The 72,089-nt window shown below is 31.8% G+C and overlaps 1 pseudogene; it reads left to right on the top strand.

Annotated features, from left to right (window-relative positions):
* Positions 1–13,211: 13,211 nt before the first annotated feature.
* LOC129319539 (glucan endo-1,3-beta-glucosidase, basic isoform-like) lies at positions 13,212–62,683 on the top strand (annotated as a pseudogene).
* The last annotated feature ends 9,406 nt before the right edge of the window (positions 62,684–72,089 follow it).

Genomic DNA, 72,089 nt, shown 5'->3' with positions numbered 1-72,089 from the left:
CTACTCATAGTATCTTCATTTAGGAACAACAAACTAACTTGTATCATTACTCAACTCTTACAACTTCAAAACTCTCAATTTATAGTTAGGGTTCATTCAACCTTTTTAATCTACCACTCAAAATCTTTATGTTAACACTTATTCAACTCAAACAAGCTTAAATCAAACTCCCACAACCACATACAAGACCTAGGGTTCGAGTGTAATACCCTTCCAACTCAGAACCCAACCTCCCATTCTCAAAAATCTAAGAAAACTAAGGTAGATAGGTAGAGAAGGTTGTTAGAAAGCTTACCTATATGATTGAAGGTCTAAACAAGCCTCTAATCTTGGCCAAATCCAAGCCCTAATAGAGCCTCCATCATTCTCCTTTGTGCCCTAACTTTTCCTAAAGTTTCCTTATATTTTTCTGTTGATTTTCACACTTGAATTTGCAGCTTTGTGCATTACACCACGGCATAATGTGTTTATGCTGTAACATAAAATAGTGAGCTCAATCTCACTTGTATCATTTCGTCTTGTCCCAATCCAATCCAACTTCAACCTTAGCCCTTTCTTAGAGCTATCTAATGATCCAAAATGTCAATTAGCAACTTGAGAACATGGTTAACATAATTAATCTATTAATTCACTAATTTACCCTTAATTAGCAATTAATTTCCATATCTAAAACTTAGGATGTTACAATATATATTATATTACCTCAGAGTGTTGAAGTGGTCAATACTCAGAAAAGGTAGACAAGAGTGAAAGGCATGATCTCGGTGGAAGTTCACCATTGGGGAGGTGTGGACTTATGATATTTTATGGCACACTGCCAGTAATCAGTGTTACCTTTTGTATTGTGAGCTTAGTGTACTAAAGTGGTTAGTGAATTGAGTGTTTGACACCTCTTAGTGGGGGAGGGAATCCAAAATATGAAGTGTGAGGTTGAGTGCCTAGGCCAAGGTAGCCCTCACATGAAGAGTAAGTCAGGCTAGCTCTACGAGGGAGTTAGCTTCAAATTCTCAAGATTCATGTCGAAGGAGCACAGGTGGTTAGGTAGATTCGATCATGCCTTAGATTATGTTTTGTACCTGTGGAGGTACAAGTGAGTATAAGGTTTACTGTGAGCTAAAGAGTACTAGGGGGCTTTCTATCGGTCAAGAAAGGTCATATCGTCCTATGTCATGCATTCATGCATTTTAAATGACTAAATTATATATTATGTTTAATCTATTATTTATTTATTCAACTATGGCTTACTTTATAATAATAAATGTAGATTTCTCTGTTATTGAGATTGTGGTGGTTTAACCCATTTCCTTTCAATATTTTTAGGTCTAGACAATGGATCCAATTGTGGACGAGGAAAGGAGCAAAACTAGGGGTGTGTTGTGGATTGTAAAGAACTACAACCTTTTTCTTTTGAACAAATATACTGTAATGTATTTAGGATTAGGATTCCAGTAGGATATAATTTTATATGTGTGTGTGTGAATATGAGTGGATTATGTGCTTGTGTATGAATTTTTGCTGCTTGTAGACTTGTGGCTTAGAAACTTGGTTATGGTATGTAGTTTTGATGGATTCATTTGGTAGACCAAGTTCTCACCGCAAGAAAATGTTTATTTTGATATGTATATGAATATATGTGATTCTACAAGCAAATGTAAAGTGGTTGCATTGCGAATGGTGTTACTATAGGTAAACATACACCTTGGATAGAGAGAGTAGGTACGTGGGCCTCATAGGGATCTCTATGTTAAGTGAAAATATTTAGCACTTGTACTTATATGAGTATATGGTGTATGAATTAGTTTTTGGCCACTCTTATGTGATTTGTGAATTTTGAGGCTTAGGATCTATTTTGAAAAATAATACCCAAAAGGTCAAATTTTGATATATATATATATATATATAAGGGGTTAGGGTCCATATATTTTACTCCTTAGACCTAGATATAATTATAAAATTAGCACATCCATTTTAAAAATTAACAAAACATCCTGCACTTTTAAATGTTGCAAAATGCCTTTTGAACAACACTTCTTCAGATTTATTTGTTACAATTCAAAATTAAAGACAAGTGTTTCGGGATTGTGCCAATTTATATTTTATAAGAATGTCTTGTCAAGTTCAAGGCTTGAAGTAGTTCTTTCTTATATATGCAAATAAATCTTTGGTCAAGTTCAAGCCTACATAAGCGTTTGTATTATTATTATTATTCTTTTACTAGTTAACCAACTTTACTAAGGCTTCAATTCGAGAGGCCAAATTACAAATTTGATTAATTAAATTAACTTGACCTATGCATAATGTAAGCGATATTCAATTTTTTAAATGAAAGAAATTGAAAAACCATTGGACTATTGCTTGAGAACATTTATGGGAATTTGGCCTATGTCCATCTTAATAATGCTTATTTAAATAAGACATATAATGTTTTGGCCAAAATAATAATAATAATAATAATAATAATAATAATAATAATAATAATAATAATAAGACATATAGTGGTCAAAAAAGGAAAGGACGGCTGGTCAATACGCTAAACATAGACAACATTTACATAATTTTTTTCATGAGAAAACATTATACATATGAAAATAAGGGCTTAGGTTAGTTGTTCGCTTAATTTTTTTCGTTTAGATTAATTTTTAACTTCTAATTTTTTTATTTTTATTTCTTCTTCAACACATTCATGCATTAAGAAATCATTTTGAAATAAAGGAAAATATGGCATTGATAATGAAAAGTTAAGAATTCAACTTAAAATGAATATATTCAATATAGGTTTAGACAAAGTGATGAACTTAAAATAGATATCCTTAAAAAATAAACGAGTTACTTGAAAGACTAAAATAATATATGTTAAACAAAAAATATAAAAAAAAACATAGAATAACATAATAAATTATAGAGAACCTTACCTTTATAAATTCCGCAGAGAAAATCTGTAAGAAAATTTTATCAGAGTCAACCAAGGCTAGAATGTGCACAACAACAAAAAAAGTTAGGACATTTGGACAAGACTTATATATATATATATATATATATACAATTAGCCTCATATACATAACCATTAAAGTGCAAATTTACCCCTGAAATATCACACTAGGGGCAATTGATATCTTTACACTCGCCGAAACATAGGCTCTTGGGGATTGTTATATGCCATTCGTCTTTCCTGGTTTTATTTAATTGGAAAACCTCACAGAACACGAACTCAGTAAATCTCACAAAACTTCCGAGAAGATTTCACTCACAGAAGGAAATAACGCTCAAAAGACCCTCACACACTCACCGAAGAGGAAGGCGCTCTCGCTCACTGAGAGAGAAAGCTCTCGCATACCGAGAGAGAGTAGAGGCCACTGACTGTGGTAAGTTGATCGAAGTAAGTGTTATATATATATATATATATATGTAGCCTTCCTTTTTCTTTTTCCTTTTTTCAATTTTTATCAAGCACACACTGTTGATATCTTTGCGATGTAAGTGTCTGCTTGATGAATTCTAGTGTATATAATTAACTTTTTCCGTATGAAATAGATTTACAAAGTGCAGTCCTTAACTTTATGAAATCTTCGTTATTATCAGGTCATATTTGGTTCTTCAGGGCTATCAAAAGATGTGCTGTCATAAAATACTCCGGAATGCTTAAGCTCATAGATTGTTATCCTTGTGCCTTCTTATTTTACATTTAGTGCTTCAAAACCCTTCATTGGTCAGAACTTACAGCCCTTTATATTATAGATTGCCCTTTCTAGAACTATCGGCCACCATCATTGATACCAATTAATTATCGCCTATTCAAATTCAAATTGGATAGGAAAATCTCTCCCACAAGGTATTATTGAGGTGGAAGAATCAACTCACTTAAAAATCTCAAAGATACTAGTATTGCATACTTCTAAACGTGGGATCTAGGCCTAAGTCTATCAAGTATCAAATTTTTATGGCCCCACTACTACAAAAAAGAGAACATTGGATGGTTATTTTTCCCTATCTTGGATGGTTATGAACCGTTCAATATGAGACCGTCATATATTGATAAAAATAAATATTAGACGGTTCAAAGACCCATCCAATATAGTATCAAAATTGTGGCACAGGTTAAAAATATATTGGATGGTTATTTTTAAGAACCGTCTAATATATGGATATATTGGATGGTTCTAGTCATAATCATCCAATATACTAATACATATTGGATGATTTTGATCATAACTGTCTAATATAATAATATATTGGACGGTTATAGTAAATAACCGTCTAATATATTGCAATTCTTTTTAAATATGCTTGCTGCATTTCTTGCAGCCCCGCTGTAATAGTATAATGCAAATATAGACTAGTCCAATCCAATTCAGTCTAATTCATAATTATATTAAATTAAATTGAATTATAGTAAAATAACAATTTTATTAAAATAAAAAAAATTTGTTACCTATACAATTACTCAACATAATACTAAGTAAAACAAAGCTGTTTGCTAGACTAAACCAAAATTGTTCTATATTATAAAAACCAAAATGAAAACGTATAATTTACTTATTTTTGACCCATAGTCGGAAAATATACTCACAACATTCCTCAATAACTTCGTTGATGTGATGATCCTCGAATTCTTCACAATATGAATTGAGATAATACTGCAATAATGTAATATGACAACAAGTTAATTATTTCAACAAATTAAAATTCATAATCACATATAATTTAATGTAAATAACATTCATACTACAGGGGGGATTAGAGTCATCCCATGAGTGATAATGTCTTTAAGAAATCTCATGACACAATATCCACAATTCTCGCTATATGCTATTTGTCATAGGCACTGCATAGAAAAACTAATAAATATGTTATTGAATTAATTATAAAATTAAAATTGATTGTTAAAATTAGTAGTGAGAAGTACCTTTATTATTTTCCAATTAGAGTAGGTTAGATCATATGACTTGTACCTTAATGATATAGGCAAGTTCTTTTTGATGTGATAAAGCACCACAGCCTTGATAAGAAAGAAAATAAGTTAAAATTAGAAATTTAAAATGAAAAAATATAAAAATATTAATCAAAATATAAACTTACAAATTAAATAAATAATTCCATCATATTTTGTCTATTATTTAGCTACCCATTAGCAGAATCCAAGTAGTAAAACTTTGCAGTTTTAACAACAGCCAGCATAATGCCGATCAACATCCAGTAGCTCCTAAAACAATTTGAAAACACATGTTATGAAACTTAAAATGACAAGATAAATTAAATAAATTAGGATACCACTGAACTTACCCTTGTACAAAAGGTACCAGAAATAATGTCCCCGCAGTAGGGTTTTTTGCCTTGAAGTACTTTGCTAATTGGTGTATAAAGGTGTCCCTGCATCATTTCTCAACCTCTCAAGTATTTCTGGACAATCCTAGAGTTCCTTTTCAACAGCATTAGTCATCTCTTCAACACGATCATCCTCGTTTATACTTGTTTTGAAATCATGTGACATGTACGTATTGCTATACCCATAGCTTCTATCGGTTGTATCCCTCGACTCATCATGCTTATGCCAACATGTATAAATATGATCAATTCCAAAACACACTAAATGATCTTCCAACTCGCTCGCACTAACCCACTTCAAGAGGCCACATTTTATACAAGGGCACATAATGCTATTATGGTTTGCCTCATACTCTAGTGCGAATCTAATGAACTCCTTCACCCCATCGACATATTATTGTGTGACTCTATTTGCAGACATCCATTTCTTGTCCATAATCTCTCTCAATCTAATAAGAATTGTTGAGAGAAATGATATTAGTGACTCAATCATATTGAAAGAGTTATTTTAATGAATATATTAATTACTAACTCAATCAATCATGAGCCACATGCTTTCACACACACACACATATAAACCATCCCTTTCTAAGATAATTAAATTTAAGATAATACTTACAATTATATTAAATTAATTGTAAGTATTTTATCTTGTCTGAAAACTTGCCAACAAGTGAATTCTTTTATTTATAAATTATAAATAATTTATAACATTTCTTTTTATAATTTCTTTAGGCATTGTATTTGATTATATATATATAATCCAAACAACATTAGGGCCTATGTGTTTAACATTAAAGAGATTAGAAATTAGAAAAGAGATTTATTTTGTAAACATTTTAAAAAAATTATAAATTATTTTATGTTGGTTACAATCATAAAAAACATTTTTACTTATAATAATAAGTAATATATATATATATATATATATATTTCAATATTAACATTAATATATAGGTCTAACTATTATAAAAATTATATATCATTAGTTTATAAAAACTGATTTCATTGAAATTTTCTACCCCTATTAAAAACAAATAAAAAATTTTCTTGTATAAAAAAATTACCTTTTAATTTTAAAAAATTAAATAAAATGGCACTTAAAATGCCAAACTATTAATTTCAAATAAAAATTTGGCAACATAACGGCATAAAAATGAAATTTTCCTAAGCATTTTGCCCTCATTCCAATCACATTATCATCATCATCAAAAATCCAATATCACATGTTATTTAAAACTACAAATTACACATAAGTAACAATTTCGAGTAAGCTAAAAGTGCTCATATATAATTTCAATCACCATGAAACTTCATATACTACTCAATCATCAATCAAAGAATCAAACGATAAATTTTTTTCACTAAAACTAGTTAAATATTGTTCAAACAAAAAATACATAAAAAATAGGTAATAATTTCGGATAAAAATAAAAACTAAATATAACTCTCTTCTAATCTTATATTATTAGTCTAACATGCATTTTCAAGTGACCCATAACTTAAATTTTATGTGGGTTCTTGCCAAAGGTTATTTTTTTTCTATGAAGCATTTCACCGAACAGCTTGCGTGTGAAACTAATAACACTCAAAATTAATATAATCTAATCTAACAAACTAAAAGCTTAATCAAGAATGAGTAATCCATACAATAATCAAATACAAAAATAAAGTTAAATCATTTTAGAGAGTAAGAGATTTAGAAAAAATGACAAGAGAAAATGCAAGTACTTATGAAATGGGGGGCATGAGGAGAGACAAGAGTTATGGGAGACGAGTCTTTGGTGGCAGAGCAAGAGAAGAGAGGCGAGGGAGAGATCAATGGTCAAAATGAGAGGAGAGGAGACTGGAGGAGAGACGCCAAAAGCAGATCTGGCACTGGAGGGAGAGAGGATGCCGAAAATGAAACTGAACTTGGAAGCTAATATAAAAGCACATATTGGACGATTAAAATATTAACCTCCAATATTAATAAGCTTTATTGGACGGTTATTCATAATAACTGTCCAATAAAGTGTTATTCATAATAACTGTCCAATAAAGTCTTAAAAAAATTATGCAAAACTAAAAAATTTAAACATATATTGGGTGATTTTAAAAATAACCGTCCAATATATCTCTTATATTGGATAGTGATTTATTGAACCATCCAAAATTATAATTTATTAAACAGTTATAATTATAACTATCCAATAAGGCCATCATATATACTCATTTCTATAGTAGTACCCTCTCACTACAGCAAAAAAATGACTTTTGGCGGCAACAAAAATGTTGCCGCTAAAAGTCAACATTTAGTGGTGATATTGTATTACTACTACAAGCCGCTACCCAAAATATATCTTTAACGGTGACTTTTAAATGTTGCCGTCAAAGGGCCCCTTTTAGTGGCAACATTTTGTTGCCTTTAAAAGTACTTTCATAAAAATAATTAAAACTAATTTATACAATTACTTTTAGTGGCGAAAAAATATTTTCATAAAAAATAATTCAAAATTAAAAATAATTTATGTAATTACCTTTAGCGTATTTTTATAAAAAGTAATTAAAAAATTTAAAATAATTTATGTAATATTACTTTTAGTGGCAACAGGTTGTCATCACCAAAAGTATTTTCATAAAAAAATTTAAAAATATCTTTATAAATATTAATTTACATAATTACTTTTAGCGGAAAAATTTATTGCCGCTAAAGGTATTTATATATAAAATGAGAAATAAATTATATATAAGATCATTATTAAAATACTAGCTTAACAAGATCATTATTTTTAATTATTGATCTTATTTTAATGATTACATTTAAAAACATTTCTTATGGATTTAAGCTAAGTTATATATAAATTATAAATGAATTATTTTTTATAATTTTTTATGAATTATTTCAAAAAAATTCTTTAAATTATAATAAGGCTAAGTTATAGTACATAAATACTTAATTACTTTCATACATATAAATAAATAGTATTAGAATATTAAAGTTGTATAGATGTTGTAAGATGCAATGGCATTATAGACTACCTGACACATTGTGCACTTGATGCTCGGCTTGGTATATACATGGTATCTACTCCATCTGCTAAGCTCTACTTTTCACTACCACAGGATTATTTAAATAAAACACTCCATATTTAATGATTATTTAAAATAAAAAAAAATTAAAATAGGTAAAGAATACTTGACAGTTTTTAACCATCAAGTAAAGTTGGTTGTAATATACGTTACACTGTTACTTGACAGTTAAAAACTGTAAGATATTAATAAAAATAAGCATCAGGTATGGGGGCATTCTGTTATAGCGTTTCCTCATTGGGTTCTTGTTCTTCAAATTACTCAAATTGTTTAATTTATTAATGTTAAATTTGTTGGGATTATTATTGGATGAGAATTATAAAGTTGATCATTTAATTTATGTTAATATTTGAATTATGGATGAAATTTTGTATAAAGTTATTAACATTTATTTATTTTAAATTCTAAAGCTATTAGAAGTATTTCCTATTATCTTGAGATTGACTTTGTTAAAGAGACTTTAATGGAAGTCTAAATTAATCTAGATGAAGTGAAGACAAGATTCTTTCTATTTTGACTATGAAATATCCACTTAGATTTTTAATTTATATATTTTTGTTTAGCATCTATTTTCAGTTTATCACATGTCCACCCATTTTCTATCTCAAAGATAATAAAGAATAATTATTCAAAATGACTATTAACAAAATTTATATGATTAAAATAAATTTTTTATTAAAATATTTTTTAAGATAATTGAAAAATTGTAGATAAAATCTATTTTTAACAAAAGAAGGGGAAGCATTTAACTTGGAAAAAGATAAAAGTTTAATCATTTATTAATTAATTTTTGAGAAAAACATGAAAAAAAAAGTAAAAGATATATATTTAATGTAAACTAATATAATACATACTTATAAATAAATTATATATTTAATTATTTTCATTTAAAAATAAAATTTAAAATTGGTTAAAATGTTTATATGAAACTTATTTAATATATAAAAATTATTTCATTTTAAGTTCATTTTCCTAGCAAAAATAATATTTGCTATAACAAAAATAATATTTTATTAAAAATATAATCCACACACACTCACTCACTCATATAAATTATGTTATCATATTAATAAATGAAAATAAAATAGGAAAAATGATAAAAATCCATTTAAATTATGTAAATGACAGAATAGTTTTTACAAAATGGCATAATTCTCTTGGAGTCCCAAGGTTTGTTTTTGTCATTAGAGAATTATAGAAAATGACACTTTTGCCTTTTATTCATATTAAAAAAATTCACAACTTTCTATTCACAACTTTTGTTCATATATAACAACTTTTTTTGCTAAGTTCACAACAATTCAATAGTCATTCACAACTCCGCATCTACAGGTCTTGATATACATCAAGTGTTGAAAATTTCATAACTTTTCATCTACAACTTTTGTTCCCATATAAAAAGTTTTGTTTCTAAATTCACAATAATTCAATAGTTATTCACAACTCCACACATGCAGGTCCTAATATGCATCAGGTGTTGAAAATTCACAACTTTTTATTCATAACTTTTGTTCCTATATTAACAACTTTTGTTTCTAAATTTGCAAAAATTCAATAGTCATTCACAACTCCAAAGATTTTTGTTTTATTTGAGGGAAATTTGATCATTTCTTTTAATTCCCTAATGACAAAAAAATTCCATGAGACTTTAGGGGAATTATGTCATTTTGTGGAATCAATTTATTATTTACATAATTTAAATGAATGTTTTTGTCATTTTTCCAATAAAATATAATATATATGTATATATTTCTAATAATATATTAATTGATATACATGTATCTAGTTAAATAATATATATTTAATTTTGTATATAATAATTGTAGGTGTATTTTAATTTAATTGGAAAAATAGAAGGACTTAAGGCTTAGGAGGTGGAGGTCATCGGTTCAAATCCTAGCTTAGTCATATTTCACAATGAATATGTGACGTGACAAGTGATGGCAATGTGGTGTGACATGGCATGTGCTGTGGCATAAAGAGGTGAACACATGGCAGGTGATGTGGCAAAGGTTAGTTGACATGGCATGAAGAAGCGTTGACGTAACAAGAGATGGTTATTTTATTTTATATTTTTTTAAAAAATGAAGTCACCGCCAAAAGTCACCACTACAGGTTTTTAGTGGAGACTATTCATAGTCAAAAGGTTACTACTAAAAGTCTGGTCTCTAATAGTTTTTGGCAGCGACAAACATAGTTGCTGCCGTATATTGGGGTATTAGGAAACATTATTTAAATCAAATTCCATATATGATATTTTTAAAAAAGAAATACTATCACATTCATTCATTCAACCCTAATGCTAAAGCATATAATTGCATAAATTTTTTTATAGGTTCACAAACCTCTAATGCCCTACAATGCTACATGTAATTCCACAATTTTCAATAGTTGTTTTTCTTTGATGGTAAAAAAAAAAGGTTGTTTTTCTTTTTCTTTTTTTCAATTTTTTCATTAGTTTTTATATAAAATAAGAGATATTTTATTATCTTATGACAATGAAATGATAAGGTTTTTCATTTTTTTAATAATAATAAATTCATAATTTTAGGTATTTTTTTACAAATCATAAAAAAATATAAAAATATATTATTTTATCACCATAAGATATCAAAATATCTTTCATTTTATACAAAATTTAATAATCAAAAGAAAAACCTAATTAGTAGATTGGGGCATTATGTCCTAGGCTTGCTTTCTTATATCGATTTAATAAGAATGAATGTATTTTATATATATATATATATATATTATCACTCTCCCACACACTAGTAAAAATAAGTAGAACTAAACCCCCATATCTATACCGATTATTATGCATACGGTGTAGAAAAAAGAGGCAGTTGCATTTTCATAAAAAAATTGGAATTGCATTAATAGCTACACCGATTATTAGAGTAACCAATGTAGATAGATTTTTAATTTTAAAAAAATAAATATTTTAACATATCTACACTGGTTACAAATAATAATCGGTGTAGATATGTATTATTATGTTTTTTCTATTTTTTAATGTTTAGATATCTACACCAGGTGTTCCTACTAACCGATGTAGATATATTTTATAATTTTTATAATTTTTTATTTTAACATATCTACACTGGGTATACATTACAACCAGTGAAGATATGAATTGTTATGTTTTTTCTATTTTTAACTTTAGATATCTACACCGGGTATTCCTAATAATTGGTGTAGATATTTCATTTAAACCTCACACCCCCATCAGTCTTTCCTTCTTCTTCTTCTTCTTCTCGGATTGTCCTCATCTCCTCTCACCCTCACACTACTCTCTTTAGTTCCTTGATTTCAGACTCGTCTTCTCGCACTCGCACAAGATGGCTGAGAGTCTATGACCTGTCCCTTCTTCTCGCACTCATCTTCTTTGCTCAATTTCTCCCTTGTTCACTTGAGTCATGGGTCATATTTCTACCTCAGTTGTCATCACCTCCCCACTTGCTTTTCTCCATCAGGTATTCTTCCTTCAGCTCATTCAAAGCTCTCCTCGAAATCTACTAGACTGCTTAGAAGTAATTTTCATTTTATTCCCTTAATTCTCAATATATTTTTTGGTTCGTTGTGTTTTCTCTAAGGGTTCTGTCACATTCCCTGTCACAATCCCTTGTAGCTATTTTTTTATTTTAAGTAAATTTTTACCTATGTCTGGACTGACTTTGGAGGTTCATGTAAAGAAATCCATAAAAATAACAATGTAACACTTGATAATATGTTGTTTAGTTTACAATTAAATTGAAGAGAAAAAAATCTCAAAAAAAAAAACCAAAAGCTTACACAGATAAAAGTAAAATACTTCAACCTATCCAGTACTATCTTGATCCCTTAAAAAAAAAGCCTCTCTATTTTGAAAACCTACACAAACTTCTCTCAAAAACCAACACAAACCTCCCTTACTTTCCAAATTTTTCACAATTTCCTTGTTAAATAAAATTCAGGTATGCTTGAAGCATTTTAATCTGTAAACAAGTTGATAGCTAACCTCTAACTCTATTGGTTTCTGTAGCAAGCTTCCAAATAACTCGAAATACATATTACATATAATTTGAGCTCACATCACATGCCTAAACATTTAGCTTTTCATTTAGTCTATATGAAGCACTACAAATTGTATTAGCTTTTCATTTCCCTAGTTATAACAAACTGCTGTGATTGCATCACTAATTTATTTTTTGTACGTTGGTGGAGTGTTAGTAGAGGTCTAAGGCCATTAGGCATTGCATGCGACTTTGTTTTGTTTAATGAATATTATTTTCTTCTTGTATTTTTAATTGTAAATTTAATTGGAAAGTCTAACTTTTAGGAAAGATACTACCGAATTTTTTTAAACTTATTGTTTTAACCCTTTCCTCTGTATGGAAAGGGCCAAAAAATAGAGTTAGCTTCCCTCATATTTATTAGATAGGAGGGAATCCAACTTTAACAAATATTCTAAAAAAATTAGAAATTTTTTTGTTAGCATGCTTATTTCTTATTTTTTAATATGTAACTCATTGTTTGGCCCTATCTTAATAGATTTAGTAATAATCCATGAACTTTGTCATGTTTTGGGAAGACAAATTAAACATGGATCCTAGTTGGATAGATGCCAAATGAACGAGCTTAGAGTATGCTAATGGGTTTAAGGGATTTCTAGAATTTGCTTAGAATAATGCTGAAGATGATAGTGAGAGGTCTTATTATCCTTATAGGAATTTTTTGAATCAGAGGCAGCTAAGCATAGATAAGATATATGAACACTTCATTTGTGAAGGGTTTCTCAAAGTTATAGAGTATAGATATGGCATAGTGAAAGACTAAACATGCCAACGTCGAGCGCATCTCAAGCGCGAGATGTCGATGATGATGATGATGATAATAATGATGATATGGTTGATTGGTTGGAGGACATGATTTATGAAGTGGATAAAGAGGCCTTTACGCAATCCCTAGCATAGAATAATATGTGCAGTGATGCAAATACACCTTTACACTAGGGTGTGAGGAATATAGTTGGTTGAAAGCAGTGTTGGAATTGGTGAACTTGAAAGCTAGATCTAGATGGAGCAATAAGAGTTTCACACAAATGGTGGAGTTGTTGAAATTAATGCTTCCGAAGGAAAATGTTTGCTGGTTCATTATTATAAGGCAAAGAAAATTCTATACCTACTCGAATGGAGTTTAAGAAAATACATGCATGCCCAAATGATTGCATACTATATAGGAAAGAATGTAAAGAAAAGCAAAAGTGTCCGGTATGTGAGATGCAAAGGTACAGAGAGAACAATGCTCCTGCGAAGGTACTCTAGTATGTTCTAATTATACCAAGGTTTAAGCAATTGTTTGCTAATGAAAAGGAGGCAAAGATTTTGAGATGGCATGTGAATGAGAGGATTTTTTGATGGAAAGCTTCGACATTTAGAAAATTTAAACAATGAAAGAAAATTAACAAATTGTTCCCTAAGTTCGGCAATGATCCAAGGAACCTCAAGCTTGGACTTAGTACGGATGGCATGAATCCTTATGGTAGCCTTAGCAACATAAATAGTTTATGGCCCATTCTATTGATAATTTACAACTTATCTCCTATATTGTGCATGCAACGTAAGTATATCATGTTGTCTATGTTCATTTCAGGACAAAAACAATCGGGGAATGACATTAATGTTTACCTAATACTCTTGATCAAAGACTTGAAAAAGCTATAGGAGGTGGGTGTGAAAGTGTTCGACGCAAATCAAAAGGAGGTATTCAAGCTGCATGCAATGTTCTTTTGCATCATAAATGACTTTCCCGCATACAAAAACTTGTTTGGTTATAGCATTAAGGGGTATAAAGCATATCCAATTTGTGAAGCAAGCACATGCTATCATTAACTTTATCATGGAAAAAAGATAGTTTATCTTGGCCAAAGAAGATTTCTTGAAGAGGGACATCATTATTGTAAAATGAGGAAAGCTTTTTTTTAGCGGGCAAGAGCATAGAACTACCCCGAAGCCATTGACAAGAGAGCAAGTTTATCAATTGGTGAAAGACATCAATGTTACCTTTAGTAAAACTATAAAGAGTGATGAGAAAATATTTAGAAAAAGAGGCCTATCTTCTTTAACTTTCCTTATTGGTGTTATCTTGATGTAAGGCATTGTATTAATGTCATGTATGTGGAAAAGAACGTGTGTGATAGTATTGTTGGAACACTTCTTGACATACTGGGTAAGTCTAAGAACGGTGTGAAGGTAAGTTGGATTTGGTGGATATAAAAATTAATGAGAACTTACATTTAAGACCAGATAATAAGAGGACTTATTATCCCCCAGCTAAGCATATTTTATGCAAGGATGAGAAAAGAAGCTTTTGTGACTGCTTATACGACATGAAAGTTCCCTCAGGGTATTCTTTAAATTTTAAAAAGCTTGTATCGATAAAGGATTCAAAATTAGTAGGCCTCATAGTCTCCTGATTGTCATGTCTTAATGCAATAACTACTACTAATGGTTATTCAAGGCTTCTGGAAAGATGAATTGAGAGATATCATAATTAAAATTTTCTTTTTCTTCAATGCTATATGTCGTAAAGTCTATGACATTGAAGAATTAGATGAACTAGAAAATGAAGCATATCTTATCTTGTGCCAACTTGAAAAGCTCTTTCTTCCATTATTTTTTGACATTATGATATATTTAATTGTTCATTTAGTGAGAGGGATAAAGTTGTGTGGCCCTATTCATTTATGATGGATGTACCCAATTGAAAGAACAATGAAAGTCCTAAAAGGGTATGTGAAGAGCCCACGCTGTCTTGAAGCATCAATTGTTTAAAAATATGTCTTTAAGAAACAACAAAATTTTGTCAAGATTACTTAAATAATGTATGACCTATTGGGTTGCGATATTGTGATGTTAAAGATCATAGGCACAGTATATCTGTGAAGATGTTGATCCTTATGAATTGTAACAAGCACACTTACACGTTTTAAATAATGTTGATCAAGTTCATGACTATATAAATGTGCATAAAGAACTTGTGAGGGAGCAAAGCAATTGAATTAAGATGACTGAGTAAAGACTAATTAATAGGTATTTGTTCTACACAACGTCTCTAGACAATAGGAGTAATATGCAAAATAGTGGTGTTACACTATGGCCTCAGGCATGTACTTCTCAAGTGGGAAAGACTTGAATCCTTTATTCACATCCATGCCTTATTATGGGATTATTGAAGAGATCTGGGAGGTTGACTATATCAAATTTAGAATTTCTATTTTCAAATGTAAGTGGGTTGATGTGAAAAATAATTTTCATCAGGATAGTTTGGGATTTACATTGGTCAATTTGAATACTCTAAGTTTTGGCGATAAACCTTTTATTATGGTAGACCAAGCGAAACAAGTGTTTTATGTCACAGATCCAAGAAATGAAAGATGGTCAGTGGCTCTTAAAAGGAAAAGAAGGAGGTTAATATTGATGAGAAGGATTGTTTAAATTTTGATATTTTTGAGACTCCTTGCTTCTTAATAGGCTTGCCTGTACTGAATGTTGAAGATGAAGTGGATGATGAACATGGCACAAGAGATGATCGCTTTGAAGGGATATGGGAGAATATCACTATTTAAAACTATCTTAAAAGTTAGCTGTTTATTTATCATTATGTTTGATTATTTAATTAGTTATTTCTTTTACCATAAAAAATATTCATCATTATGTTTAATTTATTTATTCAATTTATTGATCACTTATGAATTTTTTTTATTGTCTAAATAGGATTATGGAAGATCAGAGTGTTAATCAGGGACAGCTTGACCCTTTTACTACTCCGATCGTGTCCACTACTAGTGATGAAGGTGTGCTTGCAATGGGAGACCAGACCCAAATTGTGGGTAGCAACCAATCTACATGAACGAGGAGACCTAAAAGTAGAACACAATTAAGAGAATTGGCTCTGAGTTGAAGTAGAGGCAAAAGGATTGCGATCTAGTTTGACAGAAATTGGAAGCCAATCAAGCCTAATGCAGCCAAGTTTACCAATTTTACAGGCCTCTAATGTAACATCCTAAGTTTCTTAATCTCATGATTAGTTGTTAATCGATGGTAAAGTGATAATTAGCATGGGATTAGCGATTTGGATTATTACTAAATAGTTTGACTTGTTGGGATGTTGTATGAATAGATACAGGTGGAAGGATTACGGTTTAGGTCAAAACAAGTATGTGTGGTGATAATTTTTCTCATTGTGCCACGCGCCGTGGTTTGTGCTATATGCGATGCAGTACATGAACCATAAAATGACTTCTTAAGTTGTGAAATTTTAGAAATTTCAAAGGAGAGAAATCTAAAACACATGAAAGGGAGAGGAGAAAAGTAAGGAAGAGCTAATGCACGCCATTTCAAGTCATTAAAAGGTGCTTCTAATCGATTACTTAGCAGGTAAGCTATGTTTAACTCTTACCTTCCATTCTACACAAATTTCTCTAAAAATGAGTTACATGAATTGATGAAATTTGAGGGGTTTGATTCTTGCCTAATAGTAATAAAAGGTTTCTTGGAAGTTAAATTAGAGCTTTGCGATTGGTTTAAAGCTGAACAATAGAGCTTTGAACCCGTAAGCTCAATTTGGCCTTAGGTTAGAGAGAGAAAGGGGCAGAAATCTAATTTGAATGAAATAAGACCGTTTAAGGTGATGTAAAGTAGTAATCGAATAGTAATAGACCTAGAATAGATAAATGGAAAAGAGTTTATGGTTGAATATAGCCCTTAGTAAATATGAGTTTTTGGTCAAAATGGACCAAATGACTAAAATGTGCTAAATATGGTTAGATTGACATATTAGACGTGTGACTTGAGAAAGGAAGCTTGTGATAAGCTATTGTGGTAGTTGAAATCCACGAGTAACCTTTCTAGTGACAGAAGGATTGAGGTAACTGAATAACTTTCTTTGTTTAACTGTTTATTGTAATCGTGTATTTGAATGTTTTATAGTGCATAAAAGTATTTTGAGCTAAATATGTTTTATAGCATTGTGTGAATGTTGCATGAAATAGTTTTTGATAGAATAAAAGCATTGAAATGGGTGATTTCAAATGATATGTTAATATATATATATATATATATATGTTATGTATGAGATAATGCGTAAAGTGATAATGAGGAACCTTAAATGGTTCAAAATGCATGATTATAGGGGTGGGAGTTCACCTGAGTGGAGAGGTGGTGATAAGACCATATGACATATTCTCCTTAGTGTCTGACGGGGTACAGTATTGGTACCTCCTTAGTGCCTTATCAGTTGCGGTGTTGGATAAGATCTTCTTAGTACCTATTGAGGAGTAATGTTAGAGATTTAAAACTCTTTAGTGTCTGTGTGATACAGTGTTAGAGTCAACGACACCCTATTGTGTGTATTGAAGGAAATCATAGTCCGAATATGAGATAGAACACCTTTGGTTGGGTGATTCTACCACTAAAGTTGAGCTCAAGGCCAATGAGAGTGTACATTGGTCTATGGTAAGCCTATGGTTTCGTGTCGTGGTGATTTGGAGGTTTGTTAGTAATGATCATGCTATGAAATGGTATGTGATGCAATATGTTAATAAAATGGTGAAAAGTGGTGTAAAGAGGTGAAATGTGAAACATTGATGTGATTTATACGAAACTTGTGATATATGCTATGTTAATGAGGTTTAAATGGTATATTATGCTTCACTTTTGCATAGTTGTATGTAATAGTCAATAGGAGTGAGTTATTCTGTTATTGAGATTTTTATCTCACCCTCATGGTTATATGTTTACAGGACAGAGCAGTGATCAGGGTAAGAGAAGAGAGTCTAGGTTGACTTGAGTTGTTGAAGCCATGTAAACTTAGATTTTGTGTAAAGAACCAATAAACTTGTGTATATATGTGTATATGAGTTGCTATAGGGTTACATGCATGATTTAAGTAGTGATTTTGTGAAGTCATAGCCCATTCATGTATTTTTGTGATGAAATGAATTAGGAGCTATGATTTGAATATGCATGTGTTGAAAGTGTTGTTAATATTGGTGAATCTTAAGCCCATATGTGAAATTATGATAAAATGAGTAATTTAGGGCTAAGATTGTAGTGTGAATATGTTATAGATGAGATTCTATGTGATTATGTTGAGAAAAAGGCTAAGTGGGCCAAGTTGTGCCAAGTGTGGACAAATTGTGTGAATTTGTGAAATGTGAAAATTGGCCATAGAAGGGTCAAATTTCAATATATATGTATGATTGTGATAAATTGTGATCAATCAAGTGTATTAGCTCCTTTTCGACTTAATTCAAGGCCTTGTGTGGTTTAATGAGAGAAAGGGATTGATTTGAGCACTTGGGTGTGTGAAATTTTTGTAAAAGGTAACTTTTTGCACTTGAGTGTCTAAAATTTGATTGGACCATTAGATCATGTCCAAACCTATCTCATTAACTAGCTTATGAGCTAAGCTTTATGTGGGTTCTTGAATCACTCTGATCGAACATAGTATGTGAAAACAGCATACTCCAGAAGTTTGTCATTTTGCTGTCAAAATGATAGCAGAAATTTCAGATAGGCGCACCGCATTGCATGGTGTCACATGCTACGGTGCACGACATAGAAAGATTAAGTGTGTGGCTCTATTCCACATGTTACGGCACAAGTATTACACGCTAGAGCTCAGGGCCAATTCCGAACCTAATTTTGTGGTTGTAATTGCATGCAATTGAAATGGGAATGCTTATAGGTTGTGTCAATTACGTATTATACAAATGTGTGATTTGCTCCACTGTGCATTACTCAAATGTAGTATGATTTTTGATGATTTTTGCGAAAGAAGTCTTTAGCCAAAGCTTTTCAAATAAATATTTGATTACTATAGTGATTTGTGACATGGTAATTTTGTTAATCCTCTCCTATATCGAGTGAATATAGGGTTATATCCAAGCCCGCAACAAGCCGAGTATATTAGCACCCATATGAGCCAATGTCCCCGAATGTGTCAAGGAACATATTTGAGACACTATCAATGTGAGCACTTTTATTACTTTTATGTCACTAATTATTAATATTACTATGTCACTAACTATTTTAATATAATATATTGCAGGTCACTTATGATGTCCTTAATGATGCAAACTTTAAGCATCAGTTGATGACCTGGGCTTATGATTGTTGGAGGGGTTTCAAGACATTATTGGCCAAAAGATTTGTGTATGTCAAAGTGCTAGAAGGGCTACCTTGGCTTGATCCTTGTGTCAAGTATAAATTTTTGGAACCAAATACTTTTGATGAATTTTTTAGGCTTAGGATTACACTAGATGCTATGGTGAGTTAGTTTGTTTTAATTTAATTATTCTTTATTAGATTATTTAAGTTATATATCATTGTTTTTCTTAAATTATGAATATTTTGGTAATTTAAATTTATAGGAAAGAAGGAGAAAGGCTCAAGAAATTGGAAGAATGAATAATTGCCCTCAAATGAAATCTCGTGGTGGTTATGCTTTGGCCGATAAAGAATTGACAAACACTAAGAGGAGAAAGAGGGAAGAACAAGCTTAATCTGATCCTTCTATTTTGCTATCTCTATCATGTCTAATACATTGTGATGAGAGATGGATCTATGCTCACTAAAGGAAGGATGGGTCCTTTCAAGTAAGCATGCTCGTGATGTTGCTTAAAAAATTGTAAGTATAGCAATTTTCCTCTCTATATTTATTTTAAACATAAAATATTATTAACTGTTTGTTATTTGTATATTAAAGGATGTGTTTAATCAGAAACAATCTGATGGATTATTCATCCTAGAGGGAAAGAATGACATCTTAACTGTTACTAAGGGAAACCAGATCATCTTAGATGTGTTAGGGGATTTGTATCATGGGTGAGCATAAGAGATGTATTTAGACCACCTTGTCAATCCCATTCTTTAGGACTCATGACTAAAGAAGAGATGAATGCACTATTAGCTCAGTCAAGGGAAGAGGAATGGGTAGAGGCAGAGGCTAACCTTTAAGTTAGGTGGTAAAAGATGAAGGAGGAAATGGTAATGATGATGAGCTCAAATAAGGACACAAGTGTCTCGATGTCCTACTCTCTAACTTGTCATTCAAGCACTAAAGAGAGTAACATTATTTCAAATCCTTTAGAGGATAACTCGACTCCTAAGCTTGATGAGCTATGCTTCTTCTATGTGGAGGATTCGGAGAGACGCTTAGTAGCACGGGGTCAGATCCATGAGGGTTCAAAATGCCACTTCTAGGAAGTCTAAGAAGATGTTGTCAAGGTCACTATTAAAGAGGTAAAAATTGATGATGCTCCTATTCTGTTGCCTATTGATGAGATTAGGATGGTGAAATATGCTAAGGGCACTTTTACCTTATGGCCAAAAATACTTGTTAGGAACCCTTAAGATTCAGTAACAAAATTAATTAATTGTAATGCATTATTTATATTTAAGCATATTTTACCAACTTTTTTAATTTAACAAGAGATCCCATCGACTGACAAAGTTGGTGGAAAGACCAAGTTGTTCGAGTTGAGCCCATGAGACTATTTTATCTTGATGGCATATAGTAGATCATTTCCACCTAGATGTTTTGAAGCAGTTCCTACTGGAGTAAAGAACTACTAAATCTTTGTTGAGAATAAGGATCTACATCAATTCTCATCAATACTGACTTGACTATGGCAGATATTCAAATTGGGATGATGTAAGTGTTTTCTTGTAAATTTAAATGAAATTAAACAAATTGGCTATTGAAACTAACTTATTTGTATAATCATAGGTCTTTGCATCAATTATTAGTTTCCTCAGGCAAAGATAAACAATAAGGATTTCTTTGCCCACATTTTACTAATGATAAGGAGACCACCAAAGAAGCAAAGGAGGAATATATGAATCAGAGACTCAGTAAAGGTGGCAAGGAATGTTATCTGCCAAGTTTCTCAATATGTAAGTAAATGTGTTTGAATTTAAATTTATTTGTAATGGTATTAAATATTTGCTTAAGTGACTTTATTCTTTTGTAGTACACACTGGCAATTGATAGTCTTTTTGATGAAGAGCAATTCTATCCTTTTTTTATGCTCTTTACATCGTAAACTCAATTCGGCAATGAAGGAGTCTTGTGAGCAGTAAGTGCGTATAAGTGTATTAATTTGATAAGTCTTGTAATATATTATTTTCTGTGATTAAGTTACTAGCTATATGATGTTGATGGTAGGGCTATAAGGATTGGCTAACAAATATGGTTGGGAAAGGCCCCACATGATGTCAAGGATCTTACATGGATAACATCGAAGGTAACTAGTACATGCATGTTTGTATTCTATGTAATTTTGATGATAAAGTTTTTTCAATATAATTTTGACAATGTTGTGCTATTCTATAGAGCCATCATCAACCCCCCACTGACTTGTACGGCTTTTATTTATTGAGACACGCATATAATATCATCACGGCTGGCTTCACTAAGTTCACTGAAGAGGTAAATCTAATTTTAGATATTGTTTACTTTTTGTTTACTTGGAATTGCTAAGTTAATTTTGTTTTTTTTTTCAGATGTTCAATGATCTATCTCCATTTCTTAAATTAGAAATCCAAGAAATTAGAAGACATTGGGGACTATTCCTATTAGACCATCACAACAATTATTCTTTAGAAGAGTAAGTTACGTAATTGTAGAAAAAGTTAGTATGGTTCTATAGGATTGTGTAGTTCATGTTTGACAATTCATTTGATGTTTAATTGTGTATTTGTATAGTTTTATGTGAAAGGAAATGTAAATGTTTAACAATTCATTTCAATTGATCAATATTTGATTGTATTGGATTTGTCTAGTTGTCTGGCTATTTTAAATTTGACTAGATTGCAGGTTTTAATTAAATTGCAACCTAACATGGTTGGAGGTAGATGAAAGAAACGAATGTAATTTTTTTTACACATATATCTACACCAATTATGACCATAACTGATATAGATATTCATCTTATGTACACCAGTTATGTCCATAACTTGTGTAGATATGTCAAAATTTGCTAAATATCTACACCGATTATTGTCATAACCCATATAGATGATGTATATGTCAATATAACCAATGTAGATAATAATTTTTTAAACAATCTTAAATTTTTTCTACACTAGGTGCAAAAACTTGTTTTAAATAACCAGTGCAGATAATGACAAGTTATCTACACTAGTCTTATCTACACCGGTTGTAAAACAAGTGTATATAATCAATCTTAACCGGTGTAGATGACACTTTTTGCAATAGTGACGAGAGACATATTTGTAATTTTAACATGATCAGGGAAGTTATCTACGTTCTTTTCATAAGCATAGTATAGTTGTATGATTGTGTGAAAATTACATATAAGTACCTTGCTCACATAGAAATTATGTAAAAGTACCCTCTCATGAAAAATAACATGCAATTGGCCCTAAATGTGTAGAAATTGCAAAAAATTACCCTACACATATATTGAACAAAATGTGCAAGAAAGAGTAAGGTAGGAAATTTGAAACTCCCTACTAGCTCCACATGGTTTTATAGGTTAGCTTTTCTTATAATAATCATATGATAGAGAAGGACATGAACGATAACTAAGTTGAATCCCATCCTGCTACTCATGTGCTAATATAAAATATCATCTGAACATAAGAATATTTAATATTCAAACTTAATTGTTGTCACATTACACATAAACTTTTTCTTAATTTATTTACATTTTCTATGCCAAATGTGCTTGTAATAATTTTTTTCTTTACAAATAAAGTTTCTAAAACCATTGCTAAATATTGCAGAAGTTCTCAAGTTATGGAACATACTAGGCAAGCCACTTCACTACAAACAACAATATATATATATATATATATAACAAAATTAGAAGTAAAATTAAAGCTGAACTTTTGAGACCAAGCTTGTTAATGTTCCATTTAAAAAATATAAGTTGGTCATGAGTAAAAATATATAATTCTATAAATCTGACTAATTTTAGCTTGCCGCCCACTAACCAAACTAATGATGTCCTCTTTGCATAATATTCGAAGTTATTAATAACATGCTGTGTGTTCTAGCCAAAATAAATAAATAAATAACAACAACAACAAAATGAAATGGCATGCGTGTTTGGATTAACGAAAATTCCTAGCTAAAGTTGGCAAACTAAAATTAGGATAAAAGTATGTGATTATAACATGATTAATGTTTGGATATCTTTTTCTAAAAGTCAGTTGGATAAATTAAAATTTATTTACATACTTTGATTCAAAAGCCAGTTGAAATGTATAATAAAAAATGAATAAATTTTATTATATATATATTTTCATTAATTTAATAGAGAAAATAATAAATTTTAAATTAAATTTTTTAAAAAGGTAGAATAAAAATTTAAGATAAATTGATAAATTAAAAAAATTAAATTTAAAAATTGTAGAATGAATTGATAAATTACAAAATATTCAATTCCAAAAGGTTATAATAAATTGATATTGCAAAATATTAAATTCTAAACTTTTGTAACAAATTGATAATATTCTATAGTTTGATCTCTCATTGTAATTGAAAATACAAAGTTATTATATGTTAACCATGTAATAATATAAAAAATTCAAGTTTTTGACAATGCTTTGTTGTAAAATTATTGGTAATAAATATCAAATGTAAAAATTCAAAGTAACAATGTTTATATTCAAGACTATATTTTCAATTTTTTACACAATATTTTGGGTCCCTCCTCTTCCCATTCTTCCCATTCTAGTTCTGCCATTTCTTCCCCCCCTCATTCTTTGTCTTTTGAAAAAAAAAACATGTACTGCAAACTATAACAAAATGCCTCTTATTCTTCTGAAGCTTCATAATCTGGTCATGGTGGACTCTTGATGGCATCATATCAAACCCCAAGTAACCTCCATGGATGGCAACAATAGTTAGCACAGAAAATGGATTAATAGTGATGAGCTGAGATAAATAGTCGAGTTCAAGGTTGAAGAGAGAAGAGAGAAAAGAAGAGACTAAAGGAGAGAGCTAAAGCTCTCTTGGATGCAAAAGCTCTTTTGAGCCAAATAATATCTAAACATGTTGAGTCATTTTTAAAGAAAGTTCTCGATCTGGGGGACCATAATCAATATTATATTGTTGAATTGAAGTTGATGAAGCTTGAAATTTGGATTCAACAAGTGATCTAAATTCATTCACTCAATTAGTGTTTCATGTAGCACAATAACGACTATTTAATTTAATAACATGGCTGTAAGAAATTTTCATATTATAATCGAAAAGAACCAAATCTCAAAGTTTTGGAGAGGATAGTATATCATGGGGTTGTTTTTATTTTTTTTTGAGAAAAATGTATCTCAATAATGTTTGATGAAATTCAATTATTCTAAGAGTTAAGGGTCATTTTTATTCCTAAACTATATGTGAAAGTGAATAAATAGCCTTAAACTCGACTTATGTTCATTTATGCCCCTTAGCTTAAAAGATTGGGAGAATGATAATTAATACCCTCTCAAGGGAATTTATGCAATAAGGGGCCATAAGTTTTGTATTAGATATTATCTTGTGAAGACACGGATATGGTATTGTTAAAAGATGAACCTTATTAAATTTCAAAGGAAACCCTAACAAAAAATGGAAGTTAAGGTTCATCTTTTAACAACAATATATCTATATTTTCATAAGACAATATCTGATGCAAAACTTATAGACTCTTATTATGATAAATTCCTTTGACAGGGCCTTAATTGTCATTCTCTTTAAAAGATTCCCTCTCCTAGCACCCTCATGTTAAAATGCCTCATGTAACATCCTGAATGTTTAATCTTGCATTAATTACTAATTACAGAATGAATTAATGATTTAATGTGAGATTAGTATTTTGGATAGAGAAATGTTATATTGATTCATTGAGATGTTATATGAGTAAATATGAGTGGAAGAAGGAAGTTTTAAAGCAAAGCATGTGAGCATAGTAAGGATTATCCTCACTGTGTCACATACTGCGGCGCATGGTATAGAAATTAGATATATGGGACATGTTTGCTTGTGGAAAATAGAAGAAGAAGCAAAGAAAAGAGGGTCAGGTGTGAAGGAGAGGAGGACATCTGCTAGGGCAAGCGAACTCAAAAGCAAGGATGACATTTCTGATCTGTTACTTATCAAGTAAGTCTCGTACTGCCTTAACCTCTAATTCTACTCTGTTTTCTTTTAGTTTAAACTAATGAGAAATTTAATTTGGAAGTTTTGAGGAGATGATTTCTTACCCTATAGTAATAGAAATGTCCTCTAGGACTAAACTAGTACTTTGTGACTGGTTTGAGTCGGAATGATAAAGCTTTAGAGCTATAGGTATAATTTGACCTAAGCTAGAGAGAGTAATGGAAAAAATTTGATAATGGGTATGTAGTGGCTAAATTGAATGGTAATTGGAATTAAAGCATGGAAATGGGCTCGAATAATGGGAATAGTAGTGATTAGATGTTTAATTGTGATAAGTGGCACTTTTTGTCAACGGTGAAATTGACTTTGGTTGCCAATTTTATGTAGATTCTGGTGTGTGATGCATAAATAGTAGAAAGAGATCTGAGAAAGGGAATGTAACACAGGTAATCCTTTCTATTGAACAGAAGGGTTAAGGTAACCATAAAGTTTATTATGTTTATTAAATATTATAACTATGTGAAAGTAATGGTATAATTGAGAAATTATGGTTTTGATAGTTTTTGTGCATGGTTTTGTATTGTGAATGATTTTAGCATGAAATTAGATTTGTGAAAGGAAACTTTGATGATTTCTAACTTTTTGTGATATATGTATATATATGGTATGAAAGTGTGGAATTGAGATAAATTGTGTAAAGACCATAATCATAAAGGGTGGGAGTTCACCCAAGATATATGGAGATGTATGTGTGTAGAGATGTGAGTGAAAAATCCATATGGTCAAGCTAACACCATGGGACATCAGGTGTAGCATTATACGGGCTGGTATCATAGGTAATTCAATACAGCATTATATTGGGACTATTACCATAGGATATTCGGGCTGTTTGGCAAGTTCTAGTGCCTATTAGGGTGCAGTTAGGAGTTAACGATGCCTCTATCACAAGCATATGATGAAGAAAACCATAGTAATAGGTGGGATAGATTACCTGTAGCCTATAGTTTTGCATTGAGGAGCATTGGAGGTTCGGTGGCTAGATGATCATGCTAGTATGGGATTTATGTGGAAATGCTTTGAAAAGAGAAAATTTTTATTTACTTTGATATATAATTGCTATTACTCTAGTTTTGTTACTTTTTTATGGTTATCTATGATAATAGACATTAAATAAACTATGTTGGTTATTGAGATTTTTATCTCACTGTGATTATTTATATTTTTCATGTTATGGTAGTAGTAGAGCAAAGGGAAAGGAAACAAGTTGAGTACAGAATTTTCTAAAAAAGCCCATTATAATATAGTGTAATGAATATGTTTGGATAATGTTAAATGTGTATATATATATATAAGTTTCCATAAGAATCATTTCGTGTATATGGTTGTGTATAAGTGTCTTGGTTCTATATATAGTCATGGTTTTGATAATCTAGCCTATATTGTGTGTATATGTGTGAATGTAGTGGAAATAATAGTATGGGCTAGTAAATGAGTATATGTGTATGTAGAGAAGAACTATGATTAGTATGAGAAATTTTTGGCTCTGTATGAGAATGAGTATAAAGAAATGAGAATTTTGCCCAGAGATATATAATGGGCAGTTTACAGGACAATTGTGTGTATGTGTGTTATCTTGTGTATATAATTGATCAATCAAGTGTATATTGTCCATTTGGATGTGGTTAAGACCCTAGAAATAGTCAATGACTTTTGGTTTCGATTCGAGATGCTCAAGTGAAAAATTTTGATTTAAAATGGTCAAAATGCACTTAGGTATTCAAGTTTCAAATGGGATATCAGATTTAAACAAAAATAGTGTCATTGGTTAGATTTTGAAAAAAGCTTCGTGTGGGTGACTGAACCACCTCAATCGAACATTCGATGTGAAAATGACGAACATTCAAAGTTTGCACCAGAAATTGATGTGTGACAGCAGAATCATGTATGTGCGCCACCGCAGATAACACAGAGCAAGCAGCTATAGTCTCTGTTCCATATGCCGCAGTGCATGTGGCATGAGCTGCGGTGTATTGCATACTTTTTGTATGCATTAGGCTGTTTTGAGTTGTGAGTTAATGTGTTTATGTCTTGTGCTTCTGCTGTGTATTATTTTAAATAATGTAAATGGTTTCTACAAAAGATTTTCAAAAGTTTTATATTAGGATCCATAATTTTAAAAGTTAATTATTTTGATTAGTAGTTATGTAGAGGGTTGTATGGTAATGTCAATGAGGGCATTACATCTCACATCTATTAGTGTGCATCCTACTTTTTGTATTTTTTAATATTTTTATTATAAAATATTATTTGTGAGTCCCACATCATCTTTTTTATATTTTTCCTCTCCCTCTACTCTCCCTCTCTCTGCAACTCCGATTTATTATCTTAAAATAACTTTTACACATGCATATATTCTAATAAAATAACTTTGTGGCAAGCAAATACTCATCAGATTGGTGTCTATTATGGCATGTTGGGCAACAACCTACAACCGAAATGTGAAGTGGTAGATCTTTATAGAACCAACAACATAAGGTGAATGAGACTCTACCATCTTAACCAAGAAGCTCTTGAAGCTCTAGAAAACTCCGGTATCATGCTCATGCATGCTCGGCATCCCTAACTCTAACCTTTAAAGCCTAGTTGTTAGCCAAGCTAACACAAACTAATAGGCTCAACACTACATCTTCAACTACTACCTCTCTATTAATATCAAATACATCACCATTGGCAACAAAGTCAGCCCTTTAGAGCTCTTCTTAGGCCATCGAGTCTGACCTTTTAGCCATCTAAAATGTGCACTAATCCACAAGGGCTAGAGGCCTTCACAACCAAATCAGGGTCCCCACTGCCATTGACATGACTCTCATAGGGACATCATACCCTTCATCTAAGAGTAGCTTTAGAAACAATGTTAGATCATATATAGATCCTATCATCAGCTACTTGGTGTATGCAATGCACTGTTGTTTGCTATTATATACCTCTACTTTAGCTATATGTTGATAACCCTTATGACATATATCTATAATATGCTATGTTCACTTCTCTGAATATGGTGGTAGAAGATGGTTCAAGAAGGTACTAAAACCTCATCAATGCCATATTGGAGGCGATTCACGTGGCTTTGGACAGTACGAGGATCGGGTATGTGAAGGTGATGGTGTCAGAGAGTGGGTGGCCTTCTAATGGGGCATTTTTAGTAATTTATGACAATACGAAGAGAGAGGGAGAGGGTGAAAGAGATGAGAAGATGATGAATGGGAGATGTAGAGATAAGGAGACGAGAGGGGGAGAGAGAGGAAAAATATTTAAAAAGAAAGTGACTTAGGGCCCACAAAAATATTTTATAAAAAATATTAAAAATAAAAATAATGGGAGCCATACTAACAGACATGAGGCATTTAATGTTGGAGTACTGGGAGAGAAAATGTTTTAAGTTGAGATGTAGAAATTGTAATAACTAAAGAATTTTAAGTAAAATTTAAAAAATTATAACATGTTTTAAGTGTATTTATATTAATTTTAGAATATATTTACCAAGAAAAAGAACTGGTCTAGTAGAGTCTATGCAACTGCTTATCTCAGGTTTGAATCCTCTTAAGGCAAAAGAATGATTTTTATTGCAACTAATAGTTGGCCGAAATTACCATGCAATCCTCCTTTAAGTCTGATTTTTTTTTCTCCTCTTTCTTGATTCATTTTCGACACTGTGAACTAGTTTTGGGGAGAGAAAGATTTTAAAACAAAACCCTTAGTCATCTTTGTTTCCTCTCTTCTTCATTATCCATCTTATTGTCAGCGACCATAGAGAACTTATCATCATCATCGTCTTCCTTGTCTTTGTTCCATCTTCCTCGATTTCTCTGGAACTTGGTGAGACAGAGAGGGGGCTCTGATTTTTGAACTACCTCCATTCTTCCTCAGTTCTATCATCCTCCTCCTCTACATTCAAAGCGATCATTAGTGCTAATGTCCATTGCTTTTTAGTTCACTACTGCTCTGTCAAGCTTGTGTGTTCTCCATCCTCCCTTACTCCATACTTGCCGAGAACTTGCTACTGTTGGGTTATAAGTTGGTAGTTCATTTCCCTATTTTTTTATTGATTCTTTCTTGATTCTTCTTCAGATTATTGATGTTTCTTTTCCATTCTTTGTTTGTGTTATAGTGTAGATGTTGGACATTTCTCTTCTTCTCCTTCTCTGCCCCTATCATTGCTACATGATGTGTAATGCTTTCAGCTCTTCTTATTAATCCTGTACTTGTACATGTGAGTGTGTGATTCGAAGATTGAAGTTGCAATTTTATTCATGATGTTGTCGTATTGTTTGGTTGGGAGGGTGTATTTAGATTCAATAGAGCTGGAATTAAATTTAAAGAGTATTTTTTTAATTATTTTATTTGCATATGGGTTTGTTACTGGTTGAGGAAGTTAAATATGAGTTTCATTTTCTTTAAGCTAGGTTAATTTGAATATTAATATTGGAGAATTTTAGAAAATTGTCAGGATGAAATTGAAGAGTTAAACCTTAATATTAGTTTAAGATTTGATGCTTGCATGGTGTTCGATTACATGCCTATTAAGAGGAATTTTGTTTGAATATGTATTTTCTAGGATTTCACTAACTCTTGTGATAAGTATGTCTAGTTGGGTGTTATTGATATATGAACTTATCTTGTTTGATTATGAAGTTAATATGTAACAAATTGAATTCTCGAGAATTATAGGGTTGTTAATAAATTATTGGATAAGAGCTATGAATGTTAAAGAGCCTTATTGGATGGTTTGGAAATTATGCACATGAGGTGTTTAACATAAGGTTTAAAAGAAAATCATCTCATTTAAATAGTTAGTTGTAAGAAATGTGTCATGAGAGAAATTGGTGATAAATGATAATGTTTGGAAAACCTTAAGATACGAATTCTAGTGCTTTTAGAGTTTTGAATGGTTGTAATGGTTGGGGTTGTGTTAGTTGTGAAAAGGAGTTTATATAATCATAGGAAGTTAATTGAAGTTTCATGTGTACATATTCTTATAGGGTGTGTAGAAGAAGAGGGCCTTGATAAGTGTTGAAAAGTTGAAATCCATGAGTTTTGGGAGCTTGACAAGTAAGTGAATAGCATCTCAAATGACTTATTAGTACATATATTTTCTTCAGAATAATGTTTAAATATATCCATGACTATTTACATTGTTATAATTTAAATTTTGTTATCAACTATCATGAATAAAAATGTTTCTGTTATACTAAGTTTTATAAGAAAAGTTAGACATGCTTTAAAATTTAGTATCTACCATTATTTAACGTATTGACAATGTTTGATTTTACTGTTTATGGAATGATTTATTATTATGATCCATGCATGCTTGATTTAAAGTATGGGATTGAATTAGAATGTTAGTTGCTAATGGCAGTTCTGTTAGCCCTTAGCGTACCATGGTACTTCTAGCCAGCACGGTGTTTGTAGGAGGTGCTAGCCCCGTGTGCAAGCCAATGCATGTGGAATGGAGGGATAGATATTCGTGAGCATTGTGCTCATGTTTGTTTTGTGGCTCTTGCCGCACTTGTTTTGTGGCTTCCAACGGTGCTTGACTGGTTTTTTTATCCTTATGGATTGTGTGTCCATGCTTGTTTGTTATTTACCCTCATGGACTGTATGTCCACGCTTGTTATCCATTCTGATAAAGTTCTACTAAAGGATAATTTGAAATTAATTTTTTAAAAAAGGAATATTATTAGAAAAATTTTCCTTTAGTATTTCATCACTAATTAGTGATGCAATTGCAAGTTCCTCGCTAATGAATAGTGATGGACTTTTCACTGATTAGCAACATTAAATATCAGCTCAATTGTGGTAGACGCTAATACCAAAGTACAATATGATAAAAATGTATATCATATTGCCTTACTTTTATAATCAAGAATTATTTTATAGATTTTGATAAGTATCACTTAAGAGAGACTTTAGCCTCTAAAATGTGGGAGAGTATTTATCCTTTTATTATGGATCTTGCATTATGTTAGGTGGTGCCCTCCTTGTTATTTGTGTCGGTGTGTAATGATCATAAATTTAAAATTAAAAAATAATAATAATAAAAATAATAAATTAATATTTTTTTCTAATTGATATTTTACTTAAATTAGTTTTATAGTATATGGAGAGAGGTAATTTAGTAGAATTTATGTTAGTAACTTTCTTAAAGGTTCAGAATTTGAATTTTGTTGAGCAAAAGTTTGATTTTATTTTATTTTAAATTATAGAAAATTTTGTACCCTCTCTTGTAATTTTCATTGTGCATGTTCTTGTAATTTTTTCAATTATTCATTAATATCAAATTTTTTTCCTCCTACACCGCCATTCGAATAAGAGAAAGTGATGAGAGAGTTTGAAATTACATATGTGCCTTTATTCTTATTGTAACTCCACAAAAATATCTAGGGTTACATTGTAATTTTATTAATGGGCTTCATTACTTAAATTTTCCTTCCCCTTTTCAGCCAGCGTGGGTGAGCTAAATTTAGCAAGCTTGTATGTGATTTTGCTCCTCTCTTCTCCTCTTCCTATCACGCTTCCCTCAACTCGCCATGGTGTTATCACCCCACCACTGGTAGTACATCCTTTCTTTATCCCTCTCTCATTTGTTTGCCTCTGTGGAGTTGAGTAATTAAAACACTTCCTTTGTTTCTCCTCTACTGTGGGCTGACAGTGGTGCACGAGGGTGTTTAAATTTCACCTTCCTCCTTCATTCTCAACATTGCCAGTGAGGGAGATGAGGATTTTGTGCACTGCCATTCTTCTTCCTTTGCTTTTCTAGTGAAGGTTTATTTGAGCCTTCGATCTGCAGCCTCGGGTGTCACCTCTTTCTTTGCTGTTGGAGCTATCAATGCTGCCATGGGTTTGCTCGAAAGCTTCATTTACTAGGTTTCAAAACTGATGCTATTATAAGAGTTAGTCTGTTGCTGTATGAGTTTTTAATGGTGGTTGTCTCTTCCCTTGTACCATCATTGTCATTCTTCTATTTCTATTTGCTTCAAGTGTGTCCGATCTCTCTCTCCCTGCTCCTTGTTCATTTTATTGGGTGTGTTTAAAAAATGAAAAATTTTGATTTGTTACTTCCTTTTCTTGTTGTCGTGAAGAATGGGGGAGATGGAGTTTTAAATTTCCTTGAGTTATGACTAATCAAAAAAAAACTTGGGAGGCTGATTTATTTAAATATTGATGGTAAGAGAATTTTTGGAAATAGAAGTGAATGGGAAGAAGTTTGATATTAGTTTATAGATTAATGCTCATGAGGTATTCCGTGAAATGCCAGTTAGGAGAATTTTGGTTGATTATGCATTTTATGAAATCTTGTTAATTAGGGTGAGAAGCATGACTGATTCAAATTCTATTTAGTTGATATTTAACTTGAACATTACTAAGAACTTGGTTTTAAGGAAATGCATGGTTAGTTGAATTTTTGGAAGTTTCATGTTAAGTAATCTATAACTATGGTATTGTTTTATCCCTTGGTCTTGAGAATGCATGAGAATGCATTTAAAGTGTTAGACAAAAATAAGTGAATGAAGTATGATGAAGTTCATTATAGGTGATGAATATAAACTAGAGTATTGTTTTACAACTTAAATTGGGAATATATCTGAGTTACTCAATAAAGTGAGCAATACATGAATGGTGGACTGATAGAGTTTTTACTAGAGGTCTGACACACACTTTTAATTGATAATTAGCTATGGGAAGTTCTGTGATATAAATGATGCTATTGTGAATATTAAATTACTTGGATTAAATATTGGTTGTGTTAATGTTGAAAGAGGATTCATTGAACTTATGGGAAGTTATTTAGACCTTATTATTTTTATATATTTTATATGATGTTTGGAAGAAAAGAGACTTGATTAAGGTTGTAAGGAGTGAATTTTGAATATTAGCATCTCTACAAGTAAGTGGATAGCGTACCAACTGATTGTTCCAATCAAAATTTTCTTTACTAAAATATTACATTTTTCTGCAAATCATTTTAATAGCAATAATGCAATTATTGGATATTTGTTTATTAAAATTATTTTATTTTGAGAAACTAACTTTACTAGATTTGAAATGTTATTTGATCAATTAAAATAAGTTTGGACTTTGATTATAAGATTTTTATTCTATCAAATATTGGATTGATAGAGAAAATGATTCATGCGAGTTCGACTTTGAGAATGAAAACTTTATTTATTATTGATGATTTTCTTGTATTTGTGAAATTGAATTTGAAAGGGACTTATTACAAAACATTGGTTGCTAGCGGTAGTTCTGTTAGCCCTTGGCTCGCCATGGTTAATGACTAGCTAGTTTGATTTTCATGAGCTCTGTTCTCACGTCTGTTATTTCTGGGTCTCGTACCTACGTTTGTTTCATGGCTTTGACTGCGTTTGGTTAGCATTACCCTCGTGGATTATATGTCAACGTTTGTTTTGTGGCTTTGGCTGCGTTTGGTTTGCATTACCCTTGTGGATTGTGTGTTTACATTGTTTTGTAACTTCGACTGCATTTGGTTACTTACCCTCATAGACTGTGTGTCCATGTTTGTTTTCGTGGCATAATTCACGTTTGGTTATTACCCTTATGGACTGTGTGTCCATATTTGTAAATTGTTCTTATAAGTCCCTATAAATATGAATTTGATTACTTGGTGATTTTATATCTGATTGGTTTTAATTAGTAATTTATTTAATATTTATTTATTTCATTTATTTGCTTTATTGAAAGCAAGTGATAGTAACATTTGATATGAAAACTAAACGATTCAAAATTTTATTTAAAGTTATATAGAACTTTTTTTTCAAAATTTATTAAACTTTTATGAAAATCATTGTCTCTTTAACTTGCATAATTGTTTCAAATTTTCCTTTTATTTATATTCAATTATTTATTATTGGGACGTTATTCACTGGAAATAAATTTTTGTCTCAGATAATATAGCTGATGATTTACCATTTTGTTGATCTATAGGGGATTCCTTGTTGAATTGAGGAGAAGACCTTTCGAGTATATCTTTCTTGTGTTGTAAATGGTTAATTAGTTGTTATATTTTGAAATTTTAATTAGGTATGCCCCACGTTAACTATAGATAAGATTTTAATTTGTAATATATTTGTCTGTTTATTGTGAAGGAGTAGAGCTCTGCATTTTTGATTTGGACTATATATTTCTGTTGTAGAGACTTTGAGAGGTCCTATTTAGAGGGGAGATTCTGGCGAAATTTTTTTCAAAAGTTTATGAATCTTTTATTTATATGAAAATGTCACAATTATCTTCCATCATATTTCAAATGAATTAAAATACTATATTAAAGTTTCCTTGATTAAGACTTAAAGGATATATATCTGTGTATATATCTCATGCTAGTCACATCTAATTTTTGGGGCATGACATGGTGTGGGTCATTAGTTGTGTGCATTGTGGATTATATTGAAGAAATTTTGATTGGAGTTTTGTGATTATATATGTTTGTTTAAATTTCTAAAAAAAATTGACTATAATAAATAGTCATTTGATCTTTATTTTTTTTAAAGGAAATTGTTTTCCATATTATTTCAAGTGCAAAGTGCTGTGTGTAGCTAGCAAAGATGACTATTAATCTCAATTTTGATGGAGATAAATTCTCCCTTAATGCAAATGCATTGATTCTATTTCAAATTATATGATTTTTATTAATTGCATTATAAAGTAGTTTATACTATTCTGAATGTATGAGCCCTATTATGAGCCTAAACAAATGTCTACTCAAGCTTGTTCAAGCATGAAACAAATTATGGCTTTAATAGTCGAGGAAACATAAATAACTTAAAAAGTATTTTGGACATAAACTTCCTTTTGCAAGCAATAACTATCTTAAGTACTATTTGCATGATGGTTATATCTCAAAGTTATGAAAATAGCATATACACATGATTCCTCCCTTCTAAAGCTTTAAATGGGTGGCTTTATTAATTGACACAGCTATGGCTTTATCATATCTAAAGCTTGGAACTAACTACTACACATGTGAATCAGATTTCAATTTTTTTTAAGAATCATATGTCTATTAAGTTTAATTTCATCAATACAATGGTTTGGATCAAGTTGAAAGGTGATTTTTTTTTATGAGGAAGACATGTAGTTTCATTGTGTATGTATAAGTATGATTTTAACTTGAAATGTCTATTGGACCATAATTTGTTCTAAATAAGTGAGTTCTAATAACTTTGTTTTGCTTGAGATATAACTTTTATGCTTAGCTTTTATTTTAAGCCTAATGAAATTAGTATTTTGTATGATCTATTGAGTTAAGAGAGGGTAATGTTCTTGTAGTTTTATGTTCATGGGCTTTATTTCATGTTATTGAGTAAATTATACGGCTATGAATGAAGATTCATGAATGCACTAGCATTGTGATGTTGTTGAACTTAAAAATGGCCTTAATGTTTTTTTTTTCATCCGAAACAGCTTGACTTTGTTGTTGTTGTGAGTATATATATAGGTTTTATGCTTCAAAAGTAATCATTAGCCATATGTTTTTTTAAAAAAAATTATAAAATAGTTGTTAAAGCAATGGGTTCTAGTTTATGATAACTATGAGGGAAACTAGCGTTTGTATGGTTGTAAATTTGATTGAAATTTATGAATGAACATGACTTATTATGTATAAATTCTTGATAGATTGCATGTATTTTATCACTCAAACAAAAGAAATGTAGTTAAAAGGATATGCATTTCTTACTAATTTCGATTTGATGTGTAAATATGAGAACTTGATTTTTGTCAGAACTATAACTAAATCTATTGCCAATACCTATTTGGTTTTATTTTAAAGACAAAGTATCCACACTTATTTGTGCATTGAGATAATTAAATATTTAAATTTGGAAAAATTGAATTATTTAAGGAGGGGAAATGTAATAATTCAAGAATTTTAAGTAAAATTAAAAAAATTATAATAACCTGTTTTAAGTGTATTTGCATTAATTTTGGAACACATTTAGTAAGAAAAAGAATTAGTTTAGTGGAGACTATACAATCATTTGTCTATAAGGTCTCAAGTTCAAACCCTTTAAAGCCAAAAGCATGATTTTTATTGCTACTAATAGTTGGCTGAAATTACGATATTGTCCTCCTTCCCCAAATCCGATGTTTTTTTCTCTCCTCTTTTTTGATTCATTCTTGAAGATGTGAACTAGTTTTAGGGGGAGAGAGATTTTCAATCAAAACCCTCAGTCATCTCTATTTTCTCTCCTCTATATCATCCATCTCGTTATCAGTGACCATGAACAGCTTGTCATCGTCATTATCTTCCTCATCTCTATTCTGCCATCTCGATTTCTCTTCAACTTAGTGAGATAGAGAGGGGGCTCTAATTTTTAAACTACCTCTATTCTTCCTTGATTATGTCGCCCTCCTTCTCTATGTTCACAATGATCATCGGTGCTAGTGTCTACTGCTATTTCATCCACCGCTGCTCCGTCAAGCTTGTGTGTTCATTGTCCTCCCTTGCTCCATGCTTACTAACAAATTGCTGCTATTGGGTTACAAATTGATAGTTCATTTCCTTATTTTTTCATTGATTCTTTCTCAATTCTGCTTCAAATTATTGATGTTTGTTTTCCATTCTCTATTTGTGTTACAGTGTGGATGTTGGACATTTCTGTTCTTCTTCTTCTCTGCCCCTGTCATTTCTACTTGAGGTGTGATGCTTTGAGCTTTTATTTTTAATCTTGTTCCTGTACATGTGAGTGTGTGATTCATGGATTGAAGTTGCAATTTTATTCATGCTGTTACCATATGTGCTTGATTGGGAGGGTAGATTTAAATTTAAGGAACTGGAACTAACTTTGAAGTGTATGTTTTTATTAATATTTTATACGCATGTGGGATTGTTACCACTTGAGGAAGTTAAATATGAGTTTCATTTTCTTTAAGCTAGGTTAATTTGAGTATTGATATTGGAAAATTTTGGAAAATTGTTGGGATGAAATTGAAGAGTTGAACCTTGATATTAGTTTAGATTTGATGTTTGCAAGGTGTTCAAGTAAATTCCTGTAAGGAGTTTTGTTAGAATATGTATTTTCTAGGATTTCACTAACTCTTGTGATAAGTATGTCTAGTTGGTGTTATTGATCCATGAACTTATCATGTTTGATTATGAAGTTCATATGTAACTAATTGAATTATCATGAATTATAGGGTTGTTAATAAATTGTTGGATGGTTTGGAAATTATGCACTGAGGTGTTTAACATAAGGCTTAAAAGAAAATCATATCTCATTTAAATAGTTAGTTATAAGTAATGTGTTATAAGACAAATTGGTGATAATGATGATGTTTGGAAAACCTTAAGATATGAATTCTGGTGCTTTTAGAGTTTTGAATGGTTGTAATGGTTGGGGTTGTGTTAGTTGTGAAAAGGAGTTTATATAATCATAGGAAGTTAATTGAAGTTTCATGTGTACTATTCTTACAGGGTGTGTAGAAGAAGAGGGCCTTGATAAGTGTTGAAAAGTTTAGTACTACAAAAAACACATTTCGGAGCGCTTATTTTTTGCCAACAGGAACACTTCTAAAGCGGTCTCATAGCTAGTGCTGCCGTACGTACAAGAGTGCTTTCAAAAGCTCTCCCATAAGGGTAGTTTTACGGGCGCGCTTCCTCCCATTGGCATATCCTAAAGAACCACTTTAGGAAGGTCTATAGGAGCACTTTTATGTAGAAGTGCTCCAGTAGGTCCACAAATTAGAGTACTTCTACATAAAAGCGCTCCTGTAGCCTTAATTCTTTTTGAAAAATATTTTTTAACAATACTACATGTTACATAAATTTATATATAATATTCTAAAATTTACTATAAAATGATTAAGAGCAACAACAAACATTTTTATATATTCCTCCATATTCTCTCTTTGTATCTCTATATTGCAAGTATAAGGAAACATTAGTCAAATTTACAACTTGTATCCCTAGCAAAAGGATTAAGCAAACAAGACCCACTAAAATAAAATAACTATGAATTTAAAAAAAAAAAAGAAACACATGTGAAGAATGTGCATGAGTCTTCAAGTGATTGGCATTTTCCTCTCTCCCATCTTCAATTGGTACTTTTTAATAGTGTCACTTGCAATAAAAATCCATATAAAAAAAATGGATAGTCCCATTTGAAAAGTCAAGTATCTAATATAAAGTCTACGTAACTCAAGAAAAAAGTGAAAAACCTTTAAATCTAGCTCCAAATCTGTAGAAAAAATAAAAGAACATCCATAGAAACTAAGCAAAAAATAAACCTTAAAACAGTAATGGCAAATCGAAGAGCAACGGGGAGAGAAGAGGAAGAACAACACGGGTAATGCATAAATCTACATCAATACAAGCTTGACAGAACTCAATAATACACTGGAAGAGAGTTGACACTACTACCTGTATAAGATAATGAAGGGCAGAACTATGCGTGATAACTTTAGCGATGATGTCATGTTTAAAAAATAACTTCAGCAGCATGGAGAGGATGAAATCTAAAGCAAACAAACATAGTAGATCACAAAGATTGACGCAAGGTGAGATAGCAACAGATTGACACACAACGGTTGTGGACTTCAATCTTCTAGTCGACAGCGAGAAAGAGGCATTTAGGGGCAAGGTTCGAAGAAATAGCTAAAAAAAGGGGTGGGGGCTCATGAGACTGATAAGTAAAGCTGGAAATTTTTTAATTATTTTAATCAAGACCTATAGGAGCACTTTTTAGATAAGTACTCCTGTATGTTCACAAAACCAGTATAGGTCCATTTTTTTTAAAATTATTTTTTAATTAAAACCTATAGGAGCTCTTTCTGGATAAGTATTCTGTATGTTCACAATACTAGAGCACTTCAATAAAGTACTCTTATGGGTCCATTTTTGCAAAAAAAAAAAAAATTGCAGGCACATTTCATAGTACTTTCAAGAAAGCGCTCTCATAAGTAAATTTTTTTTGACACCTTTCGAAGCGCTTTATAATTAAGCGCTCCCTTAGTTTGACTTTTTTTTTTTAGTTTTTTTTAAAGACCTACGGGAGTGCGTTTATAAACAAGTGCTCCCATAAGATTATTGTTTAGGAGTGCTTATATAGAAAGTACTTTGAAAACGTTCCACACATATATTTCGAAGCACTTTCTACATAAGCGCTCCAAAAGAGGCACTCTTATATGCTATTTTGTAGTAGTGGTTGAAATCCTTTAGTTTTGGGAGCTTGACAGGTAAGTGAATAATGTTTAAGTATATTAGTAAGTATATTTTCTTCACAATAATGTTTAAGTATATCCATGACTATTTATACCATTATAGTTTAAATTTTGTTATCAACTATCATGAATAAAAATGTTTCTGTTATACTAAGTTTTATAAGAAGAGTTAGACATGCTTTACAATTTAGTATCTACCATTATTTAATGTATTGACAATGTTGATTTTACTATTTATGGAGTGATTTATTATTATGTCCCATGCATGCTTGATTTAAAGTGTAGGATCGAATCAGAATGCTGGTTGCTAACAGTAGTTTCGTTAGCCCTTGGTATGCCGTGATACACCTAGTTAGTAGGGTGTTTGTAGGAGGTGTTAGCCTCATGCACAGGACAATACACGTGGAACGAAGGGATGATATTTGTGAGTATTGTACTCATACTTATTTTATGGCTCTTGCCGTACTGTTTCGTGGCTTATAGTCATGCTTGATTGGTTGCTTACCCTTATGAATTATGTGTTCATGCTTGTTTGTTATTTATCCTTGTAGATTATGTGTCCACACTTGTTATTTGTTCTGATAAAGTCTTATTAAAGGATAATTTGAAATTAATTTTTTTTTAAGAAAATGAATCTTATTAGATTTCATGAATGAATTTCTTTGTAGCAAGAGAGTTGCATTTATAAAGTGAAATTTGAAGGTTGTCTTGTTATCATATGAGGATGTTTTTGGATTAAATGAAAATATTTGGTCTGAGTTATACATTACTACTTTTTAAACTGAATATTTTAGTTAGATTTATCCTCATTCTATTTATATTTACTTTCTTTTATCATTTCAAAATTTTATTTTGAGATGTTATTCATTGAAAAATATTTGGCCTCAGATCATAGTTGGATCTATATCATCTGTTGATTATTGGGAGCTTTATCGCTAAACTAAAGTAGAAAAATTTCTTTGGACAGCTATCAACTTGATCCAATGTGAGCATAAGTATTATTTTATAGTCTACTTCATGTGGTTTCATTTGATTGTAGATGGAATTTTGACCTATTGCATACTTTGATTATTTGTTGTTAAGGAGTGGAGCTTCTTGTAGCTAAATTGTTATAAATTTGTTGTTGTAGATATTTTTGAGAGGTGTTGTAGAATTTTTGAAAGAGTATGTAATTCTTTTTGTGCATTGAAAAACATGGTAAGAATTCCTAATCTTATTATTAATGAGTTCAATGTATTAAATTATAAGTTTCTTGAATTAAGGCTTATAGGACATAGATTTTATACACATATCCTATGCTAGTTACACTTTATTTTTAAGGTGTGATAAAAGTGACCCCAAGCGAAGTTTAAGGCTATTTATGCACTTTCGTGTATACTTTAAGGGTAAGAATAACCTTTAATCCTTATTTTAATGGGTATTTTAGTTTGTTGGGTCCAAATCCAAGCTTAAAAGGCACTAAATTTGCTTGCCATTCCCTTTCAGGCAAGTGAGTGGGAAGAAAGACTGTAAATCTAACAACAAGAAGATCAATTTAAAAGAAAAATAAAATATTTAATCGTGAAAGAATAAAGGGGGAATGACATTAAGGGCCTTAAAATAGAGTTTATTGCAATTTGGGCCTAAATGAATCTAATATTTCTCTACAGGTTAAGGCCTTTATTGCCAATTTTCTTGAGACCAAAATTACGATTTTGCCCTTTGTTTGATTTAAATTCAGAACCCACGTGAACTCTCAAAATAACGAAATAGACCATGCACGATATAACATCCACTATGCACAAGATAATGTCCACGTATTTCAACAGAAAATCCATGCATTCAAGTATTTCACTAGCCTTAGCTTTAGCAAAAATGACTAGGCAGACCATGCACGACACAATATCTACTATGCATAATACGATGTCCACGTGTGTTGAGCAAAAAATTCATACATTTTCAATATTTCACTAGCTTAGGCTATAACAAAATGATGTTAGGCAGACCATGCACGACACAACATCCACTATACATAAGATGATATCCACGCATGCTCAATAAAAAGTCTATGCATTTCCAATATTAAGAAGGACAATTACATTATATATGAATAATTTCATGTTGGTATTAGCCTAGGTACTAAAACAAGTACCCATATGAAATTTGATACAATATTTCAAATCTGATATATACAAAAAGTTAGCCACTATATCTAAAATATCTTACAGTTGCTTCTACATATACAAACAAAAAATATTTGTGATTCCCACTTACTCAAAATATATTATTTGGAAATGCTTTCATATACATAATTATAGTTGCTTGTGTACACCAAAGAAGTATAATGTAACCACTTCTCATGTTGGGTTAGGATTCTTGTATATCTTACGACTGTGTCCAACCTTCCCAAATCTTGAACAATGATAAATCTTCCTATCTTAAAAGACTTTATCCTCTTTGTTCGTGGCCTCCCGAGAGGACAGCTAGTTAAAGACAGCTGTAAGAAAAAAAAGTTTGTGATATATTTTCACCTGAAAGTCCATGTGATTTCAATTTATCATTCTGCTAGGCTTAACAAAATACTGAAGTTAGGCAAATAATGCATGATACAATATTCACTATGCACAATATAATGTTCATTTATTCTCAACTAAAAGTCCATAATATTCTACTTTATCAGTAAGCTGGGCTTGGCAAAATGCACAAGTAAGCAAATAATGTACAACACAATATCCACTATGCACAACATAAGGTTCATATATTCTCAACTAAAAGTCCATATGATTCTACTTTATCAGTAGGCTAGGCTTAAAAAAATGCACAAATAGGCAAACAATACATAACAATATCCATTATGCACAATATAAGGTTCATTTATTCTCAACTAAAAGTCCATAAGATTCTACTTTATCAATAGGCTAGGCTTGACAAAATGCAGAAGTAAGCAAACAATGCACAACACAATATCCTCTATGCATAACTTAAGGTTTATATATTCTCAACTAAAATTTCATACGATTCTACTTTATCAGTAAGCTAGGCTTAACAAAATGCACAAATAGGCAAACAATACATAACACAATATCCATTATGCACAATATAAGGTTCATTTATTCTCAACTAAAAGTCCATAAGATTCTACTTTATCAGTAGGTTAGGCTTGATAAAATACAGATGTAAGCAAACAATGCACAACATAATATCCTCTATGCACAACTTAAGGTTCATATATTCTCAACTAAAAGTCCATATGATTCTGCTTTATCAGTAGGCTAGGCTTAACAAAATGCACAAATAGGCAAACAATGCATAACACAATATCCATTATGCACAATATAAGGTTCATTTATTCTCAACTAAAAGTCCATAAGATTCTACTTTATCAGTAGGCTAGGCTTGATAAAATGCAGATGTAAGCAAATAATGTACAACACAATATAATATCCTCGATGCACAACTGAAGGTTCATATATTCTCAACTGAAAGTCCTTGTGTGTCCAGTTTATCAGTTGGCTAGGCTTAACAAAAAGTTTCTCAAGTTAATGAAGAACTAAAGGTCCGTATATAAAGTATCCATTTGCTAACAACACAATGTCCATATATTTATAATACAAGGTTTGTTGATATGATACATATAAATATCCACACAAGTTAATTGCAAAGTTTGCACAATGTAAACTCCATAAATAACAACATAAATTTTATAAACAACATCTACACCAGAACATTTATATCAGTTGTAAGAAAATATGTATCAAAAACAACAAAAGTCCAGAAATAACAACTTGTTTTCATTAAATGAACGTGAACACGTACATTATGATTAGATAAAACTGATATGGTAGATGCAGCACTTGATCCATTCTTTCCACACTATGGCAAATTGTTTCAAGAAGTTGGTTGGCGTGAGAGGAATGTAATCGGGCGAACGCCTGATCGTCTTCCCCATATACATCTAGATAAAAGTGAATTGCCCACTTATACCTATTGAATGAAAAAGCTTCAAATGAGAGAAAGAAGGAAGAAGGAGGAAGAAGAAGAGAGGGAATGGAAAGCATAATGGGAAGGAAAATGAATTTGGTTATTGTATCAGTGTTGAAAGAGGAAGAGAGAGAAGGACGAACGGAGGAAGACACTAGTACAAAATATGAAATTTAAGGGGTACTTTCTACATCGGTTGAAAGGCAAACGATGTAGAAAGTTAAGACGATGGCATTTTTGTAATTTTGGCAATGCGTATTATAGTTTTTACACCGGGTGAAAAGGCAACCACTATTAAAAATACTTTCTACAATGGGTGTCTATGCATATGCTGTAGAAAATAGAGTTTCTGCAGCGGGTGAGAGTCATCCGCTGTAGAAATCTTAATTTTCTACAGCAGGTGCTGTGTAACTGCTGTAGAAACATGATTTTCTACAGCGGGTGAAAGCTACCTGCTGTAGAAAATTGTGTTTTCTACAGTGGGTGGGTGCCACCCACTGTAGAAAATCATGTTTCTATAGCGGGCTCATTTTCTACAGTGGGTGCCTCTCACCTGCTGTAGAAAACCACTTTCTACAGTGGGTGAATAGTGACCCGCTGTAGAAAGTGGTTCAATTTTTTTTTTCTTTTCAACTCCACACGTCTCCTCCCTCATTTCCTCTTCTTTACGCCTTCAGAACACTCTTTCCTTCTCTCCCTTGACCCTCTTCCTCACCCCCTCCCCCTTGCCCCCCGTCCCCCTCGACCCCATCCCCTTCCCCATAGCCCCCTGTCCCCACACCAATCCCCCCCGCCAACACAACCACTGTAAAAAGTGCTTCAGTTTTTAATTTTTTAATCGTTGATCCATTTTCTACATCGATTATGGTTAGCCGATGTAAAATATGTATTTTTTTACAGCAGTCGTATAACTGATGTAGAAAGTTAGACTTTCTAAATCCCCTGTAACAACATCACCTATTTAACAACTGTAAAAAGTCATTTTTAACCGTTATAAAAGTCATTTTTGTAGTAGTGAGAAGAAGCTGGTCATGGGAAGGATAAATTAGTCTTTTCACCAAAAAACATAATTGTAAATGAGGCCTTTAAGCCCTCAGAATAATTTCAGAATATATTAGGCCTTATCTACAAAATTCTTGATATTTAGGGCCCTTAATGCCATTCCCCCAAGAATGAATCTTCCATTGGGTAAGTCAAGTCATACACTACCACTTATTTATATGGTGGTGGATACTACTATAAAAAAGTAAATATAAAATGGTTATTTTCTTAATATTTAATGGTTATGACTGTTGAGTAATCTAGCACTAAATATTCTAGGACCTTTTGTTCAACGATTTTCAACCGTTAAATATTATCAATTTATTCAATGATTTTTAGTCCAAAACTGTTGAATAAATTTTTGCAATTTGGAAATAAGAATTTTTGAGAGATAATATTCAATAGTTCTAGATTAAAAACCATTGAATAGTTTGTTATTATTTAATGGTTTTTTACTTATAATCATTGAATATGTGTAAACATTCAGCGGTTCTGTGACAACCATTGAATAGTTTTCATGTATTATTGGTCATCATATTTAATGGTTTTTCTCAAAAACATTGAATATTATGACCTAATTTTTTGAAATAGGCAGGCTGTATTTCTAGTAACCCCCCTACATTGTAAATTATAAAATGATATTCCAGTACCCAGAAATAAATTCTAGCCAATAATAGTCATGTATATACATAAATATACAATGAATTCCTATTAAAAACTTCTATATAACTTGAAGTGCTTAAATTAAACCAATCAATGGCTAAAACATAAAGCTCCAAATCCTAAAATTTGCCTTAGTTTCCTAACTATCACTATTGCTGACTGTTAAAACAAAACCATGCTTCAAAAATATCATGTGCTAAATCTTCAAGGACTTCTTCCATTTAAGCATGAGTATACATGTCACAGTATGCGTCCTCATAATATTGTATGCAACAACAACAACAACAATAAAAAATTAAAATCATGTTTATTAATAAAAACTAATATAATATTAATGAATAGGAAGACAATATATATTACACCATTTGGAAGAATTTCAGTTGGAACATATTGGACTATGTCCTCTATGAATTTCATGACAATGTACCCACAATCCTTGACTTTGTTTGCTTGCTCTAGGCACTACAATCATATAATGGATAAAAAAATTAAACAGTTAATTAATAATATGGCATGACCTATAGTGATGTTGCTAGCATAATTAATTATAAATACATATACCTTGACAATTGTCCATGATGCTATTGTATCAAACTGACCACTGCCCTTTAGTAGTTGTCGAAATTGTTGATCAGCATCAATATGGTACATGACCATGGCCTTAACGTGAAATAGAAAACTTGATATGAGAAACATTCATACAAAAAGAACAAATTACATACATATACACAACAAATTAATCAACTTACTGATTAATCATTTTCACAATATGCGGTCTGTTAAAGGGATGGCCATTATGAAGAGAGTTAAGGTACCACACCCTCCCTAAAGTTAGATTGATCACAAGTAACATCTAGTATCCCTTATGACACAAATTACAATTAGGAAGTGTCGTATAAATAATTAAATTTTGAATAAATTAAAGTGAAGCATCGTAAAGTAACTTACCCTTCACAAAAAGGCACTATGAATATTGTGTTCTTATTGGCACCACGTTGCTAGAAGTACTTTGAAAGCTTCTGAAATATTTCTAGTCCTTATTTAAGGCTCATTATGTATTGGTCATAAGGAGAGACTATGTGAGGATTGACAAATATAATCCTCTGTGCTATATCTCTTTTGGTAAGTATGGTAGTGTAGAGGTTTCTTAAATGTCAAAATAAATAGAAAATAGATGATTAAAGTGTGTGAGCGTGTGTGTATAGCTAAATGTTTAATGAAAGGTTTTAAAACATACCTCATATATAAGTTACATAGGGTAGTGGTAGCCTCTGCATAGTTTAATAAATCATTTAACACCTCATTGTTGACTTGGTCAATAGACTGTGGATCAACATGTATGTTTGTAGGGAAAGGGAGCAACACTCCTTCTTGCATCTTGGCATAAGTCTTAAGCAACTGTTGATTTTTATTGGGTAGGACTTGATGCTTAAAGGCTTGAGGCTTGAGGTTGAGGGTCTTTAGGTAAATGGGAACTAGTGTCTTCTGGGGAAATGTGATAGACTCCTTGGATTTTTCATAGCTCTTCTTATCATTTTTCCTCTTTTGCTTAGTAGTGAAAACTTTCATGGCCTCAAATGCTTTCTTTCCTACTGACTTATCAACAGGCTAGTTTTTCTAACATATAATATAATAAGATATCAACTACAAAAATATGCAAAAGAAGTTAATTTTCAATTATGAGTTTAACAAATATACCTTTTGAGATGGTGCTGAAATACAAAGGAGATAAACCGGTCATGCAACAAAGTTGAGCGATACATTTACTATAGTCCTTACATCCGGAGTAAAGTAAGGTAGATTATAATTAAGATCCTTAGCTGTCTACAGAGACTTTCGCTGTCCCTTCAGGTGTGTGTTCATTATAAAGTATCACTTGCCCAACAACATTGTACATGTACCCCAGTGTAACCACATGTCTATCTTCTGCCAAACAATCAATGTCAGCCTTGCCCTAGATAAATTAAAATAAAGAAAAAATTTATGTAATATGAATAATAAAAGTAGTATTATATGTAAGACTATAGTAAAATGAATAATAATACCTCAGGTAGGAGCTGAGATGGGACTGTGTAACTATTATTCATACTAGGGCTACCATCACCCAGTGGAAGCCCTAACCTATGTTGGTTCAATAGCATATCTATGAGTCTAGATTGTTCTTGAATCTATTGCGATTGTGCTAGTATATGTTGCTTCTGTTACACTAGCTCTTGCCTAAACTCTTCAACCTTAATAGAAGAAGAAGCCTTTTTATTGCACTTGAACCCATCTCTAAAGTAATCTTTTTCTTGTAACTCCAAAGCTAATGCCCCAAACACGACCAGGACAATCAGTATTCCCTAACGCCTTCTCCAATATATCCTCATCAATAGTTTGAGTGCCTGCTAATGCCTCTTGAGTCAAAGTGTCCTGTGAAGCAAAAAAGGTAAAGTGAATAAGTAAAAATTAATAACATTATATCAGTATATCATTAATACTTACTATTGTTTCGAAAATCGCTTTTGTTTTTGGGTTGTCAATATTGCCTTCTTTATTTTTTTGAGCCTCAGCCTAAATCCTACCACGGGATATAGAATCCTCTAATACTTGCTCTTTCTCAATCAAGCCCTTTTCAATGCCCACATATCCCTTACATCCAGCCTTATAGGTATATTCATTCTTCTTCACCAACTCTATTTTTGGTACTTAATGCCTTTGAATAAACACAAAACATGACAAGTCAATCAATATAAAAAGGAGGTGACAACAAAAGCAACAATACACAAATAAAATGACATTAATATTACCTTGAACTCTGGATTATGGCGTGAGTTAATAAAAGCTTTCCATTCATCCTCACTTACAATCTGTCGAAATGAGGGAAGGAACTGTATTTTTGATACCCTCTATGTCAGGGTTCACCACGAATTTACGGGTAATAAAACTTCTAAAAGAACTTATAGGGCTATCCCAGTTTTTTGTAGAACAAACTTTTTGCACCTCTCCTTGATCTCAAATCCTAACCGTAAGACAAACATGTCAATTTAAACAAATGACTGCAAAACATTTTAAAAAATAAGCAAAGGGATAGTATCTTACTGTTAAAGTTCTCCACACTGTATCCCTCATTACGGGAGTTGCATTCTTCCAAGATTTCAAAGTAATAGGCACTAAGGACTTTGCTACTATGCCAATATAACTAATGAAGTTATGACTGTCAACTACTTGATTCTTATTGTTCCAATGGACAATAAACTTTTTCCTTCATTTCTTTCTTTAGTAACTTCCTCTATCATAACCAACTCCCTCTTCAATTGTTCTTCCTACCTATTAAGGTCAGCCTTCTTCTTAGTTGGGTCATCATTTTGCCTACTTCGACTACTAGATCTAGAGCCAGAGTTGGGATGATCATGCTCAATAGCCAATTTATCTATGAAAGCAATAATAATCAAGATTAAATAAATTAAAAAAGAATAAGTCAAAAAACAAGTCAAAAAAATAATAATGTGCACTTTCTTTAATAAGTCAAAAATAACATAACTACCTGTTTATCTTGTTCTTTTTCTTGTTTAAATTACTTTTTTAATTAATTTCTTCTTCACTTTAATAGCCTTCTTCTTCTTTTGTTGAATTGATTTCCCCCTCTTAGAAATCTAAATTCCCTCATTATGATCACATCTTATGTAGAAAGCATCATTTCCAATACTGTTTACACCGTCATTATTTTCAGATGATGTCCCATAAAATGGATCAACTTCAACCTCATCATTCTTCAACTTTGCTTATTTTCTGCATCTTTCATTTCTTTAACTTCCTTGTTACTCTATAAAACAATAGACCATTTCTTATTAGCTGGATTATGGACATAAAAAACTTGTTTGGCTTGGGAAGGAAAAATGAAAGGACCCTCTGTGAACCCTTATTCAGATTCACCCTAATCAACCTAAAGTCATCAACATTTACCCCATTCTTAAATTCAACCAACTTGCAATTGAAGATTGGAACTCGAAAAGAGATGTAATCTAACTCCCAAATGTACTCAATTACCCTGAAGTAATGCATTTTTGCATAAATGGGTTTTTTTATCTTTCGCATTGGAAATGTGTATGCTATCACCTATGGTAGATACACCACTATTTTACATCGTGCTTCGATCATCATGCTCCTTCATGTAGAACTTGTACCCATTACTAGTATAGCTCATGTAAGACAAGATATGTTTGTTCGGACCTTGTGCCAACCATCTTAATCTATCATGAACTGAATCAGGATTGGCATTGTACTTCCCTTCGATATGCTCTTTCAACTAGGGAATGAATTGTTTATTATACAGTTTAATGATCCAACTCTCTAAACGATGATGGTGCTACCTTTTCAAATCTACCTTATGAATCTTTGCATACTCATCAGTCTCTGCAGAGTTGCACAGCATAAAAAGGCATACTTTTTCCCATCGGTCACTTGAGATAATGACAACTTTTCTTCTTGTTGTTTGTTCTATAGCTTCATCATCAACATCCCTTGAATTCTTTAAGTATTGACTGCAGAAGTAAATAGCCTCTTTACTAATATATCATTCAATAATGCAACCTTCTGGTCAACTTTGACTTTTCACATACCCTTTCAATACTTTCATATTATGCTTAAAGAGGTACATCCACCTCAAATAAGCAAGGCCACATAATTACACCTCTTTAACAAAGTGAACAGTCAGATGGACCATGATATCAAAAAATGTAAGAGGGAAAAATGTCTCTAACTCACATAATGTTTGCACAATTCAGCTTTGCAACTTCAGTAACTTGTCAGGATTAATTATTTTACTACAGAGACACCTAAATAAGTAACATAGCTTTGTGATTGTAGCTCACACATCGTCAGGTAAAATAGTATGCATAGCCATCGGAATAAAATTCTTCATTAAAACATGGCAATTATGAGTCTTTAAACCCTATAACTTTAAGTCTTTCATTGAGACAAGGTTTCTAACATTTAAAGAGTAGCCATTTGGAACCTTGATTGTAGCAAGAAACTGACATAAAATTTTATTTTCTTTTCTAGATAGTGTGTGAGCTACTTCTTGAAGAAATGTGAGAGTTCCCTTCTCCTCTGGTGCCAATTCTGCTTTTATGCCCATTTCAACCATGTCTCACCTTGCATTGTTGCTATCCTTTACCTTTCCTGGAATATGAAGCAACGTTCCACTAAGACTATCGCACATATTTTTCTCAATATGCATCAAATCAAGGAAGTGTCGCACATTCAAGGTCTTCTTATATGGTAAGTCAAAGAAAATTGATCTTTTCTTCCACTCGCTTGTTCCAACATGCTTCACGAATGGTTTTTCAAATTCAATATCAAGGTCTTTTACCTTTTGAAATATTCTTCACTAGCCAATTGCCTTGGTGGCCTCTCTTCTTCTATTTTTACATTAAAAGACTTTTTCACCGATGATATTGATGTTTTTCACCCAACCATCTGTGATTTCCAAGGTATACGTTATTTATACCATGCTGCAATCTCATTGAGCATGTTCCTTCTTCACAAATAAGGTATCCAAGTTGTCCTTTAATACTATACCATGATAGATTACCATATGCAGAAAGTTATTTATTATACTAAAAAGCATGACTCTCAAATTGAATATCTCTTCTCTGTAGGCATCATATAACTCCACACCTATCGCCCACAACAACTTCAAGTCTTCAATCAATGGTTCTAAGTTAACATCTATGTCATTCCTTGGTTACTTGGGCCTCGATATTAGCAAGGATAATATCATATACTTCTGCTTCATGCAAAGCCAAGGAGGAAGGTTATAAATGACCATCTTCATAGGCCATATTCTATAGGTATTACTCTGCATCCCATGCGGGTTCTTCCCATCATTAGATAATGTGAGGCGTAGGTTCCTATTTTCTTTTTCAAACTCATGATACTTTTAATCAAACCTTATCCATTTAGGAGAATTAGCTAGATGCTGAATCTTGTCATCTTTAATCCTTCCATTTACATGCCATGTTAAATTCTTTACCTCTTAACGTATGCTATACAAACTCCTAAATCTTGAAATAATAGGAAAATACCATATTGCCTTCTTCAGACTCTTCCTATTTTGCTTATAATGTGATGTCTCACACTTAGGACAAGGGCTAAGCTCTTCATATTCATTCATATACAAAATGCAATCATTAGGGCAAGCATGTATCTTTTTATAGCTCAGGCCAACAATGTGTAACACTTTATTTACATCATACAGTCGACTCAAAAGCTTGTTATTCTTCGGTAGTATTAGTTTGATTAGAGAGAATAAGCTTGAAAAACTTGTATCACTCTACCTACTAATTGCTTTCAAGTTGTACAATTCCAACATAGCAAATAATAAAGTGAACTTAGTACAACCCTCATACAAAGGTGTCTCTATATTAGTTTTCAATGTTTCTGACTTCTTTAGAAAATTCTCGAGTTCCTCTTCCATCGCATCAACCAATTCTTTAAGACAATCAGCCTTATATGCATTTGTGTCAAAAGATGGTGATGATGAACAACTTTTCATATACCCTCAACTACTATTATTTACATCTTTAGGTGTCTCTTTATACTTTACCCAACACTTATAACTTTGATCAATTCCATACTCAAACAAGTAGAGTTCACATGTTTCAAAAGAAACTAACTTCACATTACCACAACTTGAACAAGTACAGACAATTCGTTCATGGTTTTTTTGCATTATTTACTACAAACTTAACAAATTCTACCACCCCATTCTAATATTCTTTAGATAGGTGGTTTGTAGACATCCACTCCTTATCCATAATGCCTTTATTTAAGAAAGATTGGAAAGTATTTAGTGAGTCATGAGTTTAATTACTTCAACTATGCTTATATTTGTTCTTTTCAAGGGCAAAATTAAAATTAAAAAAATTTGCAGCATAATGATTTCAAATAAGTTTCCCCAAGCATTATGCCCTTTCTTCATACTATTTTAATCTACAAAATTTTAAACTATTTCAAGAAATAAAATAGAAGTATAATTAAACTCCCTCCGGACCATAAAACAACTTTAACAATAGTCATATTTACAAGACTATATTTTTTCAAAAAAAAAAATTTGACAACATAACAATATAAAATTGAGCATTTTCCAGGCTTACTACCATATTTTGACAAATTGAACATTAAAATAACAAAAAACTCATATTAAAAATCACTCAATCAATCACATTTAACAATTTCATGATTCAAATTTCAAAATTGGTAGCAGACAGAGAATTTTTGTTCAACCAAAATTCAAGCAGATTGTATATGAAATCATCCCCACTTTAAATAATCATAACCCATTCAATCTATATTCAAATAAACTACTCAAATTTTATACAATTTCTTAAAAAAAACTAACGTTTTTTGCATTTGCCAATGTAATCCACGATATAAGGAACCATGGTTGAAGGGAGATGAACCACGAACCTAGCTACTAAAGTGGAAGAGGAAGATGAAATTAGGAAGAGAGAGTGGAAGAGGAAGAAGAAGGAGTAAGAGAGGACTTATGTGTTTGCACACCATACAGCAAATGGACAAAAATGGCAACGGAGGCAAGCGACGGCATTCCAATAATAGAATAAGGTAGGGTTTGGCCGAAAATGTCTACTTGGTGCTTGGGGAAGGAGTTTTAACAATGGGTATTTAGTTTTACAGAGAAAAGAAATGAAGTTTTGAGTGTTTGAAGAGTAACAGCTTCATGAAGATGAACAGACCATTTAAAAGATCTTATTCAATGGTTCTATTAAAGAACTGTTGAATCTATGTTTATTCAACAGTTCCATAATAGAAACTATTAAATACTATAAAGGTTTATTCAACGGTTCTATTTAAGGAACCGTTAAATAATCCAATGATGTCATCAAGCGCTTTTCTAAAGGATTTACTTAACAGTTTGTATATTTAACTATTGAATGTATATTTATTTATTCAATGGTTATATTTTTAACAGCTGAATATTAGCTTTTTAAAATCCCACCTTTTCTTATTCAACATTTTTTCTTATAATCGTTGAATACAAGATGTTATATATAACTTATTTTTTAGTAGTGAGAGGATCTCGATGTCACTCTTCTTACATATGCCATTAACAATGATCTTTCTTTCACACATTGAAAAACATGGAAAATGGGCTAGAAGACCACAAGATAACTTACTGTACTAACCGAACTAGAATGTAGCCCTAAGGTGCATCCTACAAATTAAAATACAAAATAGTCACCTATTCAACTTATACAAAACTAACATAAAAATAAAGGGAAAAAATGGTACCAATTTAATTTAACATCAACATTCAAGACACTTGGGAAAATAAGTTACCTCAAATTTTATTCTCTACTAATTGCTCCCAATTACAATATACTTCAAACCCTTTTTTTCCCAGAATCAATAATAATCATGTGCTTCCATTAATGTTCTACAATGAACTACCCAAATTAGAAAACAAAAAAATAGAGAAATGTACAATAACCAAAACCACTAGAAGATGTTGTGGTCTTTTTGGCTTTTGTAAACAAAAAAAATGTTTTTTTAATAACTTATAATTGTTCCTAATGTTTCCATTAATTTTTATAGAAATATTGTTATTTAATAATTTTATTGATTACACTTTTAAGACTTTTATTAAAAAGTCATACAATCTTATGAATTTTGTTTTGATTCTTTTAGCCCTTTTATGGGCTATAATAAATTAAATTTTGATTGCTTTGCAAATATTTCTTCTAAATTTATTTAGATGTCCTAATTTTGTTTACAAAACAATATTTGTCCTAGCCTATAGCCAAAAAATGTACACAAGAAATTAAAGCTTTTGGATACAATCAAACAAATATATATATATATATATATCAATCCAAAGAAATAAATCATATATCAAACTTCTTCTAGACTTTTGCTAGAATATATGTACATCTTCATTAATCAAATACTAGAGTGAGATGTCATTGAATGGAATAGTTAACACAAGGTTGGAAAAAGAAAGCTTGTGAATCACTTGCTTCATTCATGGTCGAGATTTTGATGAGGGATGCAAGCATGCTAGTGCTATTGTGACACAGAGAATCAAATCTTGAGCATCTCTTTGTAAGGAAAGTGGGAGATGTGAATCTATGACATCTCTTAGAAAAATGCTTTTGTTAGATATATCTGTCAAAGATTGTATTAAACCTGCAGGATGCCTTCTAATGATTGTTTCTAATGCCACCACTCCAGTACCATAAATATCACATTTTTCTATCACAACTAAGGTGTATGCAAGCTTTGCAATTAGTAAATCAAAAATCACTTAGATAAAGTGTAACACAACATGATAAGAGGATAGTAAGGGAAACAAACAAACTTGGAGCAATATAACCATAAGTACCCATTAGAAGAGTTTGATTGGATGAATTGGGATCAAAGTTTCTAGCTATTCCAAAGTTAAAGACAAAAGCATCCATCTTTGAGTTTAACAACACATTACTACTTGTTATATCATGATGGATAATAGGAGAAGTGCAAGCATGATGCAAGTAGAACAAAGCATTTACTATTCTTTTAATGGTATTTACCTTTTTACCCCAATCCATCTCTTTAGCTTTACCTTCTTGATTTAATACATATAAGAGGCTTCTTCTTTCCATCTATTAATATATGAGAAACATACATTTTGTTGTGTAAAAAAAATCTGTAATGCCTTCACTGACATTACCATATGCTCAACTACAAATAATATTAATCAAATTAAAATAATTTGTTTAGAAAGCTTTAAAAATAATGGGATCCCAATAAAAGATCTCCAGAAATAATTTCATAAATTGCTTAAATTACAAAATGTTACACACAACAAAAGCAATAATACAATGTGCATCAAGGATAAAAAAAAACATGTGCAAAATAAGAAAAATAAGTGAAATTTGACACTATGCGCCACGACTCATGCCACATGCGACGTGGCATATGGCACAGAGGCCATAATCGCTCACTTTATGTCATGTGCTGCGGCATACGGGTTCATACACTGTGGCACACACATCTGACTTTGCTGTCAAATGGCAATTTCTAATATGAAATTTAGATGCGTGCCATTTTCACATAAGATGTCTGATTGGGATGGTTCAAGTGCTCACATGAAACTTATTTCAAAATCTAACTAATGACATTAGTTTCATCTTAATTCGATATTTCTATCAAAAATTGAACACCCAAGTGCATTTTGACCATTTTCTGTCAAAATTTTGTCACTTAAGTGTCTCAATTCAAAACCAATTGTCATTAGCCACTTTTTAGGCCTTGACCACGTCCAAATGGACAATACACACCTGATTGACCACACATATGCACAATATAACACACTTACACATATTTGACCTATAAACTTCCCATTTCACACTTGTGGGCCAAATCTCAATTTTCCTTCTATATTCTCATACATGGCCAAATCACTATACATTCACTTCAAACATCTCATATTCACACCTATATACACTCATCCACTAGCCCATCTAGTCATTTCACCATTCACACATATATACAATGGGCTAGGGAGCTCAAAACCAATCAAAAACCACATTTACCACAATATGCACATACTTAAATCCTAAGGCAACTTATGCACAGTCTTTACTAACAATTTACAGAGCCATTACACCAATTCTTACAAAGGCTTAGGTGAGAGATGTCAACTCAGCTTATGTCCTTTTCCTTTAACCCACTAATACTGAAACTTGAAAAATGTAATTAACCATGAGTGAGATAAAAATCTCAGTAACTAACATAGTTCATTAAATGTCTATTACCACAAATAACCATGCCAAAGTTACAAAAACCATAATGTAGCATCTATATATAGTATATAATAGCTAAAACATTGTTTTTACATATAAATCACTTTTTCAAAAACTTTTACACTTTAGCATGATCATTTATCCATCGATCCTCCAAAGCTCCCTGACATAAAACTATAGGCTCTCCTGACTCAGCCATTTGCTGACTCGAGCACACTTTCGGTAGTAAAAACACCTGACCAAAGGTAATCTAACCCACCTATAGACTATGGTTTCCCTCTTTACACACTTGTGATGGAGGCATCATTGACTCGTAATCGCATCTTAACGGGCACTAGGGAGTTGCCAGACTGTCCGGATGTCCCATGGTAATAGTCTTATAGTATGTTGTACTAAATTACTTATGGTAATAGCCCATATAATGCTGCACCAAATGTTTCATTGTGTCAGCCTGACCATATGAATTTTTTACTCACATATCTCCCCACACACACACATCCCTACATATCCTGACTGAACTCCCACTCTCTATGATCATGCTCTTTCACAATTATTACTACTCTCATTCACATTTTCACATAACACTTTTATACATAATATATATGTATCAATTGAAACTAATAACTTTTCACAAATTAATTTTCATGCTAAAATTATTTACAATGTCAAATCATGCATAAAACTCATAAAACAATAAGTTTTTCTCATTTGGTATTTACTTATATATAGTTATGATAGTTAATAAACATAATAAGCTATATGGTTACCTCAACTCTTCTGGTCGATATAAAGGTTTACCCATGTTACTTCCTTACTCGAATCTCTTTCCACTGATTTATTCATCACACACTAAAATCTACATAAAAATTGTCATTCAAAGTCAATTTCTCTATTGACAAGAAGTGCCAATTATTACATTTAAGCACCTAACTGCTTTCAAATCCACATTTCATACTTGATTACACATACTACCACTAATTACCCCTCATTTTAAGTTTTAATATTTTCTAGCCAATTGCTCTCACTACTCTCTCTAAATTAAGGAAAATCTTGCCTATAGCTTCAAAGTTTTATCGTTTCAATTTAAACCAGTCACAAAGTACTAGTTTAGTTCTAAAGAACCTTTCTATTACTATAGAGTAAGAAATCAACTCTTTAAAGCTCCTAAATTCAGTTTCTCACTAGTTAAAACTAAGAAAATAATGTAGAATCAGACGTTAAGGCAGTACATGACTTACTCAATAAGTAACAAGTCAAAAACATTATCCTTGCTCTTGATTATGCTTGCCCTAGCACATCCCTTGCTCTTCTACACATCTGAGCTCCTCTCTTATGTTCTCCCTTTTTGTTTCCATGAGCAGACACGTCCCTATTAATCTAATTTTTGCTCCATGTGCTGTGGCGCATCCATCCCCTACTACGGCACTTAGCACAGTGGGGGAAATCCTCATTATGCTCACACGCTCTACTTTGGGACTCCACTTTTCTACTCATATTTGTTCATATAACATCCCAATAGGTCAAAATAACACTTCACTATAAAGAATCCTAATCTCACATTAAATCACTATTTCATCCACTAATTAGTCATTAATGCAGGATTAAAAATTCAGGATGTTACAAAAGGCATAAAGCTTTATAATGTTATGATGTCAGATTTCAGTCAACATCTTCACTTCATTGTAAAAACTTTTAGGCAGAGATAGATTTTCATATTGATTCTATGAATTTTTTTCAATGCAACAATCCTATTACTGTCATACCCCAATACTAAGAGTATGACTGGCGTGAAATATGAGATAAACTCATATTCTATGAGCCTTGATTAACTAGAGATTTAAGCTAAAATATTGATAGTTGGTTTATATATATAATCATGAAGTTCATAAAATCTTAATATTTTGTAGAAATTTTAGCAGAGTCTCCCTTATAATTTGGACCTCTCAAAATTTCTATAATAGCAAAACCTATCAGCCAATCCAGCAAGGGAGACTAGCTCCATACTAATAGATTATATACTAGACAATAAACCTATGACCTAACTATGATATATGTGAAGCACTAACTTACAATTACATAAAACAATATATTTACATCAAAATAACTAGAACGTGCTTCCATTGTCCCAAAAGCAATACTGCCCCTCAAAGATTAGTAGATAAGGTCATATACAATATTTGAGATCAAAGAATTTTTTGGTGAGCAGTGTTCCAATCGAGATTATGAGTTATAAATAATTAAAAATAAAACGTGATAAGTAGTAACTAATAAATTTGGTTTAAACAAAAGAAGAGAATAATGAGACTTACTTTAATTAATAACAAATGACGAGTTTGCTCAATAGTATAACCATGAAACCAAAAACAACATTGAAACAAGATAAGTTTATCAAAAATTTTCTATTAAATATATATATATATATATATAAAGATTTCAAATAATGATGCAATTAAAAAAATTCCTTTAAAGAAGCAAAAATAAAATGATAAGTTTTAAATCTCATATAGGAGTGCTTTTTAGAATGAATAACAAGCGTGGACACACAATCCATGAGAGTAAAACCAATCAAGCATAGACATACAATCTATGAGAGTAAGTAACCAATCAAGCGTAGCTAAAAGTCACAAAACAAGCGTGGCAGAAGCTATAAATCAAGCACAGGCACCAGACCCACGAAAACAATCGTGAGTACAATACTCACAAATTACCATCCCTCTAATCCATGTGTGTTAGCCTTTGCATGGGGCTTGTAGCTCTAACAAGCACCCTGCTAGCTATGTGTATCATAGCATGCTAAGAGCTAACAAAACTGTTGTTAACATCCAGCGTTCTGAACTCAGTCCCCCTAATTAAAATCGAGCATGCATGGAACAATATTAAACTTAAATAAAGGAATTTCTTAAACATTTTTCTATAACTTATTCAAAATGCTACTCACTCACCTGAGAATTTTTCAAGAATTCTAGAGATTGTTTCTCTAAACTTTTGACTTTTATTCTTATGTTGCCCTTAATGCCCTGACAAATGAGTAAAATTCTAAAATCATTTATCAAATAATCTTCCAAGCATTTGATGGGTATTAATATTCAATCCCATTGATACTAACGATAATACTATAAACAATTATATTCCGAGTATACTTCTGTTAAGCCCACAGATGGTAGATCTCTAGCTTGGGCCTAATTCAAGGAAAGGTTTTATGATTTTTACTTCCTACTAGCTTTCAAAGATGAGAAAGAGGTAGAGTTTCATGCATTTTAGCAAGGGGACTTAGACAAGGAGACCTTTATAAGGAAATTCAATCAGTTGTCTAACTTCTCACATATCTAAATACTTCTAATGATAGTAAGTGGAAAGCGAAAAGGTTATCAAAAAAGATGAGGCAAGAGTACCACCAGTAGCTATCTTTATTGGGCAAGGTGATATATGATGAGATGTGCAATCATCTAAGGATTGTTGCTCATCGAGGCCAAGACATGTAGAGTAGCCAAAGAAGGGATACAAGAGGCTAGTTTTCTTCTGGGTTAACTCTTATTAGTGGTGTAGCTATGAGAGTAGGTTTTAGCTCTAGTTTTTCTTCTGGTGGCTCCTTTAGAGTCGAGTCTTCTTTTGCTTTTGGTAATTAAAATTTAAATAGGGGTTCAAGATCTCAAGGTAATTAGGGTGGTAATATGAGGTTTAGGGTTTTTTGTTTCTCTGGGAATGCTTTAGCACTTTCTTTACAGCTAGTCAAGCTCCAATTCTAACCAAAATGAGGTCACCTTGTGATAAATGTGGAAGGGTTCATTTCGATCGTTGCTTGCTGACTTCAAGTATGGAAAGTTGGGCCATTTAATATGTGTCTGCCTTGATTTGCATGAGAGCTCAAATTGAAGGAATGTGATTCCTAGTAAAGTGTATACGATATCTCAAGAGGAGGCTAGGAAGTCATCAAATATGATTACTAGTACAGTTTTTATCTATGGCCTTAATTTAAAAGCTTTGTTTGATTGTAGCATGGAGCATTCTTTTATTTTTGCTGAGTGCTTAGATAGAATAGGTATGCCTGTTGAGCAATTGCCCTATGATATAGAAGTTTCCTTTACTTCTAGTTTCATCAGTCAATCCAGTGTGGTGTGTGGGACTAAGATGACTTTTAATAGGCAGTCAACTTGGGTGAATGTGATCACATTGCTTATGTAAAGTATTGATTTGATCATTAGTATGAACTAGCTAACAGCTTATGGTGATGTCTTGGATTGTGTGGTTAAGACTATGACTTTGGCAAAAATGCCAAAGGTGATTGAGGAATTTGATAGGATTTAGTCACTTGCCTTCAAACTTAAACTAAAACTAACCTTAATGCAATATAGGGCCAACCCTAGGTCATCTTTCGAGGAATGATTTTAAGTCTAATTTAAAGTTATCTAGTGAAATAAATCACCTAAAGTTTGAAGTTGATTAACTAATTGCTAACCTAATTATCTAGTGAATTAAACTAGCAAACTAAACCTAATTATAAATGAAGTAGCTTCCCAATTTAAGTAGGAACCCTAAGGTATTGCTAATGGAAGAATCCTAATTTCTAATCAAACATGGTAGCTCACTTAACTCCTCTTCCTTAGCTAAAAAAATGCATTTACTTAAGACAACTATCTCAAGTATCCTAGCTTTACTAATTCAATTTCCTAAGTGCTATTACAAGCCCCCTAGGTAACCTTACTAGCTTAGCTCTAAAATTAACCAAGTGTTTAGCTAAAATTCATTCCCAAATGCCACTGCCCAAAGTTGTACCTAAGTTCAAAACTATGAAAACTCAAGCAACTCATCAAGTATTCACCACACAATTACATGCTAGGCTAATACAAGACATTTACCCATTGAAATCATATATTACCATGCAAATTCATAGAGTGGACGAAATTCCAGCAGCACATAGCTCATGAAATTCAACTCAACAATCTTGTTTCAAAATTACAAATTACAAACAACCATGTAACTAAAGTCAAATTGAACTACAATCAACAATAGTCATAGTATTCTAATGGAATTGAAACAAGATGAAGAAATAGTTGAGCTTAACCAAGCGAAGACTTCAAAACTCCTCTTCCATCAACTCTCTCCTAGGATTCCATGGAGACTCTAACTAAAAAACATCAAGAGCACTTTGCTTCCTCCATGAACACAACTAGGCCGTGGCACATGCTTCATGCTTCTTGATGGATTGAGCTTCAAATCTCCTTCTAATTGCTTGGGTAAGGTTGGCCATGGGAGGAGAAGAGAATGGTGGAAGAATTGAGTGGATTTGATGGTGAAAAGTGAAGAAAAGATGGCTGGACGTGGCTGTATGTGTAGAGAGAAAGAAGAGAAAAATGTAGAACAAGATGAACAAGAGAGAGAAAATGTGAAAGATCAGTGAATGGGTGAATGAATCTCATTTGGGACTCAAAATGGTGTGCTCCTAGTGTTTCACTTTAGATGAATACTTAATTAAAAATGGGAAAAGAAAATAAAAAAATGAGAACCTTGTTACACTTACAAGATGGCACCCTCCTATTAGTTTGTAGATAATTCTAATGTGTTCCTAATTTTTCATGTGTCATCCACATCATTTAAGCTAATTTAATCCCTCAAAATATCATAATTTACGTACAAATGATCGGCCATTGACCTCAAGGAGTGTTGACCTCAATTGCCTAATTGATGCATAAGTCACATGCCACCTATATCACATAAATCACATAATTCAATTAAATAGCATGTGATATAAGAAAATATAATTAATATCCAAAATTAAATTCATAATTAAAGGGAGAATTTATTAAATTAACCAAGTTTTAGGTTCCACAAAATTATATAAGAATTTTCACATAAAAATAAACCAAAAACTAGGTCAAACTAAGACACTTTAGAAAGTATTAACTTTTTATTTAATTACTCCCAAAATAAAATAAATTTTAAATTATAATTTCACCACTTATCAACTGGACATAAAATTTACTTTGTCAATTTTTCTTGTACATTTTCTCAAAAGTTTATTTTTTGGATCAAAATACCTCTAGTGCACTAAACCTAGAAACTTAGGCAAAATTTCAAATCTAATGTAATGTGTGCACTTTGAGGTGATAAATCATTAATAAAAAGGTTCTAATTGACAAATAAAAGTGGGTAACAAATATGTTCTATCATAATACCATAGTCATTCTTGTTTTCTTTCTTCTTTACAAACTGAGAAGTTGATTGAGCAGGGTTGTCAAGCTTATGTGGTAGTACTTGCTACCCAGGGATCTAAGGCAGGTAAAGTGGATGAGATTGATGTTGTTAGAGAGTTCCTAGAGGTGTTTTCAGAGAATGTGTCAAGATTATCTTTAGAGCGTGAGGTTGAATTCTTGATTGACTTGGTGTCAGGGATGCAGCTAATTTCAGAGGCTCCCTATAAAATGGCTCCTTTAGAGTTGGTTGAGTTGAAGAAGTAGCTTGAGAAGCTACTAGACAAGGAATTTATTTAGATGTAGTGTTTCTGATTAAGGATCGCTTATCTTATTTATGAAGAAGAAGGATAGTAGTTTGAGATTTTGTATTGATTATAGGTAGTTGAATAAGGTTATGATGAAAAAAACAAGTACCCACTGTCTTAATACCACAGTTTTCTCTAAAATTGACCTTCATTCAAGGTACCACCAGTTGAGGGTTTGTGAGAAGGATGTGGCAAAGATAGCTTTCAGGACTCGATATGGCTATTATGAGTTCTTGGTTATGCCATTCATGTTAACTAATGTGCATGTGGTTTTCATGAATTATATGAACTATATCATTTAGCCTTTCTTAAATCAATTTGTAGTGATTTTTATTGACAACATACTGATATACTCTAAAAATTAAGAGCAGCATACCAGATAATTGAGGATTGTCTTAAGGTTTTTGCGAGATCATAAGCTATATGCCAAGCTTAATAAATGTGAATTTTGGATGAGAGATATTAGATCTTAAGACATATCATGCCGGTAGATGGTATTATGGTTGATTTATATAAGGTTGAAGAAGTCTTGTAATGGGAGAGACTGATATTAATTATGGAGATCCGTAGTTTCTTAGGGTTAGCAAGTTACTACTGATGTTTTATTAGGGATTTTTCCCAAATTTTGATGCCTTCGACTAGGCTGATAAGGAAAGATAGGCCAATTATGTAGGATGATAAGTGCCAGACAACCTTTCTTAAGTTGAAAGAAAAGTTGACGACAGTTCTAGTATTGGTGATTCTAGATCCTAAGAAGCCTTATGACGTGTATACCGATACTTCTAATAAGGGTCTTGGTTGTGTTTTGATTCAAGATGAGAGAGCAGTGGCATATGCATCTCGACAGCTTAAGCCGTATGAGGAGAATTATCTAACACATAATCTAGAGTTGGTTGCGGTGGTCTTTGTGTTCAAGATCTGGCGTCATCATCTTTATAGAACAGAGTTCAAGGTCTTGAGCAACCATAAAAGTCTCAAGTACCTAGTGGATTAAAAAGAGCTGAACATGAGATAGAGACGTTAGATGGAATTTTTTAAAGATTATAATTTTAAATTTAAGTATCATCTAGGGAAAACAAATATGGTAGCGGATGTTCTTAGTCGCAAGACTTTACATGTAGCCTATCTATGGTTTAGGAGCATAGATTAATGAAGTCTTTAGTTGAGACTTCTCTAAGTATGATTGAGTTCTCCTTAAATGGTCTTAAGACTACAATTATTTCTAATGAATTTTAGAAAGAGATATAGGATGCTCAGCTTAAAGATCCAATTTTGCTAAAGATAAGTCAAGAAATTGAGAATTGTGAGACATTGGACTATTGATTTAATGATTTTGGATATATAGTTTTCAAACATAGGGTGTGTGTGTTCTTAACGATGAGTCTATTCGGAAGCAATTGTTAGATAAGAAGCATCATAGTAGCTACAACCTTCACCCTGGTGGTACCAAGATGTAGCTTGACATGCAGTGTCACCAGTGGTGGTAGGTATGAAAAAGAATGTCACAGACTATGTTAGTAAGTGTTTAACTTATCAAAAAGTTAACATAGAGCACCAAAAGCTATCGAGGTTGTTACAAACTCTAAATATTTTTAAATGAAAATAGGACAATATTTCAATGGATTTTGTATCTAATTGCTGAGAACCTAGGCTAGTTTTAACTCTATCTAGGTGATCGTAGATTGTTTAACCAAGTTGGCACACTTCTTACTAGTCAAGACTACCTATACGATTGAAAAGTATGCCAAAATCTACATCAAAGAGATTGTATGACTACACAGGGTATTAAGGGATATTGTTTTAGATTGCGATTCTCGATTTACATCAAATTTATGGCAGGCTATACAAAAGGCTATAAGCATGGATCTAAAGTTCAATACGTCCTATCATCCATAGACTAATAGACAGACTGAGCAGACGATCTAAACATTAGAGGATATGAAGAGATTGTGTGCCTTAGAGCTTTAAAGAAGCTGGGATAAGCATTTGCATCTAGTGGTATTTGCTTACAATAAAAGTTATTACACCAATATTCAAATGACTCCGTATGAGGCACTATATGGTAGATGATGTAGATCTCCTCTCTATTAGTATGACTTGAATGAGAGGACACTGATGGGACCAAATGTGGTAGAGGAGACCAGAAAGAAAATCAAATTGATCCAAGAAAAAGCTTCTCACAGTGCAAAGCAAATAAAAAAGTTATGCTGATAATTGTCATAAAGACTTGTTTTTTGAGGTTGGAGATCACGTGTTTCTCAATGTTTCTCCGTTAACTGTTGTTGGATGCTTGATTCGGGCTAAAAATTAGTCTTCTCAATATGTGGGTCCTTTTGAGGTTTTAAAAAAGGTTGGGCCAGTGGCTTATTAGTTGGCATTGCCGCCTCAGTTAGTGGGTCTACATAATGTATTTCATGTGTCACAGCTGAAGAAGTACCAGTCAAACTTGTTGCTTGTGATAAAACCTAAGGAGGTTGAAATTCAGGAAAATTTAACCTACTAGACTGAACCATTGTGGATGATAAGGATAAGCAACTTAGAAATAAAATAATCTTGTTGGTAAAAGTAATACGGAAAGGGATAGCTCCGAGAGACACAACCTAGGAGACTAAGGATCACATGTGGAAGGAGTATCCGCAATTGTTTCCCAAGGTATGTATCTCTCTTTGGTTCTTGTGTTGGTTTTGAATTTTGGGATAAAATCCTTTTTAAAGGAGGTGAAAATGTAACATCTCAAATTTTTTATAAAAAAGCCCATATTTAAATAAAAAATTTAATTAATTAATTGAATTAATAAATTAAATTATAGGGCAATTTAGAAATTTGAAATTTGGTTAAGTTAATATTAATTTGGGATGAGTTTGTGGGTTTTTAAACCCTACAATAATTTGGTAAAGGCTCGGGTCCAATTAGCACTATACCTGAAATTAAAGACTGGAATTAATGCCCTTAGTTTATGGGCATGTTTTTTTTTTTTAAAAAAAGGAATCACATTTTAGAAAAAGAAAGGGAATCAGTTTTAATTTTTAAAGAAACAGGAAAATAAAAGAAAAAAGGTGCTGAAGAAAAAAGAAAGAAAAGGATTAGATTTTTTTAAATAAAAGGGAGGAGCAAAGAGTGAACAAGAAAGCAAAGAAATAAGGACAAAGTAAGGAAGGGACAGACAAGAGAGTAAGAGGGAGAGGAGATAGTGGAGAGAGGAGGAATAGAGGGAGCTAAGGCTTGGATTCAGGAGGCTTTATGGTAGTTGTGAGCTCGAGTACGAGTTAGGTAAGATCCCTACCTCAATTGTCACTAGAAGAAAAATAATTTTTGATGTTGCTAATCTACATTGGTTTTACAAAAGAAAAACTGAAGTAAAAAAAAGGCTAGGGCAATTTCATAATTTTTTGAAGAGTTTTTACATTGGTTCTTTAAAAAACTGACATGGAAAACTATTTTTTTCAAAAAAAAATTTCTTCTTTTTCCACGCCGGCCTCAAAATAACTAATGCGGAATATAGATACCATGTTGATTTTAGAAAAAACCGACAAATTTGAAAAGTTGCATATGCAACTCTTCAAATCCATTTTTGCTTAGCTTTTTCAGATCCATGATGCAACTCTTATCTCATCTCTTCTTCTTCATTTTTCACTCAAAGCTTCCACCTTTCTCCTCCCTCTGCCATCTGAAGTCTTGTCGGTCACTTTTTCATAGCTGTCTTGCCACCTTTTATTGTCACCATCGCCATTTGGGTTCCATATGTATGCATATTTCATTTCTCTTCCATTTCTTACAAAACTGAAGAGTAACCTTTCCTTTCATTTGAAGTACTTTTCCATTCCTTTTCTACTCTCTTGGTCGTGGGTGGTGTGTGGGTTGCCGTAGGTGGTATGCTAGTGGCTGTTAGCTCATGGGTCTTCCACTTACGGTCTCCTCCTTGCTATTTCAATTTATGAGTGTGGGTGTTGCTCATCTTTCACCTTCCTCTTCCATTAGAAAGATTTTGCTAGCTCTTCTATTGTAAGTCTTTATTTTTTATTTATTTTTCTTAATTTTTATTACCTATTGGTATTGTAATTGGTTGATTTAAGTGAATATTTGTATAGTTGGGTATTTGAATAGATGAATTTGTGCCTTCAAATCTTTATTTTAATTATTAAATTTATACTTCATAATAGTTGATTTAATTGAATATTTTTATATTAGAGTGTTTAGATTGTTGGATTGATTCAACTAACATTATTATTGATCTTCAATTAATTATATATTTTTATATTTTTTAGTATTTTGAACAAATATGTGTGTGGGGGGGATTAACATATTAATTATATGGAGAAGATATTATATTAGTTCATTTTATAAATATATATTTAGTGTAGTTATAACTTGTTGTATAATCATTGTGATTCTGCTAAATGGTTGTTTATACTTGTTGTATAATTTATACAAGTTACAAGTTTGAAGTTTTGGATGTATAGAAAAACAAACAATTTTTTAAAAAAAATTAAACTTTTGACAATGGTTATATAAAAAACCATTGTGAAAAGTCATCTTTCACAACGGTTATCTATTAAATTGATGTTGAAAAAAACAAAAAAATTAAAAGAAATGAACTTTTCACAATGATTATTAAAAAAAAAAACTATTGTGAAAAGTCACCAAGGTGACTTTTCACCTCCCTTCTTTTTACTTCCCCTTAATAACCAACGTAAAAAGTCTAAAATAACTGTTATTAAGAGTATGGATTTTGATCTCAACGCCTTAGTTCTTGTAAGCTTTGGTTTTCTTGGTTTTAGGGAGGTTGTGTTAAATTTTTATATGGTGCTCTAATATTTTAAACGAGCAATTAGATGAAAGAGGAGTTTTGGGCAAAAATTTAATCCCAAGAGATTGGGTTTTACTCTTCAATAGTTTGAGCCTATTTATTTAGTTATAATTGTACTATTTGAATCTAATAAGATTTAAATTAAATTTTGGTTTTCATTATAAGGGCTAATTGTGAAAGTTAGTAATGCTAAGTTAAGGTTTTTGATTGATTAAAAATTAGACAGTTTAGAGATTGGTTTAATGGTGGCTAATAAATGATTTTGGTGGCTAAGTAGTACTACATAAATGATTGGTTTAATATTTGGTCCATTAGGATGGATTATGGCTTATTGACCCAAGTTGTGTGGAAACAGTTAGAGATTTGTCCATGCAGTACAAAAAACAGCCCTAATAACATAAAAGTAGGCGTAAAAAGTTTGAAATATCAAAAAACACAAGTATGAAACTTAATTAATGCGCTTACTTGTTAATTAATTCCATCATATCTTTGCGATTATTTGAATCCCCACTACCAGAACATAAGAAATAAATGGCCAATTTCTCATATTTCTTCCTAGCCGGATTGACAGCAATCAGCATCCAATGATCCCTAAAATAATTAACAATTATGAAAAATGTATAATAAATTAAAATAGTTGATAAAATTAAGAACACATTAAATATAATAAATAACTAACCCTTGACCGTAAGGTATCAAGAATAACCTCCCTCCCTTTTTAGTAGTCCTAGCCTTGAATGAATTACACAGTCGCTTTGCTTGATCTTTATGATTAGAGTCCCTAATGTCACGAAAACTAGCAACATCATAAGGATAAATGAAGGCAAAAGTCCTAGTAAGGTCATAGGGCACAACAAGTATATGGTAGAGAAATCTAAAATAAATAAATAAAATAGATTAGTAGATATTTATAAAAATAAAAAAATTATCGTGTAGAAAGAAGTATCTCAAATAAAAATCCATGACAGTCATGCTAATCATGGCATGGTGAGCACTTCATCTACCATTTCGAGCGTGATGTGATTGACATGATCTTTGTCATACATGTCATGCTCAAATAAGACGTCTACCGCAACAAAATTATGAATACTTCTTTGCATGTCTGCATATGCCCCTAGTGAAGTCAAGAATTTATGTGACAATTGAGGCTCCGTCTTTTGAAGCAAGGGAGATGCAACAATCTTCAATTCATGCCCAATCGATTGTTTGGCAGATAAGTCTTTTTCCTTAGACTATATAAGAAAGGTAGTCAGAGATCATGAGTTCTTATGTAAAAACAAAGGTAAGAAATTACATATATACCTTATCTTTACCTATCAATCTTACAAGAGCAGTGGGCTATGCAACAAAGATGCCCAATGCATCTCCCACAGTCATCACATGCTCAGTAGGAACGAGCAGCTTATAGTAATCATTTAAAGAAACTTTAAGACAAGCTCGCACATGGCCTGGAGGAATTGGCATATTATGTATAGTACCCCTAGGGACATTATACATTACACTAATTGCAACCATATGACAATCTGGATTGCTTGCCAAAAACTCACATTTAGCTTCGCCTTAAACTAATGTAAAGATATAAGTTATTAATATAAAATTAATTTAACTAAAGAAAATATTAATATTACCTCAGGAAGGTTCGGATGAGAAGGCTGGGCTGTGGTGCAATTGTCTCTCTTACTGGTTGGACTAATATCCACCGAGTTGATGTCTTTCCCTAGGATGTGAGCAAGACATGAACAAAGTGGTGCAACCTATCAACCTCATGTTTTAGCACATTGAACTCAGCTGAAGAAGGCGTTATAGTTTTTGCTAGCTTTGAAGTCCCATTTGTTTTACTTACATAATCCCTCTTTAGGCTTTGTTGACTGTAACACTTAAACTAAGTTAAAGAACCTTGTTAAATGATTGAAGTTCTTTAACTTAATTCAAACACAAATTTGACTATTAAGTAATTTTATTACTATGAAAAAAATTAGGCAGCATAACGACTTAAAAATGAATATTCCATAGCATTTTACCCTCACTTCATATTAATTTTAATTCCTGTAGTTTTTAATCTAACCAAATTCAATACTCAATCATAACAACAACCATGTTCACAAAATATAAAAAGAGGATAAAGGAATCATATGGTCATTGCTAGAAATCATGCAAATATTGATATCAAACTAACATTAAAATCAAACTACAAAGTTCAAACCAAATGCATGGGACAAACTAAATTTAAAAAAAAAACCCTCACAATATAATGTAACCAATATCAACCTAAACTAAAATTCGACAGCATAACAGCTTATAATTGAAAGTTTCCCAAGCATTTTGCCCTATTTTCAACCCAACTCAAACACAATAGCAATCAAATTAATTCGTAACAAAGATTTAACAATATAATAGTTAATTCAACAACCCACACAAATTCAAATCTGATTTCATAAATCTACAATTAATGCAACAACTCAATTCTAAACAACATAAATTACTAATTAAACATAATACAACTCCAATCAAACTAATAGCCAAACCAATTTCAATCTTTCAACCATACAAATTGAAGAAAAATCCAGAAGAGAAAAGCAACTATCAATATAAATTACAAAAAAAATCCTAAATTTAAGTCAAGTAACATACCTTACCACAAATTAAGCAAAATGGAATTCAAATTGCAATCCACCAAGTAAAAAAAAATCAGTAATTGCTAACTACTGCCACAACCATGCTGAAAAATTTAACTATGCACACATTAAAAGAGGAAGATGAAGAGGATGAAAATAGCTATTGCATTGCAAAAATAAAGAAGAAAGAGGAAGGATGATGACCCTTAAATAGAAATTCACCTAGAGAGATTCTTCAAGCACTTGAACTTCACAATTTGAAGCACATACCATCCATGCTGTCAAGACCCAAAGAAAATGGATGGGTTTGGTCAAAAATCAACTATTGATGGACTGAATGGAATTTGGGGCAGTTAGGGACTTTATGGCACTAGCAAAGATAGGGGAGAGACCTCGGGCAAGAAGGGTCTCATTTGAGACTCAATTAGTCAGTGGAAATTGAAGCTAGGGCATAAAGAAATTGAATCTTTTGGATAATGGCTCCAAGGCAAGTGTAGATTGGTTCGATTTTGGGGTAAAGTGGCTGAGAAGAAGAAATTGTAGAATGGTAGAAAGGGTTCTATTCGTGAAAGAAAACTATAATTTAAATATAAAGGGTTAAGTTTGACAGTTAAGGATTTAACCATCACCGTCAAACTTATGTTTAAAATTTTCATCAGGCCATAAGTTTGACGGTTCAACTGAGAACCGTCAAATATTGTGATCTATATATTTGACGGTTAAGCAATTGACCATTAAATATATGTTTGCTCATTTTTTGCCTCAATTTATTTAATGTTTATATTCATAACCATCAAATATTTACCCATCAAGTATTTTAATTTTTGTAGTAGTGTTAGTACCTATTGAGGTATGGTGTTAGAGATTCAAACTCTTTAGTATCGATGTGATGTGGTGTTGGAGTTAACAACACCCCATTATGTGTATTGGGGCAAACCATAATCTAAAAGTGAGATTGAACACCTTTGGTTGGGTGATTCTACCATTGATAGTGAGGTCAGGGCCAATGAGAGCATATATTGGTTTAAGGCGAGCTTATGATTTCAAGTTAGGATGATTTAGAGGTTTGATCAATAGTGATCATGCTATAAGTGGAAAAGTGGTAAAAAAGTGGTAAAAGAAGTAAAATGGATTATATAAATGAAATTTGAAGTGAATTGGTATTACATGTTATGTTTAACTGTATAATATACTATGCTTTCATATAGTTGCATGTGATAGTTGTTAGTAGTGAGTTATTCTATTTCTAAGATTTTATCTCACCCTCATGGTTACATGTTTACAGGACAGAGCAGTGATTAAGGCAAGGGAAAGAGTCTAGAATGACATAGTGGTGCCGTGACTGTGCGACCTCTGAGTTTGTTTGATGAACTAACTGGATATGAATATTGTGTGTGTGTGTGTGTGTGTGTGTGTGTGTGTGTGTTGCCATAAGAGATTGCATGCATGTTTGAGTTGTGCTTTGTGGAAAATGTAGTAATTTTTATGAATCTTAGCCTATATGTGTGAATATGTGATAAAATGAGTAAATGGGGCTACAATTGAGTTATGAATGTGTAAAGTGGAGATTTGCAGTGAAAATGTCTAAAGGGAAGTTTTAAGCCAAATTGTAAAAATTTAAGAAATGTGGAGACGAACTATTGAGTGGCCAATTTGTAATATATAGGTATATATGTGTTATACCCATATATCACGCCCTGAAAATAGAAGGTGACCGATACGGGTGTGAACTATATTGTACATTCCTGTAAGCCTTAAAATAAAAATTTATTTTTGTTTTTAAATAAAATAATCAGGTTATATGAAATTTCTAACACTTTTAATATTAATTGTCATAGCAAAGCCTTAATATTTTTGTAAAAATTTTGGCAAAATCTCCCCTATAAATAGGATCTCCTAAAAATTCTACAACATAAAATTTTCAAACTAAACAACTTGGAGCT

Source organism: Prosopis cineraria, unplaced genomic scaffold, assembly GCF_029017545.1.
Source record: "Prosopis cineraria cultivar Desert tree isolate PC_DT_omini unplaced genomic scaffold, ASM2901754v1 PC9, whole genome shotgun sequence".
In the NCBI taxonomy this organism is placed as follows: domain Eukaryota; kingdom Viridiplantae; phylum Streptophyta; class Magnoliopsida; order Fabales; family Fabaceae; genus Prosopis; species Prosopis cineraria.
The sequence above is the reverse complement of the archived record's forward strand: the minus strand, read 5'-3'. Positions and strand labels throughout refer to the sequence as shown.